The following is a 72,089-nucleotide window of genomic DNA, read 5'->3' on the forward strand; positions in this document are numbered from 1 at the left end:
AGAGAGATCAATGAGGGGAGGGTATGTTTTTCATGGAGATCGTATCCTTGAAACTGAACTGACTGGATAAGACACCAGTGTAAAATCGGATGCAGTTTTCTTAGATATGAACTCCCTCTATCCGTCGGCAATGTCTCACTACTCTTTGCCGTGTGGAAATTATAAATGGCTTAACGATCCTCGTGCTTCAGATTTCCCCAACATTGCCAAGGTTGAGGAGAATTGACCGCGGGGATGGTTTTTTGAAATCGATGGTGAAATACCCGTGGAGCATCATGACTCGGTGAAGGATTTTGTTTTCCCGTGCATAAACAGAGCAGTGACTAGGGACTCTTTGAGTCCATACAATATTTCTAAGGTAGAGGATGGTGGTGTGCACTGGACACCTTCAAAACAAAAACTTATCACCGACCTTCATCCGAAAAAGAATATCGTTGTACATCACTTTTTTTTTCGGTGGATGGTAGCCAACGGTTTCAACGTCACAAGGATACATAGAGCCCTCCAATTTCACCAAAAACCCTATTTGAAAATGTTTATTGACACTATTGCCGGTAAACGTTCCGAAGCGAAAACGAAGGTTGAAAAGGAAATCTTTAAACTCATTTTGAACTCAGCCTTCGGTAAAATGTGTGAGAGTGCACGTAATCGAAGTCATTGTGACGTTGTGACTGACCCAAAAGAATGTGCTTGAATCGTTGCCTATCCAAACTTCACATCATTAACCATCATAGACTCGAATATGGTCCTCTTAAATAGAAAAAAAGAAATGTAATTTTAAATAAAAATATTGCAGCTGGCAGCGCAATAACCAAACTATAAAAAAAAACTCATGTTGTCATTCTATTACGAGGTGTGTAGGTGCCAGTGGCCGGGGGAGGGAGAAGTTCAATTATATTACGGGGATACCGATTAATTTTTGCTAGCAGTTAGAACCTCGAATTTCTTGGAAGACTTGGAAAAAGGCGCGCACATTAGCTCTAGAATGGACTTTACCAATTGGGACGAGTCCATTTACCCGGAGTTAGTGAAGCGTCAGGCCCCAAATCAGTTATTAATGTTAAAATCAGAGACGGGAACTCCCTGGATTTTCAGTGGTGGAGTTGCGGGTTCGAAGTTTTACTGCGTGCAAACACAGAACGAAGTAATCAAAAAAGTTTGCAAAGGGTTGCCTAGACACTACATGAATAAGAATTTTGACATGAATGTATACAGAAACTGTGTGGAAAATAGTATAGTTCCAATGGCGAAGGTCATGGCGATTCGCTCTTTAAAATTTAAAAACCATACAGTTTTAGTTGATAAAATAGCCGCGTGTCCCGTGTCGGATAAAGTCTATGTGTTCGCGGATGGTATGAAGGTGCTACCCCATGGACATTATTTAATTTCTGACCGAAGTGTGTGTCGAGATTATAGACATCGCCTCGATCGGGAAAAAATTCAATAGTAAATAGTTGGGTGGTGGGATTCTTTTTTTTTAATAGATATTTTTTCCCCATTTCAGCATTATTATTTTTTACAACTCAGCAATAGTTTTTTCCCCAACTCAGCAGTTTTTTTTCATAGCAAGGCAGAGTCATATGTTTTTTTTTTTATAAAAAAGTGTTCAAATTGTTTTTTTATTGCCCCGCGGCCGGTCCAGGGGGGGGGGGGGGGGTACCGGCCTTCGGCCGGCAACCGCCAGCGGCCACCCGAAGGCCGGTAACCCCCCCCCCCCCGGGTATGACTTGGGTATTGATATTATGAGAAATCATACCCCCCGACTTGGGTATGATATTATAAGAAAAAGAACCATCTACCCATGCGCCATCTACAACTCCACCTCGTTGCAATCGTGCCAACGCCGGTAAGATAAATTTCACGTCATAGCTGGAATTATGTATATAAACAGGTAGAAACAATTGTTGACTAACGTTTAAATTACATGATTGATGGGCCACTCCACGAAAATTGCTCAATCCCGATACAATCGGGTTGCCCAAATGATCGTGGTTGCGGACCATCCCTTTACCCCCTTTCCCCTTTCCCTCTTTCCCATTACCCTCAACAAATTCCCCCTTATAAACCCAACATATTTTTCAATTTTAATGGCCAACTCGTCCTCTGGTGATAGTCATTGGATAGGATGTATTTCGCAGCCGTGATATCGATTTATTTGATGTTTTAATGAGTGCTGTCACGGCTGAGAGCATACAATCCTCACCATCCAATCTCTCAACTACCTCTACAAATTGCATGGAATTACACGAGTCTCTCTGGGCGTGAGCATAAGAGACTGCAATGACCTCATGTTTTTTAGCAAGATTTGAATTCAATGGATCATACACATCTATGAGAGCCACTTCGCAGTCTAAGGCCACCTTGTCACTCTGTTGGAGTGAATTTTGTAAGTTCTTAAATCACAAGATGGCCCTGTCACCGCTAACCGTTTGCACAGATTGGCATCCGTGACGCTTGCAATGCTTCATATGATTGTTTAACTTAATTTCTGACCGGAATCTAGAAAGAAATGTTGGACAATAGAAACATGTCCCCCCCCGGTGCTTCCCTTTACCCTCCCCCAGAACCCGACTAATATTCAGTATTGTAAAAAATGTCCAATTGAATCGGGATCACTGGCTGGCTTGTAAAGAAGCCAAACGCAATGTTCCACTAATTCAATGGACGGAGCCTTCACTGGAAATATAACCCCCTTTTTGCGGCCACCTCCCTCAAATTCGGTTTCATATTTAGCAAAGTAACACCAATTTTTAAATGTGCATTAGCCCGCTCAAAAATAGTTATCCCATTAAGTGTTACTGGATATTGATCATTTAAACAATTAAAATCTACTCTAGGGAAATTTGGACTCCCATTAACTGCATGATCGTCCAACAGGGTCTTAGTAGCATGCCGTTGCAGAGGTTTGTGAGCTGCCACAAGAAATTCATATTTGAAGCACTGAAGCCCTGTATCGAAATTGAAGCGTTGTACACCTTGACACCCCTTTAAATCTTCATTATATTTTGCCCCCACCGCCCCACTCCCGCCTCTTAAGATAACATTCTTTTTAAATTTACCTATATTAATATCCAAACTCCCAATAAATAAAACCACCGACCCACTACCCACCTCAGTATAATTATCGAATTTCATTTCTATATTATCAACACATTCCATAAAAACACCCTCAAAGTTACTCAGGTCTAGATAAAGTGGTAGCATTTCTGTATGTAAATAATGATCATACCCCTTATTTGCCTTTTAATTGAAATAAATAATTTTTAATGTAATGACAGCCTTAGTTCCATACATCCCACCCCCCTCCCGAATCACTCTTTCAAGAAGGGCTCTTACACGAGTGCGTGTACGTGCGTGTGCGTGTGTGTGCGTGCGTGTGCGCATATGTACGTGTGCGCATGTGTGCGTGTGTGTGCGTGTGCGTGTGCGTGCGTGTGCGTGCGCATGTGTGCGTGTGTGTACCCTTTTATTACTTTTTTTAATTCTTAATTCATGCTAGATCCTAACATTGACATTGAGGTTTTTTTCTTTGTTTTTTTTTATAACACGCACACTGAGATAGACATATACAGAGATAAGAGAGAAGATACAATTTTTCTTACGTAATCACGGAGAGAGGTGACTGGTTGCATGACTACATCAGCTTCATGGGATGGGAGTATGGTTTGCATGTTGGGTGTGGCAGTTCACCAGTTGACAGTTGGCTGGTGTATGATGGGTCTGGATGGTTGTGTCATCTTGATGTGAGTGTTGGATGTGAGAATTGACTAGTTGACAGTTGGCTGTTGTATGATGGGTCCGGATGGTTGTGGCGTATTGTTGTGGATGCTGGATGTGGCAGCTGGATAGTTGGCTATTGGCCGGTTTACGGTTAATGTTGATGGTATTAATGGATTCGAGCTACGACCATGTTGTATAACCGTCGGTCTGTTTGAAATGATCACTGGAGTCGCTTCACCCCTTCTTATCTTCTTAAGGGGTAGGGGGAGCTCTGGAAAATCCTAAAAAAAAAGTGTTTTTCATGAAAAAATCTTGAAAGAGAACCATCAGTCCTCATCAATAGTATGCACAAGAATAAGTTTTAAAATTTAAATTTAAATTAAAAGTGTCATTCTATTTTTCTGATATGATTTAGAGATGTAAAAAAAGTTAAAAAAAAACTGTCAGAAAAAAAAAAAAAAAGTTAATAAAAACTTTCAGAAAAAAAATTGTCAGAAAAAAAAGTTAAAAAAAACTGTCATAAAAAAAAAGTTAAAAAAAAAACTGTCAAAAAAAAAATAAAATAAAAAATTGATCACTACAAACATTATTTTTCTAATAGTAAAAGTCGCGACACACATATCTATATCATTCCCATTTTGAAGTTGGAAAATATCAAATATGAAATTTTTGTGTTTTAAGTGTTTCTTGACATTCTAAGAAATGTAAAAAAAAAATGGGGGGGGGGGGATTTAAGGGGGGGGGTTGGAGGCAGGGGGTTAGAGGGATGGGGGTGGAGGGAGTGGGGGGTGATTTTGGCACTTTGGGCCGGGGGGGAACGATTGTGGGGAACTTTGGGCCGGAATAAAAATTAGGTATGATTTAACTCATGTGCTAAGCTCGCAATCCATTTAAATACAGTGTTTACATACTTTTTTTCATGTTTTGATATTGCTCTTTACCGACCTCTGGAGATCCAGATTCAAAAAATATTTAACTATCAGTTAACTATAATGGGATCTGTATAAATTTTAATAGAATTAATTTCTTTACACACTATGAATATAAAAGAATAACTTACTGCTTGTGTGTAGCTTTCGTTAATATTCCTTTTGTTTGAATTCATCATTATATCTCAAATGCCAATTCTGTACTGAGAAGGTAACAAATTGTCAGAGTTTTTATACCCGTATTCAAGGTTAAACATAAGTCAACCACGCCTAACAAATTAAATTACAAAAAGAATTTCACAACTTCAAACAAAGGAAACGAATTACTAGCATGAAAACATCACGCACTTTCAACAGAAACATCACGAATTTTCACGGTGGTTGAATTCCGGTCATTACACTGTCTGCTTGTATGGCAGGGTACTGTCCGCTACTTATCATTATAGCTATATGGGAGGACACTCTGCTCGGAAGCATTGTAGCTATATGGGGGACACTCTGCTCGGAAGCATTGTAGCTATATGGGGGGGACACTCTGCTCGGAAGCATTGATACATTACTACTCGCGCACCCGTGATCTTTTTTAGGGGGAAAATGTAAAATTTCACATTTTTGCAGATAAGAGTTTGGAACCTCTATGCTAGCGTGCTCTTTTGTTTTTTTGGGTCACTTGCCTGCCTGACACTCTAGGTAGTTAAGGCCCTCACTATTAGGCTTTAAACGGTTGTTTGCCTGTCATTCCAAGCAAATTAACGGTCCTGTGTCATTTCAATATTCTTGGTCAACCTGCCTAAGACCATAGGCGGGTGTGCCTTGTTTGCGTCTTATTCCAGGCAATCTAACGGTCCTATGTCAATTTTAAATTCTTGGTCAACCTGCCTGCGACTCTAGGCAGGTGTGCCTTTCCATAAGCTAACACACAATTATTTGTCCAATAAGAGAGTCATACTTACTTCCACCGTTTACCCGTGCCATTTAGCCAAACACTTGGGAAACTATTTGCCTGCCGTTTGCCTGCAATTTTTGGGGACTTGTTGGTCATATGTCAATATTTATGACACGGTATTCCACCTTTAGACCACAAGTGGCCAAGCATATTAGGCTTAGGTTTCACTTGTTTGCCACCTGTAAGTCCAACCAAATTCAGTCCCAGATTTTGCATACAAGTCCAGTGGACATTATCCGTCACCCAACAACCCAAAATCAATCCAATCTTTCGTCCCTTAATTCTATGACTATCTACCTTAGTTCTGCCCTAGGAACGACCTATGGATGGATGATAGATAGATTTATCTATCAACAAATGAAATGGCATCATTTTTATACAATCCTAATAAGGGCTTATCCCAAAGTGGCCTCTCAATCACTTGGACTATCTGTCTTGGCTTTTTCTACAATTAGCCATGTCTTGATGCCTACTGTAAGATACTTGATTTTAATTCAATTCACTTGCCTTTTCGGGGTATTTCCCCCTTTTCGAAATTCAGGTTCATAATTTTTGATGGGTAACTTCAATCTAAATGGATTTTGTGTCTTTGAATCAGCATAGAATCCTATTCTTTTGATGTATTAATTAAAAACAAACTTTCCGAAAAATAATTTTTTCAAATTAAAGTAAAGGCCATTTTAACCTTAAGCTCAGAATAAAAAAATACATTTTAAATTTAACAATAAACACGACCGGAAATTACTATTAAAGAATAAATGAAACCCAAAACGAACAGAAATTAAATAAACAATCAGTGCAAACAAACATACAATAGATATTATTGTAAATTAATAAGTAAATTTTAAAACGAGTGAAAGTTAAATTGAATATGCAAATCAAGCTTGAAACGAACAAAAATAACCACAAACAAGAGTTTGGGTATAACCTCCTTCTCTCATTGTAAAAGTCTAAAACCTACTGCGTCATTGGCACTTTACTGAAATCCAATTTTATGACAAATATTTTCTTTTGTACTTAATATTGAAATAAACATTAAAATAATAGTAAAATTTTGAACTGATAAGCTTTCAGCAATTAATATCATTATACATCAAATATTCAGTTTAATTTACTAGCTCTTTTTAAAGTTGTTGAAGACGAAAATAGTTTCTCTACAAACAAGTGTTTGGATACTGCCTCCTTTCCTAACTGTAAATAAAAACCAAAAGTCTACTCCGTCATTGACGCTTAACTGAAAATGGATTATATTACAAATATTTTCTTTTCCAGTTTTTAAAGCATTGAAAATAAAAGTACAATTGCGACGAAATAGATCTTTTAACTTATGGATATTTCAAAATTAAATATCATTATACATTAAATATTCAATTTGATGTTGTTTACACGTTCCAAGACTGTCAAAGGCGCATCTAGTTTTCAGTAAAGCGCCAATAACGCAGTAGGTTTTAGGCTTTTACAGTGAGAAAAGGGGGTCATACCCAAACTCTTGTTTGTGGGGATTTTTGTTCGTGTCAAGCTTGATTTGCAAATTCAATTTAAGTTTCATTTGTTTTCATATTTATTTATTAATTTACATTAGTATCTATTGTATGTTTGGTTGCATTGATTGTTTATTTAATTTCTGTTCGTTTTAAGTTTCATTTATACTTTAATAGGAAAATATTTTTTTTCATTTTAAGCTTGATATTCATATTCAATCTAAGCATTACTCGCTTTAAGATCTATTTATTAATTTATATTATTACTTGTTGTATGTTTTTGCTATGATTGTTTATTTAATTTCTGTTCGTTTTAGGTTTCATTTATTCTTTAATAGTAATTCCTTGTCGTTTTGATTTTTAACTTTAAAAGGTATTTCTATCTGCCGAGTTTAATTTTAAAATGACTTTTACTTTTCTTTGAAAAACATATTTTTCGGAAAGTTTTTTTTAATTAATTTTTGTTCGTTTTTGATATAAAAAAATTTCAAGTCTTTAAAAATTCCTTATTTCAAAATCAAACTTAAAAAAAAATCAAATTTTCATCAGAGCATCAAAACTGATATAAAAGTAACAATATCAAAGCGAAAAAATAGGTTTGTGTGAACCTCAGAGTTTTTATTATCTGATATTTAAGTTATTTTTAGCATACTGGTTATCTCAAAATGTTTATGAGGTGGTCTTGGGGAAAAAGGGCGAGGGGGGACTAGATTAAGCTTCGGTCTCTTTTGACTATTTAAAAGTGAACTAGAACTTTCTACTTTGCAATCAAACTTACAAACTTATAACTTACAACGCCTATCCCTGGGCCCTGGGGGGTTGTGTCGACCCTGGAGTTTTAATATCTGATAGTTGAACTACTTTCAAAATAATGGTCACGTGAAATTTTTATTGGTTGGGTTTATCCATCCTATAAACCCAAAGGCGTAGAAGGCAAGAGGCACTAGTTGCCCTCTGATCTTTTTTCACTCTGAAAAAATGAACTGGAACTTTTAATTCCAATTCAAATGAGCCCTCTTCGAAGTTTATGCGAGCACACCTTCCACAAGAACCATATATTCTCCCAGAGCAAAACGTACACCGCCTGCCCCGGCCCTGTGGGGTGGGGGGGGTGTCGACACAGGACTTTTTCTTATCTGATCTTTGAACTATTTTTAACCAAATGGCCATACGTAAAAGAGTTTTTGTTATATGATCTTTGAACTATTTTTAACAAAATGGCTACCTGAAATTTTTTATCAGATGTATTTGGGGAAAAAAGGCTTGGGGGGGGGGTTAGTTGCCCTCTGATAATTTTTGACTCTTAAAAAGGGCACTAGAACTCTCGATTTCCAATTGAATGAGCCCCCTTTGAAATTTATACGACGACCCCTTCTATTTGAAGTGCCTCTAGGAAAAAAATAAATGGAGTATAGGGGGAGGCTAGATGCCCTCTAATCACTTTTGACTCTTAAAAAGGGAATTACAACTTTCAATTTCCAATCAAATGAGCCCTCTAAGAATTTTATACGAGCATCCCTTCCATAACAACCATATATGCCCCCAGGGCATAACTTACAACGCCTACCCCCGGGCCCTGTTGGGCTGTGTCGACACCGGAGTTTTTTTGCTATCAGAACTTTGAACTATTTTTAACAAAATGTCAAAATTATCTCAAAATTTTTATCTGATGCATTTAGAGCATGGAGGAGGGGGAGGGGGGGGGGCTAGTTGCCCTCCGATCTCTTTTGACTCTGAAAAAGTGAACCAGAACTTTCAATTTTAAATCAAATGAGCCCTTTCCAAAGTTTATACGAGCATCATTTCCATAAGAACTATATATGCCCTAGAGCATTGCTCATAACGCCTGCCTCCGGGCCCTGGCGGGTTCCGTCGACACATGAATTTTTCTTATCTGAACTTTGAATTATTTTTAATGAAATGGCTATTATAAAATTTTATCGGAAGGGCTTGGGGAAAAATGGGTGTGTGTGTGCGAAGGGGGGGGTCTAGTTGCCCTCGGATATCGTTTTACTCATAAAAATTGAACTAGAATTTTCAATTTCCAAACAAATGAGCCCCCTCTGAATTTTATACGAGCACCCTTTTCATAAGAACCATAAACGCCCCCAGGACAACACTTACAACGCCTATCCCCTGGGCTCTGGGGGGCGTTTTTGTTAACTAATTTTTTAACAATTTCCAAAACACTGGCTATCTCAAAATCTGTAGCGGACGGGTTTGGGGGAAAAAGAGCGTGGGGGGGATAGTTTAACTCTCTGGACTCTTAAAAAGTGAACTAGAACTTTCAATTTCCAATCAAATGAACCCTCTATGAAGTTTTTACGAGCATCCCTTTCATAACAACCATACATACCCTTAAGGCATAACTTAGAACGCCTTCCCCTGGGCCCTGGGGGGTTGTATTGACTCCTGAGTTTTTCTTATCTCACCTTTGAACTATTTTTAACAAAATTTCTATCTCAAAATTTTCATCAGATGGGTTTAGAAAAAGAAGGCGTGGGGGGGGGGCTAGCTGCCCTCGGATCTCTCTTGACTCTTAAAAAGTGAACTAGAACTTTCAATTTCCAATCAAATGAGCCCTCTCTAAGTTTATACGAGCATCCCTTTCATACGAATAATAAATGCCCCAGGGGATAACTTACAACGCCTGCCCCCAGGCCCTGGGGGGTTGTGTTGACACCGAAATTTTTGTTATTTGACTTTTGAGAAACTTTTAACTTAATGGCTATCTCAAAATTTTTATTGGATGGACTTGGGGAAAAAGGGGCGTGGGGGAGGGGTTAGTTGCCCTCCAATCTCTTTTGACTCTAAAAAACTTAACTAGAACTTTCAATTTCCAGTCAAATGAGCCATCTCTGAATTTTCTACGAGCATCAATAAGATAAGAACTTCAATAAGAACCATATATACCCACAGGGCATAACTTACAACACCTACCCTCGGGCCCTAGCCGGCTGTGTTACCCCTGAGTTTTCGTTATATGGCCTTTGAACTATTTAAAAAAAAACTATCTCAAAGTTCTTATCGGATGGGTTTGAGGAAAAAGGGCGTGGAAGAGGGGGGGACTAGGTGCCCTCCAATCTCTTTTGACTCATAAAGTGAACTAGAACTTTCAGTTTCCAATCAAATGATCCCTCTTTGAAGTTAATACGAGCATCCCTTCCATAAGACCTATATATGCCCCCAGGGCATAACTTACAACGCCTGCCCTCGGGCCCTGAGGGTTGTAGGGGAGTGTCCTCCTCAAAAACATATTTTATATTTGTAAATCAACTACGCTGAACAAAATGGATATCTCAAAATTTTGATTGGATGTGTTTGGGGGAGTGATGGGCGTGGGGGACTAGTTGCCCTCCAATCACTTTCGACTCTAAAAAACTTAACTAGAACTTTCAATTTCCAGTCAAATGAGCCATCTCTGAATTTTCTACGAGCATCAATAAGATAAGAACTTCAATAAGAACCATATATACCCCCAGGGCATAACTTACAACACCTACCCTCGGGCCCTGGCCGGCTGTGTTACCCCTGAGTTTTCGTTATATGGTCATTGAACTATTTAAAAAAAAACTATCTCAAAGTTCTTATCGGATGGGGTTTAGGAAAAAAAGGGCGTGGAGGGGGGGGGGACTACGTGCCCTCAAATTTCTTTTGACTCTTATAAAGTGAACTAGAACTTTCAGTTTCCAATCAAATGATCCCTCTTTGAAGTTAATACGAGCATCCCTTCCATAAGACCTATATATGCCCCCAGGGCATAACTTACAACGCCTGCCCTCGGGCCCTGAGGGTTGTAGGGGAGTGTCCTCCTCAAAAACATATTTTATATTTGTAAATCAACTACGCTGAACAAAATGGCTATCTCAAAATTTTGATTGGATGTGTTTGGGGGAATGATGGGCGTGGGGGGCTAGTTGCCCTCCAATCACTTTAGCCTATTAAAAAGAGCACTAGCCCTTTGAATTTCCAATCGAATGAGCCTGTTTTGAAGTTTCTACGATAAAGCCTTCTATAAAAACCTTATATGCCCCCAGGGCATAACTTAAAACCCTTGCCCTGAGGGTTGTGGGGGAGTTACCTCCTCAAAAATATATTTTCTATCTGGAAATCAACTACGCTGAACAAAATGGCTATCTCAAAATTTTGATTGAATGTGTTTGGGGGAATGATGGGCGTGGGGTGGCTAGTTGCCCTCCAATTACTTTTGACTCTGAAAAAGGGCACTAGAACTCTCGATTTCCAATCGAATGAACCCCATTTGAAGTTTATTCGACGACTCCTTCCATGTGAAGTGCCTCTGGGAAAAAAAATAATAAATAAATAATAATAATTAAACATTGGATCCGTATGGCCGTTACTATAGGCAACGCTTCCTCTGATTAATTTTTAGGAAAACTCATTTTTCTTAGAGTTTTTGTTACGATTAGATCGAGTCACTCTTTACTTACAGTTCGTTACCAGAAACTCTAATTACATTTCGTTACCACGAACTGTTAGATAATATTAAATGTACATCACTAACAAATTCTTAGTAAGAAGTTAGTAGTAAAAGAGCAGCCTTCTTAATAATGGCTGTACCAAAAAAATGCACTTTTTGTAAAAAAAAGTACTTTTACCCAAGTCACTCTCTAAACTAAAACCTTTATTCCTGCGTTTGCTTCGGTGCTCCATCGTTCTTGTGTTCTTTCGCAATTGCGTTTGTTCTGATGCGCAGCCGTGCTCACGCACCTGTCTCTCATCCTGTTTTTCTTTGCTCATTTGGTCCACTATATTTTTTATTTTGTTCCTGATTTAGTTCCTTTGCCCCTTCCCTCCTGTGTTTCTTTGTTCTCCTGCTCCAAGGTTTTACAATCTTTTGATCCTGTTTTTTTTTGTTCCTCTTTTCTAAGTTTCAATAGGATTTGACAGGGGTATGATCTAAGGCTTCAGCTACACTCCCTCTCCCCTGCCTATACAAAGATCTACCGTTGCTTTTCCATAATAAGTCATGCGTGATTATACTTCACAGCCAATGCTGTACGCACGGAGGGGGGTTAAGAAGTTTGACCCCCCCCCCGAAATGTTTGTATGAATGAAATGTTTGGTACGTAAAAACCTAACAAAAATGGATACAAACAAATATTTTACACATTTTTTAGCTTTTTTTGTGTAAATCCCCCCCCCCGCCCGAAAAAAATCCCTGTGTAAAACACTCCCCGAGAAAAAATCCTGGATACGGCCCTAATCACAGCAAACAATCATGATTACGATGTCAGACGCACTTTAGTAAACAACGAACTCTAGTCCATAGTAACAGATATTTTTAAAACATACTTTGAAAAAAAAAAAACAGTCAAGTGAGGAATAATGGTCAATTGTAGCTGATTCAGGAATGGTAGCTGTTATTTCAGTTAATCTTAATGGTAAAGTTCATGCGAAAACAAGTTGCTGTAAAATCTTAAAAACAACCTGAAACCACTCAAGAATGGACTACGTTCATCTTTAGGAGCGAATGTGCCACGGCACTGCATTACTGTCTCTGAAACCTGAAGTTCAATGCATATGTTTTGGTAATTTAAATTCATGTGCTGTCTCAGAATTTTCTACCGATGGCTTTTTCTGCCTCTTTAATCAAAATTATTGATTCGTGCCACAAAATAGTAAAAACGCCACTTTGGTATGGCATAATTTTTTGTCTACTTAAAAGGTGAACTAGAACTTTTAATTTCCGGTCGAATAAGCCTCCGATCATTCGGTACCGTTGGTTTAATATTATCAACTGTGGGAAAACAAAGAACAAAATATAACAAACAAACAAACACGGCTCTGTAATTATTCTTCCTGAAAAAAGTCCAATTTTGGCAGATAAGGACTTGATACCCCCAGAACAAGGTCTGATAGGCTGAAACAGATGGTGCAAATTTTATCAAATTCTTCCATCTTTTTTGGGGGCGTTTTCCTCCTTTTCGAAAATCAGGCCAATTTTATCAGGCTCGTGGCTTCCGGTGGGTTACGTTTACCATTAACACGAGTCACTGCTTACTTACAGTTGGTTACTATGAACTATTAGATAGCGAATTTTGGCTATCAATTCGAATCCCATTATGATAAGCAGGTGCGATGACAATAATTAGGGGGCATCAGCATCTTCCCCCTCAGACGGTGATAATGCCTATAATATATGTTACTACCGGAGCTCCTTGGTGACAAGATACTTTTGATTTATTTTTTTTATACAAAATATATAAAATAGTCATTGTTCAGTCTTATGCTACAAAGTGTTTTTAACGTGAACATGGTAGACTTTGTTGCACTAGAAAATTTCACTGGAATCCAAAAGACCTTCAGTTTCTTCAACAATTCCACATCCAGCTCTTGGCCCGGCGTTTCCAGTTTTCTGACTTTCCTCATTCCGACCTCGACCTAGATCATCTGGTCCAGCGTGGACAACAATTGCCCGTCCAATAACATTTCTTTCTCCGCATAGGGATATTTCCGAATCTTCGATATTAATTCTTGCTACTGCAGCTTCTTCAGTTGGTTCTTCGACAAACTGAATGTTTCCAAGATCACCGGCATGGCGCTTGGTATCATCTGGACCACCATGTGCTTCCTAGGAGGAAAAGATGCAGTTTAAACTAATGCATAATCGTGACTAGAATGCTAATCCAAACTGAAGGAAGATTTAGATTTAACAGTGACAAAAATAGGCTATTTAGAAAGACACTTCTCGTTATTAGTACACATTAGTTTGCTACCACAGCGAGTATTGAACTTCAATCATCTATCGCTAAAAGAGAGTGAGTGTACCATTAGGCTACCAGGGGGCTGTATTAATACTTTCCAGCCTTTCACCACGGGAATCTTAGTCGCAATTGCAAGTGACGCCAGAGCTTACTCCGTGGATGGAACGCCTATTCTGGCTTATAATTTTAATTAATTAAAAAAAAAATCAAAGTATTATTTTTTCACCTAAGTAGCGAAGTAAAGATCGCGTAAGAAACAAGAACGCTTTGTTTATTAACCATGCAAATGTCCTAAAGCGCTTGTGTTTTCATTGTACAGTCTTGCATTGTTTTATGTTTCCAGTATAGCAATGGTTTTGCATAATCCTTCAAACACAAGGGAATATCGTCGGTCGGTTTATTTGTATTAGTTTTACAGATAAGCTATATTTTGCGCAGGCTGTGGAGCAATAATTCTTACTCGTGCTAATTTTTAACTTTGCTCTTTATTTCCATCAGAAAAACTTCGTTTTTAGAAAGTAAATTTTGCGCTTTTGTAGTTTTTGGAAAATAAACTTGGTAAAACCTAAATAATAAACATAGATATTACTATTCGTAGTAGCTAGAGAGATAAAAGAGTGAACGACACAAAACTTGCAGTTGCTCCTATGCTGAAGGTTGGGGTTATTCAACCGTTCCATTATTATATTATGTCTGACAATTGCGTTACTCGTAACTAACAAATGTAACTAACAATGTTAGCAATAAATTTGACAATGTTAGAAACAAAAGTGTTTATCAACAAAATTTGTTTGCTAACAATTCTCAGGAACGCATAATGGGGCGACAAGCGGAATAAATATGTAGTCAAAAAATAGAAATTCAGCACTTCCAAAAAAACTTCCGAATTAGGGATTTGTAAAACAAAGTGTAAACTTCCAAATTAAGGTTTTTGATGGTGGTGATTTTAATACTGTAGTTTTTACTTCGACTTTACATCATGTTTTAGAAGTCTCTGTCTCTTTTTGCAATATCCAAAATTTGTCTCGATATTAGAACTTATTGTTCACTTGAATCTGACAAATAGTTATTATTTCTAATTCAGCGTTTATCGAGAAGTTTTTCCATTCAAATGTTTCTTTAAAAAAACAAATTTTTAAACTCTGGACAAATGATGTGAAAAAGCAAGACTAGATACATACGACTGTTAGCCTATGATCGCTGACTAGTGCCACTAATCTCGTTACACAAATATTTATAGCCAAATTAAAGAGAGTTGGCATTTATTGTCTTACCTGTTGATACACCTGTTGAACAAATTAAAGCCTTTCAGATAAAATTTCCATCAGATTCAAGGATTTTTAATAAAACTATGTTTACTGGTGTGTCTCCAAAACATTGGAAACAAGTGTTCATTTTACAAATTCCAAAGAAAGGTGGTAAATTTAGTTTTGACTGTACAAAGCAGATTACCTTAAGAGGATTCGAAACCTTAAATAACATTTTATGAGCATTAATGCCACCTGACTGTCTCAAAGACAAAGCTGCCATTAGCAAATTCTCCCAGGAGACTACTTATCATTGAAACCTACTGGGTGTTTTTAGTTTGAAAATAAAATTTTATTGGAGAAATTTTTTCGGTAAAGTTTTCAGTCAAAGCGGGTTGCACCACAAGAAACTTTCAGAGCTGCCAAATTGATCAAATAGCACTTCTTTTGAGGTCATTTTTGTCATTTTCCTAACAGGTAGGTGAAAATATTTTTAAGGGCTAGCCTTTCCTATATTTTGAAAAGAAAATTCTGCTCCCTTTTATCGAAAAAAATCACACTTTTTAATGATACAAGTGTCACTAAAACTGAATATCTCTATCTCTGGCACAAAATAAGAAAAGTTACAGGGTTTTTCTAAGGTTTTAGGGAAAGTAGGTGTCGGTTTCTAGCTGTTGGTGTCGGTTTATTCGGATCGCTTATCCAAGCTCTACAAGTTATGGGAAGACTAAATAGACTAAAATCAATCCTAAATACTTTGGCTACACAAACTAAAAAAGTTTGTTATGAACGAGATAGGTTGATTCTTTATGGTGTTGAGTCCCCTTAATATTACTTTTTCAATTGATATTAATGGACCTTGGGAATGCCTGTAACCTGTTTAGCAACAATATATTAGTTGAAGAGCTCCTTCGTGAATTTTGGATAGACCCCGCTTAACAGATATTATTTCATCCTTTTCCCCCATTCAAGTGGATAGAGAAGTAGTTTGCCATATGAATTTTGCCAAGAGCTAACGGATTAACACAAACTACTTTAACAAGTCAGATATACTTTTTTTTCTGGCAGAATTTAGTCTTTTTATGGTATATTGAAATACGTTGATGACATGATTCTTGATCATTGTAAGAAAAATATCAAGAAATGTCTATCAACATTATTTAGGATGTTACACACGAGGATCTAAAAATATCATGCTTATCGACTTTTTTAAAATCTAATATTCTAACGACACATACAAAATAAAAGCAAATCGAATACCCATAGCAACTTATATCGATTTTTCACACGATTTCAGCACCATGTCTGTCAATTGACAGGTTTTGTGTGTGTCATGGTTGGAGTGGTACCCGTAATCGTTATACCCGTCCACCTCTAAACGAAAATGGTAACGCTTCTTATAATCCAAGAAGTGTAAAATAAGCTAATAATTATCAAATTTGAATAAATAAACATCATAGGTAGGTTTTCTATGAAATTGGGTCTTCGATACCCAAGCTGATGTTCTTTGGGATCCAAAATCGGAATAGCATTTCGTTAATTTAGGGACCCAAAGGCATCTAAAGTGGGGATGGCAACTTGCTAATTCCTCTATCCTAGAAAACCTACTAAGTTGGCTTTCAGTTCTGAATTTTTTTTTTAGTTGGGCTCTGAGAGGTGTGATAATTTTTTTTTTAGCATTTTCCATGGTTAGAGCAGCCACAGATACTTTATAGTGCATACAAATGTCTTGTTCTGATGGCTTGATATTATTGCGTCTTAGGTGGAAAAGGGGGGAGATAGTATATCAACAGAGATTCGATTTCTATTTTAATCTATAGCAGAATTATTTTTCCCCAGCAAAACTGTTTCAACTCGTAATTATGCTGTCGGAATCCATTAAACATACTATCATGTTAATCCACATTACTTTATAGATTTTCATGATTACCGAAATTAGCAACGAGCATACCTGATTTTAAATACTTTTGTATTTCTCGGATGCCAAAATTAGCAATTTGTTGTCTTTATTTTAGATCCATTGAAGCACTAGCCGGGTACCCAAGCACCGACTTCTGTTTTACCGAGGTATGTAGATACCCTTTCATACTGAAGCCTCAAAAACTGTATAATAGACCCTACATTTTGAACTGGCATGTTGAACCTGCATTTAGAACATTAACACGGATGGGGTATGAAAATTACCCTCCGTGGGGCCTAGGGATGTATTTGGACTTAGCATATAATAGTTTGTTTTCCACTTTTATTGAAACAAAATGTTTGAGTGCAACAAAAATTATATCATTCACATGAGTAGTATGGGCTCAATATCTTTAAGCGCCATATACTCCCAGGGTCTCTCAATACCTGTAAGCGCCATGTATCCCCAGGTACCCCCAATGACAAGCGACCAGTATTCCTATTGCATCTGGTCTGTCGAGTATCTGGTATTACGTAATCATTCATGTTGTCGATGAAAAATGCCAAGAATACAAGCGCTATGTACCCCCTGATGCCCACACAGATACAAGTGCAGAGTACACCCATCATACGTATAACAAACATGGTGTTATCTCAGCTTCCGGTGGTATTTCCAGGAAACCCTTGCCAATTGTTATTTCTCGATGAAAGAATGCCATGAATTGATTATTGATTATCGATTATTGATTATTGATTATCAATTATTAATTATCGATTGTTCGTTATGGATTATTCATTATTGAATTTTTGTTTTTTTTTGTCATCTAGAATTTTTTGGTACTTAGAATTTTATAGCACACAATTTTATTGGAACTTCAAATTTTTAAAAAATTAGAATTTTTTGGGGTTTTTCATGCAACTGCCCCCGTGGTACTTTGCGGCTGGTCATCGACAGAACATTGTTCATTGTGTTTTCGATCAATATTAATTGTGCACTGGAAGGATAAACGCATGCTTCTTATTTTAAAAAGATAAGATGACATATTTCAAGAAAGAGTATCTACATGATAGAGTTGTCGTAGCATTGAATGCTGACAAGAATAAAATTAGAATTACGAAACAAGCACCAATGGTGACATCATTGGAAATATATGTGAGCGTTATTGTCGCAGTGAGAGATTAAATTTCTTTCGAGAATAGAAAACAATCAAATGTCATAGTGGTGGATATACCAGAGTAAAATTTCCAGAGATGAGAGTGCTTAAAGATGATACAAGCCTGAAACTAATAGTTTATGACGAGGGCCAACTTCTTATTAATTCTGCTGGTAATACGTTACCCGTTATTAAATCATATAACCATCTTTTTTGTATTACCATTCAGTGGAACGTAAAAACAAGACAGGCGTACTCCAGCATCGATGTCATAGATCATATCTTGTCTATGTTTTGGAACTGTTACCTATGTAAAAATAATGTGATAATAGACAGTGAAATCGAGGGTAAAATAAAAAGGACATTGCTATATAACATCGCCAAGGAAATTAAAAACAATTCAATGAAAAGCAAAGCATCGCTTAACGTTAATACTATCATTAGTAGTTTACCAACAGACACCATCACTGAAAAGAATAATATCAATGATGAAAAGTAAAGATAAAATACTTCAAGAAAGTATGTGCACAAAATAGAGTTATCGTAGCATTGAATGCTGACAAAGATAAATATTTGAACTATGAAACAAGCACTAATGGTGGCACCATTGGAAATGTACGTGAGCAATGTCATGAAAGTGAAAGATTAAGTTTCTTTGAACTAACAAAAAAATCCATCATTACTGATAGTAGATATACTAGAATAAAATATCCAGAGATGATAGTGCTAAAAGATAATGCATGCATAAAAGTAGTAGTTGAAAACAAGGGCCAACGTCTTGCTCACGACACAGGTAAAACGTTACTTCTTGATAAATCCCCATTTTTCGGGTATTAGTATTCAACGGAATTTGAAAAATAGACGGGCGTAATGCTGCACCAATGTCATAAAACATATCTTGTCTAAGTGCCAGTAGTGTTACCTGTGTATAAGTAATGTGCTAATTGACAGTGAAATCGCAGGCAAAATAAAAAGGGCATTGGCTGATAATAACACCAAGGAAATTAATGGCAATTCAATTAAAAGCAAAGCATCGATGAACCTTACTAGTATCATCGATTGTTTAACAACAGACACGATCATTAAACAAAATAATACCAATGAAGAAATGTGTGATTAGATTGTAACTGAAACCTTGTTAAGAGTCGCATACGACCCAAGAGGAAATATAATGAATTATTTTCTGGAATGGATTCAATTCATTCATTTCTATGATGACATTCTGCATGCCGTTATTTCAATAAAAAATATTTTATTACACTACTTTGTTATGTTTCCATAATTTTTAGGGTACACTAGCGACTCCAACGTTTAGACTGTTTATTCAAAAATCGGAGGTGCAAGAACAGATGAAAGGGGAATTGAATCAGTTTGATCATTTAAAGTATCAAGAACTGGGAAAATAAAATGGGTTTTAATCAATTTTTATCTGTAAAAGTACCAAGTACAATGAAAATGAAACGAGGTTTATTTGGTTTTACATATAAAAGTGCCAAAAAAAAACTTGAAAATAAAAAAGGATTTTAGTCGATTAAATCTGTAAAAGTACCAACAACAGTACGCTAAGAGGTAAAACCAGGATCAGAGGAGTTTTTTAGATTTTTGTATAGGCCAAAATTTATTTTTACTTAATGATATTCTAATACCATTGGAAGAAACGACTATTGAATGCCTCGCTTTTCTACGTTAAGAGGTGAAACCCAGACCGGAGAAGTTTTGAGACTTGTCATAGATCAGAGATGCAACAACGGGATACTTCTTTTATTTTTTTGCTTATTCAGCTATAAAATAAGGACCTATATTCAGACTAAAAACGAACAGAAGTTGTTCCGTGTTTGATAAAGCAAACCTATACATAATGCCTCGCTGTTTACACAACGAAGTGACGCCAAAAACAGAGGAGTTTTTTTTTATAGATTTTTCAAAGCCAAGAGTTTATTTTTTTTTAATGACATTCTAATAGCAAGGAAAAGAACTACTAGTGAATGCCTCACTGTTTACGCTAAGAGATGAGACCAAGGCCAGAGAAGTATTTTTTTTAGATTCTACATAGACCAGAGCTTATTTAATTTAATTACATTCTAGCAGCATGAAAAAAAAACAACTGTTGAGTGCATCCCTGTTTACGGTGAGAGGTGAAACCAAGATCAGAAGAAATTTTGAGATTTTTCCTGGCCAAAATTTATTTTTCTTAATGATATTCTAATACCAGAGGAAGGACACTCTAATAGCATGGAAAAAACGGCTATTGAATACCTCGCTGTTTACGCTAAGAGGTGAAATCAAGACCAGATGATTTTTTTTTAGATTTTTCATAGGTCAGAGTTTATTTTCTTAATGACATTAAAATAGCAAGGAAAAGAACGACTATCGAATGTCTTGCTATTAATGTTAAGAAATGAGACCAAGACCAGAGGTTTTTTTTGAAAATTTTCATAGGTCAAAGATGGAACAATGGGACATTTCTTTTATTTTTTGTTTATTCATCTATAAGTAAGAAGCTATATTAAGACTAAAAACGAACAGAAGTTGTTCCGTATATGAGGAAGCAAACCTTTACTTATTGCACCGCTGTTTACGCTAAGAGGTGAAACCAAGACCAGAGAAGTTTATTGAGATTTGTTATAGCCCACAGATGATTTTTCTTTTTCATAAGCTAGATTTTTATTTTTCTTAATGACATTCTAATACCATGGGAAAGAATGGCTATTGAATGCATCGCTGTACAAGCTGAGAAGTGAAACCAAGTTCCGAAAAGATTTTGCGTTTTTAAATAGGCCAGAGATGCAACAACGGGACAATTCTTTTATTTTTTGTTTCTTCAACAATAAAGAAAGGACCTAGATTAAGACTGAAAAATAACAAAAGTTGTTCCGTATATAAGGAAGCAAACCTTTACTTCTTGCTTTGCTGTATACGCTAAGAGGTCAAACCAAGACCAGAGGAGTTTTTTTTAATTCTTCATAGGCCAGAGTTTTATTTTTCTTAATGACATTCTAATAGCAAGGAAAAGAACGACTACTGAATGCCTCGGTGTTTACGCTAAGAGGTGAAAACAGGACCAGAGAATTTTTTTTAGATTTTTCTTAGACCAGACCAGAGTTTATTTTTCTTAATGACATTCTAATAGCATGGAAGAGAACGACTATTGAATGCCTAGCAGTTTACACTAAGAGGTGAATCCAGGACCAGAGGAGTTCTTTTTTAGACTGTTCATAGACTAGACCAGATTTTGTTTTTCTTATTGACATTCTAATAATATGGAAAAGAACAACTATTGAATGTCTTACTGTTGAAGCTAAGAGGGGAAAACAAGACCGGACGACTTTTTGAGATTTTTCCTATGTCACAGATGAACCAATGGGGCACTTCATTTATTCAACTATAAACTAAACCAAGACCAGATGAGTTTTCTGATATTTTTCAAATTTCGTCCAAAATTTCGTCTGATCTTGGTTTCACCTCTTCGACTAAACAGAGAGGCATTCAATAGTTACTCTGTTCCATGCTACTAGAATGTCATTAAGAAAAATAAACTCTAGTCTATGAAAAATCTAAAAAAAGACTCCTCTGGTCTTAATTTCACCTCTTAGTGTAAACAGCGAGGCAATACGTAGAGGTTTGCTTCCTCAAATACGGAACAAATTTTGTTCCTTTTTAATCTTAATGTAGGTCTTTACTTTATACTGAGGACCTCTGGTCTCCTCCGGTCTTGGTCTCATCTCTTAGTGTAAACAGCGAGGCATTCAATACTCGTTCTTTTCCATGCTACGAGAACGTCATTAAGAAAAAAACATTGACCTATGAAACATTTCAAAATTTCGTCTGATCTTGGTTTCACCTCTTAGCATAAACAGGGAAGTATGCAATAGTTGTTCTTTTCCATGCTACTAGAATGTCATTAAAAAAAATATACTCTGGTCTATGAAAAATTTAAAAAGATAGACTCCTCTGGTCTTGGTTTAATCTCTTAGTGTAAACAGTGAGGCATTCAATAGTTGTTCTTTTTCTTACCATTAGAATGTCATTAAGAAAAATAAACTCTGGCCTACGAGAAATAAAAAAATACTCCTCTGGTCTTTGTTTCACCTCTTAACGGGGGGAGGAGGCTGTCAACATCAAAGACATAATTTCCGGACCTTTCGAGATGGATTTCGGGAAAATATAAGGCGTTGGAGTGGTTATCCACCCTTTAATCACTCTGAATCATAAAAAGTGCAATGGAACTTTTGATTACCAATCCAATGACCCCCCTCCAAAGCTTACACGATCACCTGTTCTATATATACCTTATATGCCCCCGGGCATAACTCACGACCCTTGTCCTGAGGGCGCTAGAGGAGTTATCAACATCAAAGACATAATTTTTTGACTTTTCAACTAAGTTGTACAAAATGGCTATCTCAAAATTATGATTGGATGTGTTTGCGCAACTGGTGGGCGTGTGAGGGGGTTATTTGCCCTCAAATCACTTTCGAATTTAAAAAGAGCACTATCCCTTTCAATTTTCAACCGAATGAGCTCTTTTCGAAGTTTCTACGACAAAAATGGCCATCTCAAACATTCTATCACATGCTTTTCGAGAAAATAAGAGATTTGCGCGGGGGGGGGGGTATCCACCCTCTGCCCTGAGTGCTATTGAGGGTTGTCAGCCTTAAAGACACAATTGTCGGACCTTTCAATTACGTTGAAAAAAATGCTACCTCAAAATTTTGATTATATGTGTTTGGGGAAACGGTGGGTTTGGGAGGGTGGATAGTTGCCCTCCAATCAATTTTGACAATTAAAAAGGGCACTAGGGCTTTCAATTTTCAATCGAATGAGCTTTTTTTAAGTTTCTACGATAACAAATGGCCATCTCAAAATGTCTATCAGGTGCATTTCAGGGAAATACGAGGTGTATGTGTGTGTGTGGGGGGGGGCGGTACCCATCCTCCGATCACTCTGAATCTCAAAAAGGGCAATATAAATTCTGATTAACAGTCCAAAGATCCCCCTTCGAAGTGCATAGGATTACCCTTTCTATATAAACCTTAAATGGCCCCAGGGCATAACTTACAACCCTTGACTTGAGTGCTGGGGGAAGGGGGGGTTTCATCCTCAAAGACATAATGTTCGGATCTTTCGACTACGTTGGACAAAATGGCTATCTCAATACCTTGATTGAATGTTTGGGGAAATGGTGGGCGTGGGAGGGGAGTTTGTTGCCCTCTAATAACTTTCGAATATTGAAAAGGGCACTAGCGCTTTCAATTACCAATCGAATGACCCCTTTTTGAAGTTTCTACGACATTTCCTTCGATACAAAGTGCCCTGGTCAAAACAAAAAAAAACAAAAATAATCGATCTTTCCCATGGTATTAGAATGTCAAAAGGAAAAATAAACTCTGGCCAAAGAAAAATCCCCAAAAAATACTCTGGTCTTGGTTTCACCCCTAGGCGTAAACAGCCGGCTATTCAATAGTCGTTCTTTTCCATGCTATTAGAATGTCATTAAAAAATAAACTCTGGACTAAAAAAATCTCATTAAACTCCTCTGGTCGCGGTTTCACCTCTTAGCGTAAACATCGATGGAATAAGTAAAGTTTTGCTTCCTCATATAGGGAACAAGTTCTGTTCGTTTTTAGTCTTAATGTAGCTCCTTACTTATAGTTGAATAAACAAAAAATAAAAGAAGTGTCCCATTGTTGCATATCTAACCTATGAAAAATCTCCAAAGACTCCTCTGGTCTTGGTTTCATCTCTTATTGTAAACAGTGGGGCAGTCAAAAGTCGTCCTTTTCAATGCTTTAGAATGTCATTAAGAAAAGAAACTCATGACCTATGAAAAATCTCAAAAACTCCTCTGGTCATAGTATGACCTCTTAGCGTAAAAAGCGAGGCATTCAATACTCGTTCTTTGCCATTCTATTTGAATGTCATTAAGAAAAATAAACTCTGGATTACGAAAAATCTAAGAGTTTCCTCTGGTCTTGGTTTCACCCCTTAGCGTAAACAAGGAGGCAATCAATAGTCGTTCTTTTCGATGCTATTAAAATGCCATTAAGAAAAATAAATTCTAATCTATTAAAATCTGAAAAAAAATCCTTTTTTCCTTCGATTCACCTCTTAGAGTAAACAGCGAGGCAATAAGTAGAGGTTTGCTTCCTCATATACGGAACAATTCCTGTTTGTTTTTAGTCTCAATGTAGCTCCTTACTTTATAGTTGAATAAAAGAAAAAAATAAAAGAAATGACCCATTGTTGCATTTCTGACCTATTAAAAATCTCAAAACTACTCTCGTCTTGGTTTCATGATATTCTAATATCATGGGAAAGAACTACTATTGAATACCTCACTATTTACGTTAAGAGATGAATCCCATACCTGAGGAGTTTTGAGATTTTTCATAGGTCAGTGATGCAACTTCTTATATTTTAAAAAGAACTTGACAGGTTCTTTAATTTTTCGTTTATTCAACTATAAAGTAAGGACCTACATTAAGACTAAAATAAACAGAAGTTGTTCCATATATGAGGAAGCGAACCTTTACTTATTGCCTTGCTATTAACGCTAAGAGGTAGAACCAAGGCCAGAGGATTTTTTTTATCTTTGCTTTTCACAGACCAGAGTTTTTTTTAATAAGATTCTAATAGCATCGAAAATATCGAGTCTTGATTGACTCGTTGTTTACGCTAAGAGGTGAAGCCAAGACCAGAGTAGTTTTGAGACTTTTAATATGTCAGAAATGCAACAATTGTCATTAATGATTTGATCTGTAAAAGCACCAAGAACTGTACGCTAAGAGGTGAAACTAGGACAAGAAAAGTTTTTGAGATTTTTCATAGGACAGAGTTTATTTTAATTAATGATATTCTAATGTCATAGGAAAGAACGACTACTAAATGCCTCGTTATTTACGTTAAGAGGTGAATCCCAACCAGAGAAGTTTTGCGATTTTTCATAGGTCAGAGATGCAACAACGGTATGTTTCTTTTATTTTTTCGCTTATTCAACTATAAAATTGAATGAACTATTTACGGTAAGAGGTGAATCCTATACCATAGGAGTTTTTTGAGATTTTGTAGATCAGAGATGCAACTACGGTACACTTCTTTTATTTTTTTTTCGTTTATTTGACTATAAAGTAAGGACTACATTAAGATTAAAACAAACAGAAGCTGTCCCATATATGAGGAAGCGAACCTCTACTTATTGCCTTGCTATTTACGCCAAAAGGTAGAACCAAGACCAGAGTAGTTTTTTTCATCTTTTATTTTTCATCGGCCAGATATTTTGTTCTTAATAACATTCTAATAGCATCCAAAATAGCTTGGTGCTTTTACGGAAAGTTCTTGGTGCTTTTAAAGATCAAATCGATTAAAATACCCTTTAATTTTCAAGTTTTTCTTAGCACTTTTACATGTAAAACGAATTCAAAGCTCTTTTCATTTTCATTGTTCTTGGCACTTTTACAAGTTAAAGTTGACTAAAACCCACTTTCATTTTCCTAGTTCTTGGCACTTTTACAGATTAAATCGATTCAAATCCCCTTTCATCTGTTCTTGCATCTCCTACTTTTGAATAAACATTCTAAATGTTAGAAATGCTAGTGTACCCTAAAAATAATGGAAACATAACAAAGTAATGTAGTAAAATATTTTTTATTGAAATAATGGCATTTAGAATGTCATGATTAAAATGAATGCATTGAGTCCAAAAAAAATTATATTTTTCTTGACATGACATTTATTTCATTTTGGGATCGTACATGACTTTTAACAGGGTTTCAGTTACTACCTTCAAGGTTCAAGGTTTCAGTCATCACGCATTTCATCATTGGTATTATTCTGTTCAATAAAGGTACCTGTTGGTAAACAGTCGATGATACTACTAAGGTTCACCGATGGTTTCCTTTTCATTGAATTGCCATTAATTTCGTTGGTGATATTATCTGCCAATGCCCTTTTTTATTTTGCCTACGATTTCACCGTCTATTATCACATTATTTTTACACAGGTAACACTTCTGGCACTGAGATAAGATATTTTTTATGACATTGGTGAAGAAATACGCCTGTCTTCTTTTCACCTTCCGCTGAATGCCAATACTAGAAAGATGGCGATAGGATATATCAAGAGGTAAGGTGTTACCTGCGCTATAAGCAAGAAGTTGACACTCGTTGTCAACTATTACTTTTATGCATGTACTATCTTTAAGCACTATCATATCTGGATATATTATTCTAGCATATCCATCATCAGTAAAGTTGAATTTTTTCGGTAGTCCAAAGAAATTTAATCTCTCACTGTCATGACAATGCCCATAAACATTTTCAATGGTGTCACTATTAATGTTTGTTTCGTAGTTCAAGTATTTATATTTGTCAGCATTAAATGCTACGATAACTCTATCATGTGCACATACTTTCTTGAAGTATTTCATTTTCAGTTTTTCATCATTGCTATTTTTCTGTTCAATGATGGTATCTGTAGGTAAACTACCAATGACAGTATTAACGTTCAGCGATGTTTTAATTTACATTGAATTGCCTTTAATTTACTAGGCAATGCTATCTACCAATTTCCGTTTTTATTTTACCCTCGATTTCAATGTCTTTTATCACATAATTTTTACATAGGTAACGATTCTGACACATAGACAAGATATGATTTATGACATTGGTCCTGGAGTATGCCTGTCTTGTTTTTACGTTCCGTTAAATGGTAATACCAAAGAGATGATGATACTATCTAAAAGTGGCTAACATGTTACCAGCAGCACTAGCAAGAAGTTGCCCATCGTCATCAACTATTAGTTTTAGACTGGCATTATCTTTAAGCGCTATCATCTCTGGAGGTGTTACTCTTGTATATCCACCACTATGACATTTGAATTTTTTCGGTCCTCCAAAGAATTTTAATCTCACTTCCAAAACAAAGCTCACATAAATTTCCAATTATGTCGCCATTAGTGCTTGTTTCGCTGTTCAAGTATTTTTACTTGTCAGTATTCAATGCTACGACAACTCTATCACGTAGATACACTTTCTTGAAATGTTTCATCTTTACTTCTTAAAATAAGACTGTGTGTTTATCCTTCCAGTGCACAAATTATATTGATCAAAAACAAACAATGAACCATGTACTTTCAATGACGAGCCACAGAGTACCACGAGAGCAGTTGCATGAAAAAAATATCAAAAAACAATGTTCACCAAAGATTACATGTCCGTTTAAGACATGAAAAAATCTAAGTTCCAAAAAATTATATGTCTCAAAATTGTAAGTCCAAAAAAAATCTTAGTCCAAAAAAGGAAAAAAATTCTAAGTCCGCTAAAAAATAAAAAAATCGAAGTTCAAAAATATTGGGTGGAGGGGGCACAAATTTTGAAGGGGATCATTGGGGCCCTGGAGTGGTGTCTTGGAGCCCTGGAGTGGGTACTTAGGGCACTGGAGGGGAACTTAGGGCCCTGGAGGGGAGCTCAGGGACAAAACACAAGCACAAGCCTGGTAATGGAACACCGGTGTAATCATGAAATTTACATTACAAAAAGTATACCTGCTCGATTGTAATCATTATAATTTTTGGAGATCAAAACATGTTTCATTAACCATCAAAAGAATATGTCTGTTCAGCAAGCACCTCAAATCAATGTGGTGTGCAAATTCATAGAGTGACGCCAAAAAAGGTTCCCGGAAACAAATCACTGATAGTATTTACCATATATCCTGCTCCAATTGAGAAATCGATTGCGCAATTAACTTGTTACGATATTGTGACGCTTAACATCAGTGGGCTAGCACCCCAGAAGCAATATATTGATTGCCTAGAGTTTATTTCTAATGACATAATATCATCAATGACTTGTTGAACTCAGTCGAGTAACGTGTCGTTCTTTTACCATATGAAATCATATGGGTGCGCGAAAGCACAGGATGGCTGGCCCCCAGCCCCCCATTGTACTTCCTGGCTGAAGGGCCACGAAACGGAGATCAGCACCGCCGGTTTGGATCTTAAGGGTCTAGTGCCGTCATACTTACTTACTTACTTTACTTATACATATGAAATCATGGGTCTCATGTTTGATTCATACCTTAGACAAATTTCATAGAATCAATGGAAAACTACTTAAAAGCTAAAAGATGTGTCGTTGGAAAAGAAAACATGTCGCCATATATACTTGTAGTTAACAATAATGCTAAGTTCAAAAAACATCTAAGTTCAAGGAAATTCTAGGTTCCCAAAAAAATAACCAACTAAACAACAATAAATAAACCAATAATAAATAATCGATACTCAGTAATTCTATGTCAAGAAAACTCTAAGTCTAAAAATTCTAAGTCCAAAAAAATCTTGTCCAAAAAAGGAAAAGAAACTCTAAGTCCCCAAAAAATAAAAAAATCGAAGGTAAAACATTGGGTGGAGGGGCAAACAATTTTGGGGGATAATTGAAGCCTTGGAGTGGGGGCTTAGGGCCCTGGAGGTGAGCTCGGGGCCCTGGAGGGGAGCCCAGGGAAAAAACTCATGCGCAAGCCCGGTAATGGAACACCGGTGTGCACAGGACCATTATATTACAAAAAGAAAACCTGCTCGATTGTAGTCATTACAATTTTTGGAAATCGAAACATGTTTCATTAACCATCAAAAAAATATGTCTGTCCAGCACGCATCTCAAATCAATGTGGTGTGCATATCCATGGAATGATGCTAAAAAAGGTTCCCGGAAACAAGTCACTGATAGCATTTACCATGTATCCAACTCCAATTGAGAACTCGATTGCGCAATTAAATCGTCACGATATTGTGACGCTCTTGTGAGCAATATATTGTGATCTTGTGAGCAATATATTGATTGCCTAAAGTGTATTTCTACTAACATAATATCATCAATGACTTGTTTACTCAGTCGAGTAACGTGCCGTTCTTTTACCATATGAAATCATGGGTCTCACGTTTGACTCATACATCAGACATAAATTTCATAGAATCAATGAAAAATTGCTTAGAAGCGACAAAATGTGTCTTTCGAAAAGAAAACATGTAACCATATATAACTGTTAACATGAAAACATGTCAGAAAACATGTCGCAATATATACTTGTAGTTAACAATAATGCTAAGTTCAAAAAAATTCTAAGTTCAAGAAAATTCTAGGTTCCAAAAAATAATAAAAATTAATAATCAATAAATCGATATTCAATATTCCATACTCAATAATCGATAATCAACAATCAATAATCGATAACCGATAATCATTAATGAATATTGATAATCAGTAATCAAATTCATGGCATTGTGTCATCGAGAAATTTCAGCTGGCAAGCGTTTTTTTTAGAAATATGACCGGAAGCTGAGATAACACCATGTGTGTCGTAGGAATGATGGGTGAACTGTGCGCTTGTGTCTCTGTAGGCATCCGGAGGTACACAGCGCTTGTATTCGTGGCATTTTTTCATCGACACCATGAATAATTACGGAATACCAGATGCTCGACAGACCAAATGCGATGGGAGTACTAGCCACTTAAAGTCATTGAGGGATCCCAGGGGTACATGGTGCTTAAAGGTATTGAGGGACCCCGAGGGTACATGGCGCTTAAAGGTATTGACCACATACTACTCACATGGTCGACTGAACAAAAGAAAGGGGAGTGGGTAGAGGTGTTGCTGAAGGATAATAAATATGAAGAACCCCCTCCCCTTCAAGTGATAATTACCAAAAACGCTTTTTGGTATATATTTTAGGTGGTAAAGTTTTTGGGGTTGATAGCAGAACGACTCCTAAACCACAAGGGACGTTGGACATAAATGAGATTTCTTTTTAAGGCACTTTAGGACGCTAGCATATAGGATGAAGGAAGAGGAAGGGGCAGCTCCCCTCATATGGAACAACTTCTGTTCGGTTTAGGTTTTAATTTTGCTCCTTACTTTCAGTTGAAACACTTTTTTATTATTACTTAATTCCCGTTATAAGACGCTGATGTCTATAGTTAATGGGAAAACTTTGGTTCATAGATTGAATATTTTACTCAGCCTCATTCGAAGATCTCAGTCGACTTCGAAGAATGAGAAAATATTTAATCTGTGTTCCTTAATAATTGGGCATAGAAAAGGCGAAATGCATTTGAATATAATTAGTCAAATAAAAAAAGTCATCGCTTGTTGTTCAATAGAAAATTTTCGGTTATTTTAAGGAGGAGGTGGCATTTCTTGCATAATTACATTTTTAAATTTCGGGTGGATTAAAACCCGATTAAACTATAATAATCTATTCGGGTTGATTAATCTATAATTAATACAAAACCCATTTTTACAACAGCAAAGATGCGATCGGTTAAAAATAACATTACTATTGGCAAGGGTTTATTGACAAAGATGGATCAGTGTGTTCTGCCTGAGTAAAATATTCAAATTTTTGGTTTATAGATCTCCTCTTTGCAGGTTAAACAGCTTTTAAACTTGAATGTAAACATTGGGGAATGATGGGGTGGCTGCCTATTCAAAATTGATAATAGCTCTGAGTAACATATGATATTAGGAACAAATAGGTTTAAAATAGTAAATGATCAAGTTATTTTTCCAAATGAAAGTGAAGCCTAAAACTAAAACTTAAAAAAAAAGAGAAATCAAAAATCATTTAAACATTGGGAGAAATACCTTATTGGAATTTTAGTTACTATTGGTTGTCACGAGTTTATTGACAGAGATGGATCAGTGTGTTCTCCCTGAGTAAAATATTCAAGTTTTGCAATACTTACCCCAAACGGATTGAAATGGGGTCCTGTAGAAAGGCAGTCGTCGCCCGTTATGTTGCCGATCATGTGAACATGAAATCCATTAAAGCCAGGAGGAAGTCCTGTAACTTTTCCAGTAATCATGACAGGACTACTAGGATCTTCTTGATTCAGAAATACATCTCCTCTTAAATCTGGGAATCTTTTCGTAGGCTGTAGAGACACAAAAGCCTGACTCGGGCATGATGCAGGTAATTCAATGGGATTGGAAAGACAAGCCCCAATGCTGACTGCCAGTAATAATATTCTTAAAAAGAAAGCACTTTCTGTACTACAATAGCACTACTTATTAACACCACACCCTGGATGGGGAAAGAATTTCAGCCTGAATCCCCTCCTTCCTTCAACCGTGAATAACTGCAATAGTATGGAATATTTTTGGATCTGGTCATAAAAATAAAACTTCATAATTATCCCTCCCCTCTTTCCCTTCAAATAAAAATGAGGGATGTTCAAAAATGAGGATTTGTTCTCGAGTTTCACGCAGCTTAAACTTGAGTGTCGGCTGTATAATACGTAAGTACCATAATGTCTTGTAAAAATAAGAAAAAAAAATTTTTAAATTCGTTTCTTTAGATGGCTTCAACCAAATCCCAGTAACTTTAGGTCTACTTATGCCGCTATAACTTAACATAAATTATCCTATACTGTACAGCAAGTTCGATAGCTTTGGTGTAAGATCCCCCTTCTAAGCTAGCTAGGCTACAAATTCAGCTGGGCGGGGGACAAACTGAGGTCTGGGGGGAAACTTAGGTCGGGATGGGGCAGCTTCCCCCTGCCCGATAGCAAATTACGCCCCTGATAAACCCTCATTTTGTTGTTTGCATTCTGTTTAATATTTATTTTTCACCAACACTTGGTTCAGAATACTATTGAAAAAGAGCAACAACAGCAAACGGGCGCTAATTGGGGAGGGGGAGTTGATTGCCCTCTACATTTTATTATCTTACCCTTAGATTCTGAAAACAAACTTCTTTTTGATATTTTCACTGGCAAAATCAAAAGGAAATTAAGATTACCCCTCCAGTAAATATTCAGTGGTTTACTACTTCTGAAGGAAAATTAATAAACAAATAAAACTAGTACCATTAGATTTCTTATTTTATACTGTTTAAAAACATCATTGCCAATTTTCTTAAGATATACCTCTCCCTCTACCTCTGATGGTCGCACACATAGCCATAATAATATATTTCTCCGTTAATTGAATCTAGTAATACATCATACGTCCTTTGCTAAAAAAGGTTTCTGCAGTCTTGATTCGACACAACTTCATTCGTTTAGTATTATTCTTCCAGAAATGGCCAACCACTAAATTTTTACCCCCCCCCCCATAAAGATCTTGAAAATTTTCTTTTTTTTATCTTCGTTAAAAAGGTAGGAAAAGAATTGGTACTTATCGGTTATATAATAAACGCTCGAAAAGTGAAGTTTCGTTAAAGCTAATGAAATAAAATAAAATTATGATGAAAATATAATAGTTTAGTAACAAATTTGGGCTATATATTTGCAGACTAGGGGGGGGGGTAAACCATAGCATAAAGTAAACACGTAACCTAAACAAACCTATTCTGACCCAACCTAACCAAAATACCGACTAAATACTTAAATAAAATATAGCTGAAATTTATGTTCCAACCAAGCCAAAGCTAATTCTCTGGTACAAAGAAGTTGCTTGACCAGTTTCTTGTGTCATGCTCGCACCATTCGCAATCGAGATTCTCAAGTGTTTATTATATAACCGATAAGTACCAAAGAATCCTTGTCCCTCCCTACGTTCTGGTGAATTGGCATCCCTGATACAGCAGAAAGTAAATCCGGATCCATTCACTTATCCTTGCCTTTAGGCGGCAAAATGACCTTCAACGACTACCATATCTGTGGCCGAGTAAGGTTATAACACTAGAACAGGGAGATAGGGGTGTAGACAGGGACTAGTTGATAAGCTCAGGGCCCCTATACCAACCTGTAAAAATTATGTACAATTTGTACTCTTGATTATCTAAGGCAATGGTTCTCAAACTTAATTAGACACTGTACCCCTTTTTACTCACAAAACATTTTAGGTATCCCTTCTCAGTTATCGGTATTAAGTAAACTATAGCTAAAATATATAAATAAAATTGCCAGTCCTAGAGATAAAGGTTGTTAAATATAAATAAAATGGCCAGTCCTAGAGTTAAAGGGTTGTTGTTTTTTTTTGTTGGCCGGCCGCGTACCCCCTAAAATGTTTTGCGTACCCCCAAAGGGTACAGGTACCACAGTTTGAGAACCACTGATCTAAGGGCTACATGGTTAACGGTTCTGCTGTAACAGTGCAGTTCACGCCCTGTTCTGAACTTTACGCTATAATTGCAAATTTCTTGCTTTAGAAGAACCAACAAAATTCTTGTTTTCTGCTTCGTATTGTTTCTGTACCTATTTCTTACCAAGACCAGGCTCATTAAATTATGGATATAATCTAGCGCTACATCCAGGATGGGACTCCGTCAAATTGGAAGCAACAAATATGAATTTTTGGAATGACTGCTTTACGATAATGTTTCGTTCAGACAATAACATAAGGGGTTTTTCCGCCGTCCAAAAGAAAACTGTTAGCGAATATTTTTCCCAACAATCGTTTTTCCGCCGTCCAACTAACCATTGTTAAAGGATTTCTCTAATAAATCAAATATTTGTTGACGGAAATTGTTCGGGAGTTTAATGCGAAATATTCCAAAACAAGCAGGATGTGTACGTTTTATGCATACAATATTGATAGAGAATCGATGAATACTACTATTTCTTCTTTTTCCTCCTTTCTCTTTCTAGTTTTTTAGAAATATCTTTTCTAGTAATTTCATTGGAAAAATTAATTCTTCCGTTGAAAAAAATAGGGAAAAACTAAATTGCCACTTATTATCACATTAATTTGATATGATCAAAAATCTAACGATTTCACTTATGCAATAATCGAAAGATCTTAAGCCGAACTGGCCAGCCATGACAAAAACCAACAAAGAGAAAAACAAAAAAAAAAAAAAAAAAAACGAGACTGTGGCCAGTGAACACTGCCACAAGTGCAAGTTTCACTGGCCACAGTCTCGTTTGTTTGTTTTTTTTTTAGATTTTTGTCTTTGTTGGTTTTTACTTATGCAATCAAATTATATTTTTTACTAGGTTGATCCACTTCCTCTATACATCGAATAATTTATGTAAATGCACTAAACAGTTACTTTAGGAAAGCTTGAGCACTGGTATTTTAATTTTGCCTAAATTAAATGTACTTTGCCAATTAATAAAATGTTTTGTGACTTAGTTTCACTTGCTGGCATTAATAGTTATATTTTGTTTTCTATAAGATATGAACACTTTGAAATATGCTACTAATTGGATTTCAAAGCTTTTGTGTCAGTTGGGTATTATCAAGTTGATATAAACTCACGTCTCACAGCAACACTATCTTGAATCTTGGTCAGAATTTGTCTTTGAATTTCCTGCCCCATATCATGTTTCTGCGAATTGTGACCTAACTATTTCGGTAAAAATTTAGAATTGTGGCACCTGACAAGGAGACATGTTTCCAAAAGCCACCACGCTGAGATATGGTACTACCTCTATTCAATACTATTACTATTACTAGTAATTAAAATTTTGGTAAAAATAGAAGTAGTAATAAATCTCAGCATGGTGATTTTTGTAAACTTTTCTTCTAAGCTGGAAAAAGAAGGATTTTTAGAGAAAAGACTTGATGATAAAGGTTCTCCCCTTGGATGATGCGTTAACTAGGATCATTATACATATTTAAGAGAAGAATTGTTTTCTTAACATGTCTCCTTATCAGGTGCCTCAATTCTAAATTTATACCCCTATTTCTGTTAGCTAACAATTTTGTTTCCGCCGCCCAAACAAATTTTTGTTAGCTAACAATTGAACGGCGGAAAAACCCCCATAAACCCCAGTTACCGTGCTTCACTTACCTTGTCATTTTGTGAACGTTATATAATCTTTACTGAAGTCACGATCATATAGTACTGATTGGATTTGTTTCACTTACTTCCGTCCTTGGTTCTCAAATGTTGTTCAGTTTAGTTTAATAACCTTTAAATGAAAAACCAGTAATGATGACATTACATTAGGTAATGTTTGCGAAAAATCTTTTACTAATATAAATAGTAACAAGCGTAAGTGCACAAAGGCGTAAGTGACTTCTTGATAGGAGTGGGTTAAGATAAATTTTCGATACTAAGATAAACTTTATTATAAGCTTTTGGTACTTATGTATTAGCTGGTACACACGCAAGAAGTGAAGTTTGGTTAATGCTAATGAAATAAAATAAAAGAGGATGAAAATATGATAGTTTAGAAACAAACTTGGGCTACATATTTGCACATTAGAGGGAAAGGGTGGGGGTAAAGTATAGCATATATTAAACACGTAGCCTAACCTAGGTACCTTTTTTTCCCTCGTAAACCCCAAAAATCAATAGTTTAAATATTGTAAACGCAGTGAAAAACCACGGTTTGCGACCCATTTATCTACTGACAGATACCCGTTTGACTGGTTTCCTTTAGCATTTCCCTATACAGTATATAGCGTGTGTACCAGCTAATACTTAAGTACCATGTTTTTTTGTAACGTAATAGTCGTTGTCCTAATAATGTACCCTCCTTTTGGTCCCAGATATTGTCCCGGGAATATACAAAAACTAAAATAAAGCCACGAAAACAAAGAAATTCATACTTTCTAATATGCAGCTTGGTTTCATTCATCATATTATCATATTTCCCAATCTGCTTTTTACAATAATTTTTTAATAGCATTTTGGGAAATAATGCCCGCAATCATAGACGAAGATAGAGTCGAAGCTGCGGAAAAAAACTTTTCTAACAAAGAATCTATGACGTAATAACTATTATATTGAAAAGGAGCATAAAATAAGGAATCTTATGGTACTAATTTTATTCTATACAGATTTTTCCTTTAGATGAACCGTAGCTTTGCGCTGTTACCAAACTTGGTACTGTGCTAAAATCCAGGACACATGCGAGAAGTGATAATGTTAACATCAGATAAAAAACTGTTAGTCTGCTTTCTGCAATGATAAGTGATTGAATGAACATGGATGCTAAAATTAAACTATCCATGGACTGTGGCAGGTTGGGCTATTTCCTGCCAATTGGGCTATAAGATTTTCACATTCGCGGGACAAGTGACTAAAAAACTGAGAGGTGGGTTTTTGGGCTATAATGTTCCAAATCTCGTTACTTTTGGGCTAAAAATTTAATTCGCTGGAAACCCCTCCAAAAAAATCAAGTTTGTTATATCTATTAGGTCATTTACGTTCTTTGGGGTCTTGGACCCCAATATAATTATAATGTGTCTTAGATTGTGGTTACCCTCTTTTAAGTTTTGGGCACCCCACCCCATATCTTCATTACCATTCCTTAAAAATAAAAGTATTTAGACCGTTTGCCGTCCCCAATATATATATATATATATATATATATATATATATATATATATATATATATATATATATATATATATATATATATATATATATATATATATATATATATATATATATATATATATATATATATATATATATATAAATACTCTAAAGTTTTTTATACTTTATACTTATACTAAAGCTCTGTACTCTAAAGTTTTTTTATTGTTTAAAAAAATAAAGTTGTGGGTCAGTTTCAAACTTTAGCGTAAAGAGCGAGGTATTGAGGAGGGGACAGCCCCTTTCATATACGGAATAATATCTGTTCGTTTTAATTTTTAATGTCGCTCCTTATTTTCAGTTAAAAAAAAACTTTTTTTCCTTATTTAATTTCTGAACGTTTTTGAATTAATGCAGCTTTGATTTTGGCTCACCGTACATGAATAATTAAAACGAAATTCGCATATTAATTTCCTTTTTTTGGGTAAATGGGTTTCTCGAAATTTTGTTCTGACGTAACTTACGAATTAGCTTATGTAACGAATTTCTATATTCGTATGTTTTATTACGTATATTAGGGAGTTTTCCCCCTAGTCGATACCTTGCTCTTTACGCTAAAGTTCGAATTTTGTTCAAATCAAAACCTCTGAATCACAAAGGCCGGTTAATTAGAATAGATAGTTCTTTTGAAAGTACTAAAAAAATTTAACGAAAAGGGTGAGGTATTGATTAGGGGGCGAACCACCTCATTTACATAATGATTTTTGTTTGTTTTAAGATTTAGTGTTGCTCTTTACTTTCAGTTGAAAAAACTAGTTTTTTTATTTAATTTCTGATTTTTTTTAAACAATGCTGGGAAATCCGGCGCCCCCTTCATAGAAATGTCCCTTCGCCCCAGGAAACATCCTCCATGGAAGGATCCTCACCCGTAACCCCCGCCTCTGACACCCGCCCTCCCCCATCATAAAAAACACCTCCTGAAACGTCTTTATACTTACCATTAACCAATACTATATGTAAACAATGGGCAAAGTTCATAACTTCCAGCCCTTCCCCCGGAAACTGTGGGGGATTAAGTCATCCTCAAAGACATATTTATTAGGTTTTCGACTATGCTGAACAAAATGGCTATCTCAAAATTTTGATTGGGTGATTTTGGGTAAAAACGAGCGTGTAAGGGGGCCAAGTTGCCTCCAATTTTTTTGGTCACTTAAAAAGGGCACTAGAACTTTTAATTTCCGTTCAAATGAGCCCTCTTACGATATTCTAGGACTACTGGATCGCTACGATCACGCCTGAAAAAAAAAATAAAAAAAAATAATAAAAAAAATAAAAACACGCATCCGTGATCTTTCTTCTGACAAAAAATACAAAAATCCACATTTTTTGCAGATAGGAGCTTGAAACTTCCGCAGTAGGGTTTTCTGATACTACCACGAACTGTTTGAAAAAATATTTCTGTCAGTGACGTCATATTTATGAACTCATTCAGAGATTATTCATACGCCACATTTGCCTAGTGATTTTATCGTTTTTTTGGTCTATGTTGCAGGCAAAATTACACAAGAAACATGATTGAAAAGAAAATTCATATGATTGACGTAATATTTATGAGTATATTTCAAAAGAATAATTTACATTTTTCTTCCCCCTCTCCAAGAGTGAACGTATCGTTTGTATATCTATGACGCCTGCGACATTACAAAAGGAACATAGCTAAGTATAAAATACCAAGTCTATTAGTGTATCTACAAAAGGCGTTTGAAGTAGTTTCATCATGCCAAGAGGACAATTGAACAACTTAGACCATCAAACATGACAACACCAATTCAAGCAGCTAAGGTATTAAAAAGTGTCTAAAGTAATGATAAACGAAAATGAAGAACAAGTATATACAGTCAGAGCACTTCCGTCAGCAACAGTTACAATGAGTCAAAAATAAAAGCAAAGAACAAATAAACATACGGTTCGAAGATAAGCAGCAGCAAGAATTAAAGCTACTCAAAAACAAAAGTGAAGATCAAAGAAATATCCAGCTAAAAATTGTGCCAAAGCGAGAACAATGGAATATGTGGTTAAAGAATAAGCGGCAATGAAGATTACTAGCATTTGCGAGAAAGCGAGCATCAGAACGGGCAAAAACTGGAGTGAAAAACAAAAGAATTTTACTGTTAGATGACAAAACCCTTCAAAGTTCTATGTGTTCCCTTGGGAGCCCTCCATTTTCCCGAGTACCCGAACAAAGCTTCATTTTGAGGTTGCAACTTACACCGAGAATCAATATATACAAGCCTACCGCCTGCCGAGTGCCGGGGCCCTGTCGCCTACACTCGAAATCGAAATAGGCTACACAGTTCTTTTTTCTCAACCGGCATATTGATATTTCTGGTCACGAAAACGATCTTGTTCTGTGTGGTATGGTACGGGTGTCACCACTTATTGGCGCAAAAATGGTGTTACACCACTTACTGAAGGGGTGAGCCGCGCTGGCGCCAAATATTTTAATGGAATTCCGGAGCTTACCACAACGGCTCTGTAAATATAGAGTATGTAGATACCCAATTTAAGGTAAACTCTGCTCCAGGGTATAATAACGTGATCGAACGGTCAAACGGCCAATCTTTGGGCCAAGGGTACCCAGCCTGGGTCACGACTAAAATCTCTAGTTATTTCCTAGGAGGGTAAACGGACCCCCTGTCGATATAATAAATGACCGTATGTCTCGCAACTCTTTTCCTACCCTGTCTGGGTTCCTGAAAAGATAGTCTAAATAGCTGTAGAAAATAGCTTACTTGTAACCTTAGAAAGGGTACACAAAAACACATATATAAATCCCCACACGGGGTCTCAAAGTCAACTCTCAATACAGACTAAAAAAAATAGTATTTGAACACTTAAAGAATCTTGGCACTTGGGGTGTGGATCAGTTTGACGCGGGCCAATCAAATGTATCAAGTCCCTCAATTTAGTTTCTCTTACACATTATTTCAAAATCAATGACTTGAATTTTAGGAAGCCCATGTGATGACTAATACTGAATTATAATCCAGTCAATTTATTTTCTCTTGCAAAATGGTTGCCTTGACGACGAGTTTTACTTACGATTGAAAATTATCTTATATGAAACTCTAATTACAGAAAAGAAAATATGACATCTATCTGAAAAGAAAAGAAACAAGGGTTGGAACTCCAACACCTCCTCCCGTAAGATAAATGACCACCCATGCGCCACGATGGTCCACCCTTACAAACATAACACTGAACCTCAACTTTACAAAATTCATTTGTCTTCTTTGTTCCACCAGTGCCTGTGCTTCCACCGCTAGGCTCTGGATCTGTCGTCATCAACACGTCTCTACTGTAGAACCACCATGGTCTATATCGTATGGCATTCGCGTGAGGTTTTGAAAATTGAAGTCGTCTAGATACTCAGAAAATGATCGTGCTCAGCACAATCAAAAATACAAATTTTCTCGCTCTCACGAATTTACATTTGAGAGGAGCAGAGAATCAGTTTCTGGCATGTTCGATGATACCAGCCATCATGAAAAATTGGCTGAACTAGCTTCTTAATCTCCATCGGTGGATAAAACACCACATCTCACTTAAAATGTAAACTACTTCTTGGTATAATCTAAAGTGATATAAGGCCGAAAATACACAGGCCTGTGAAAACGATAGAGGTACAGGGAAATCAGCTAAAAGTTTGAGCGAATCATTAATCAGTTCATTTTTGGTTCCCTCCCCTGGGATAAACTGATGAAGATAAGGCATTGATTCCAACTGAAGAGGCAATTTATATAACTAATTAGGTTTGCCAGAAAAAATTGTCGATTCCTATGAAGAGTACAACTATGAATAGGGCTACTGGACAAAGGTGTGGGTAAAATATGAAGTGACTTGGAGAGAGTGTTCCCCAAGGACTCCAGGTCAGAGAGCAAACTCTCGGTAACAGGGGCACAACTGGCAAACCAGTTGTCCGTTGAGTAAAACGTCTATCATCCATGCCTCCCCAAAGGGGCTCCTCCCCCGCAAAAGAGACCGAATCTCCCTTAAAGTTGAGGGACTAATCTCAGGTTCCTTCCCATATTTTTCCAATCCATCCCGACATTCAATATCTCCCAAGTTTCCCCCAAACCATTGTAAGTCGTTCAACTCTATTTTTCGATCATCTTGTTTTATTCCCTATGGGCCTTGGCCCTCTTTGTTTCCCTAAAATTTATTTTATTTGTGCTAGCTAGGCACAGCCCATGTAATTTATATTTCCCGCCACTGTAGGCGAATCTTTAAAATTTTTCTCTTTTCTACATTTCTTTTTTTCTTTTTCACTTTTCTCAACTTTTTCAATCGTGCAAAATTAATCATCATTAAATTTTAATTGGACTCCAGTCTCCCCTATCTTTGACTGCATATCTTCATTGTAGCTCCGTCTTAGCTAAATGAAAATTGAATTCTTAAATTGTAGTTTCGCTTTGCATCTTTTCTCTCTCTTTTTGTTTTCTTTACTTTTACCGCAGAAACAAACAATTCGTCATTAGATGGGAATTGAATTCCGACATTTGGTTTTTCATATTGTACTAAAAGTTCTCGAACTTTACGAGGAAAAGCACGTACAATAAATTTCGTCTCATTTTTCTCTGGTACAATCAGTGCTTCATTTTGGCATGTACTTGCTAGCGTCTCATATTCGGTATAAATGTTCTGAACTTTTCTGAAAAATCTTCCAAAAGATTAATTTGGAGTGTTTTTTTCAATTTTATATTACCTCTTTACTTCTGCATATGCAACCGTTCAATTAGTTGCTTTTAAAGATAGGATATTTCCGATATCCCCAAAGTCTCTTGGGGATAATCCCCAACATCCACTGACAGAGTAGGTACTGAGCCTACATTTATCGTTTTTCTCTGGTCTGTACTGTCCTTATTTGCAATTTCTATTCTTACCCAAGCAGACGGGCATTGGTGCTTGTCTGCATAATAACATGCTGTTGTAATATTATTTGCATGGTCTATTTCAGTCTTTTTAATTAGGTCCATTAGCATAAAAGTTTTGCTCACTCCCTGAGTCAATTACCGTTTCGGTCAATTTTCGTTTAATTTTTGTTCTATTTTTTGTGATCTCACAAACTCGTCAATGTTTCCTTTTTTATGGGATATAGCCTAATTTGTTCGTTTATAGGTTACTTTCTTATCTCTACTATGCCAATTTTTTGAAAAGGGCTCCGAGAAATCCAATTTTATCGGATTATTAACATTTTGAACTAGAGTATCAAGCATTTAGTTTTTTTGACAGGGTGGCTCAGCCTCCCATTTTGTTTGTTGGGTCGGTTTACCTCCCCCCGTGGTCAACAAAGTTGCATGTTTTTCGTCTTAGTATTTAATGTCTGATAATTTTCATTTTCTCACGATTGTTTCTTAGACAAATTGTTATTGCTATCCGAAAGTCTATACTTTAGTTGTGATAAAATCTCACTTTCTGGAATTCCCCAACGGGCTTCTATTAGACCTATCATGGTTCTTTTAAACGCTTGGTGATATCTTGTTTCTTTCTCTCTAGCTATTTTGTCGTTCTCCTCTTTTTGTTCTCTGGCTATTCTTTCATCCTCCTCCTTTTTTCCTCTGGCTGTTCTATCAGCCCTCAATATTAGCCTTTCAAACGGTTTCTCCTGCTCTTTCTAACTCCTCTCTATCTCTTTTAATTTCATTTATTTCGGCCTGTATTTTATCCATGTATTCGTGGTGCTCTATTTTGGCCACCTCTTAGTAGAATGCGCCTTCTGGATTCTAGCAGCCATATAGCAATTTCTATGTTAGGCCAACCAGACATGGTCTTATACTTTTGAGGACTTGTCTTTCACTTTGATGAAGGACAAGTTTTTCTGACGCAATTTACCAGATTAAATATCAATTATTTTTTGTTGTTGTCACTATTCCAGTTTCTTCTAAACCAGTATTTGCATGTGGTTACTCCGCATTATTACCATGTTATTCTATACAAGCTATAGGAAGACGTTTCTATAGAAGCTCTGACGCAGTTACCTCTCCGATGTGGTCTGTATAATACACAAGTAACGTTTGAAAAGTATTGTCAATTTAAACAAGTTTTTCTGACACAATTTACAGACTAGATTTCTAGTTCATATACTTTTTTGATAACTTAATAGGTGATTTGAATAAAAGGAATTCAAATATTTTGTCTATGAAATAGAAGCTAACTCAATTTGCAAAAAGGTATTCCATTAGCATAAATCTGATCTGATTGAATTGTCGCCGACAATGAGATTTAATCACTGCTAAGCCTATTGTTATTGCGAGAGAGTTACCCAATTTACAGCTTAGTGTTAACTGACAGAGTTCCAAATACGAACATTTTGAAAAGTAGACAAAAAATTGGACGTTATAATCCGAATTGTTTGATTAACATTTAAAAAGGGGTAATGAGATATATGATCTATAAAATACACAAGTGATGTTTGATAAGTATTGTCAATTTAAAATAGGATCTATGCATTTTTTCTTTACATGGTGTTCGTTCAATTGAAAGCGAGGATTTCTGTTAAATAAATAGTTCTTATATTTTTTCCGTTCAATTGAAAGCGAGGATTTCTGTTAAATAAATAATTGTTATACCTTTTAAAATAGCTTTACGGGGTTTGAGGGGCTCTGTCGTTTTATTCCGTGTGATTTTTTTTTACATGGTGTTCGTACTAAAAGCGAGGATTTCTGTTAAATAAATAATTCTTATATTTTTTCCGTTCAATTGAAAGCGAGGATTTCTGTTAAATAAATAATTGTTATACCTTTTAAAATAGCTTTACGGGGTTTGAGGGACTCTGTCGTGTTATTCCGTGTGATTTTTTCTTTACATTGTGTTCGTTCAAAAATCGAGGATTTCTGTTAAATAAATAATTCTTATATTTTTTCCGTTCAATTGAAAGCGAGGATTTCTGTTAAATAAATAATTGTTATACCTTTTAAAATAGCTTTACGGAGTTTGAGGGGCTCTGTCGTTTTATTCCGTGTGATTTTTTCTTTAAATGGTGTTCGTTCAAAAAGCGAGGATTTCTGTTAAATAAATAATTCTTATATTTTTTCCGTTCAATTGAAAGCGAAGATTTCTTTTAAATAAATAATTGATATACCTTTTAAAATAGCTTTATGGAGTTTGAAGGACTCTGTCGTTTTATTCCATTTGATTTTTCCTTTACATGGTGTTCGTTCAAAAAGTGAGGATTTCTGTTAAATAAATAATTCTTAAATTTTTTCATTTCAATTGAAAGCGAGGATTTCAGTTAAATAAATAATTGTTATACCTTTTGAAATACCTTTACGGGGTTTGAGGGGCTCTGTAAAGCGAGGATTTCTGTTAAATAAATAATTCTTATATTTTTTCCGTTCAATTGAAAGCGAGGATTTCTGTTAAATAAATAATTGTTATACCTTTTAAAATAGATTTACGGGGTTGGAGGGGCTCTGTCGTTTTATTCCGTGTGATTTTTTCTTTACATAGCGTTGGTTCAAAAAGAGAGGATTTCTGTTAAATAAATTATTATTATATTTTTTACGTTCAATTGAAATCGAGGATTTCTGTTAAATAAATAATTGTTATACCTTTTAAAATAGCTTTACAGGGTTTGAGGGACTCTGTCGTTTTATTACGTGTGATTTTTCTTTAAATTGTGTTCGTTTAAAAATCGATGATTTCTGTTAAATAAATAATTATTATATTTTTTTCCGTTCAATTTAAAGTGAGGATTTCTGTTAAATAAATAATTGTTATACCTTTTAAAATAGCTTTACGGGGTTTGAGGGGCTCTGTCGTTTTATTCTGTGTGATTTTTCTTTCCATTGTGTTTGTTCAAAAAGCGAGGATTTCTGTTAAATAAATTATTCTTATATTTTTTCCATTCAATTATGAGCGAGGATTTCTTTTAAATAAATAATTGTTATACCTTTTAAAATAGACTTCCAGTGTCCGATTGAGGCAATCATTTTATTACGTTTGAATTTTTAATTACTTGTCACTTGTCCAAAAAGAATAGCTTTATGTTAAATAAATAATTCTTATATTTTTTTTCCGTTAGAATTAAATCGAGGATTTCTGTTAAATAAATAATTGTTATACCTTTTAAAATAGCTTTACGGGGTTTGAGGGGCTCTGTAAAGAGAGGATTTCTGTTAAATAAATAATTCTTATATTTTTTCCGTTCAATTGAAAGCGAGGATTTCTGTTAAATAAATAATTGTTATACCTTTTAAAATAGATTTACGGGGTTTGAGGGGCTCTGTCATTTTATTACGTGTGATTTTTTATTTACATGGTGTTCGTTCAAAAAGCGAGGATTTCTGTTAAATAAATAATTATTATATTTTTTTTACGTTCAATTTAAAGCACGTATTTCTGTTAAATAAATAATTTTTATACCTTTTAAAATAGCTTTACGGGGTTTGAAGGACTCTGTTGTTTTATTCCATTTGATTTTTTCTTTACATGGTGTTCGTTCAAAAAGCGAGGATTTCTGTTAAATAAATAATTTTATACTGTTTAAAATAGCTTTACGGGGTTTGAGGGACTCTGTTGTTTTATTCCGTGTGATTTTTTCTTTACATGGTGTAATAAATAATTGTTATACCGTTTAAAATAGCTTTACGGGGTTTGAGGGACTCTGTTGTTTTATTCCATGTGATTTTTTCTTTACATGGTGTTCGTTCAAAAAGCCAGGATTTCTGTTAAATAAATAATTATGATACCTTTTAAAATAGCTATACGGGGTTTGAGGGACTCTGTTGTTTTATTCCGTGTGATTTTTTCTTTACATGGTGTTCGTTCAAAAAGCGAGGATTTCTGTTAAATAAATAATTCTTATACCTTTTAAAATAGCTTTACGGGGTTTGAAATAGATACCGAGAGTTCAATGACTCTTCCCCGCAATGACTTCCAAGGGTTTTATGACTCCTCCCCACAATGAATTCAGATGGTTTTAGGGCTCATCCCCCATAGCCATAACTCCATTCAACCTTGAGCGAAGGTATAAAAGTTTGATGAAGTATTTTTCTACTTAACAACTACATTAATAACTTCCAAGATGATAGGACTGTATGACACAGAATTTATCAGTTTGAAAAAATCATCTTGTGGTGCTATATTTGAATGTACATTTTTATTATTGTCTTTGGAACTCGAAGAAATTGACTGTTATCATTGGCTAGTGAACTATAACATGTTTGAGTATGATAAAAGCTTGTGGAGTACTACATTACGTCATATAAACAGACTGGGATTCTATGATAGAGTCATTACACCACTTAATAATGCGGGTCAGGAACTGAGAAATGTTCAGGAGGAAGTCAGTGAAATTTGCAGCTTTTTTGGGGTTTAAGCGCTCTACGTAAAGGGCAATGTACCTACAGATAAAGTTTTAATTCAAAAGTGTGACCCTAGGATTCCACTTTTCAATCTAGAAGAGTTTAAGTGTCCTAAATTTGAAGGGGGTTATCACCGTCATGAAGACGAGGTTAGGTTCTTCGCACAGTGGATACCTAAGAACATACCTGATCGTGATAAATCCATAAGACATGTTAAAAACTATTCTATATCATGGGACCATCGTTTGTGGATGTTTAAGAGTGAACTCTAAGTACTATTTTTATGTAATTTTTTTTTTCTCTCAAAAAAAAGTCTGTTAATACATTTAAGCAATAAATATCTTTCAGCTTAACCCGTCTTTATTCTTTAGAATAGTTCTATTGTAAGCAAGTAACAAACTCTTTCATGAAGTCAGCTCTTGGATACACAATGCAGAAACTTCATTTAAGAAACTATGAAAAAATTGTAAGTAAGTAAGTAACAAATTCTTTCTTGAAGTCACCTCTTGGATACACAATAAAGAAATTTTCATTAAAGAAATTATGAAAAAATTGTAAGTAAGTAGCAAATTCTTTCTTGAATTCACCTGCTGGATAAACAAAGACATTTCGTTCAAGAAATTATGACAAAATTCTAAGTAAGTAACAAACTCTTTATTGTTTACATGACTTAGATACACGATGTAGAAATTTAATTCAAGAAATTATGAAAAAATTCTCAGTAAGTAACAATTTCTTTCTTGAACTCATCTCTTGGATCCACGATACGGAAATTTAATTCAAGAAATCATGAAAATATTTTTAAGTAAGTAACAAACTCTTTATTGATTTCACCTCTTGGATATACAGTACAGATACTTCATTCAAGAAATTATGAAAAAATCGCAAGCAAGTAACTTTTTTTTCTCTTTATCACAAACAATTTTCACTTAGCTACATGATGTAGAAATTTATTTCAAGAAATTATTAAAAAATTCTCAGTAAGTAACAATTTCTTTCTTGAAGTCAACTCTTGGATAAACAATACGGAAATATCATTCAAGAAATTATGAAAATATTTGTAAGTAAGTAACAAACTCTTTATTGACTTCACCTCTTGGATATACAGTACAGATACTTCATTCAAGAAATTATGAAATAATAGCAAGTAAGTAACTATTTTTTCTCTTTATCACAAACAATTATCACTTATCTACATGATGTATAAATTTAATTAAAGAAATTATTAAAAAATTCTCAGTAAGTAACAATTTCTTTCTTGAAGTCAACTCTTGGATACACAATACACAATTTCATTCAAGAAATTATGAAAAAATTGTAAATAAGTAGCAAATTCTTTCTTGAATTCACATGTTGGATTAACCAAAATACATTTCGTTCAAGAAATTATGACAAAATTCTAAGTAAGTAACAAACTCTTTAAAGTTTTCACTAGTTAGATACACGATGTAGAAATTTAATTCAAGAAATTATGAAAAAAATTCTCAGTAAGTAACAATTTCTTTCATGAAGTCAATTCTTGGATTCGCAATACGGAAATTTCATTCAAAAAATTATGAAAATATTTGTAAGTAAGTAACAAACTCTTTATTGATTTCACCTCTTTGATATACAGTACAGATACTTCATTCAAGAAATTATGAAAAAATTGCAAGTAAGTAACTTTTTTTCTCTTTATCACAAACGATTTTCACTTAGCTAAACGACGTAGAAATTTAATTCAAGAAATTATGAAAAAATTCTCAGTCAGTAACAATTTCTTTCTTGCAGTCAACTCTTTGATACACAATACGGAAATTTCATTCAAGAAATTATAAAAAAAATTGTAACTAAGTAGCAAATTCTTTCTTGAATTCACCTGTTGGATAAACAAAAAGACATTTCGTTCAAGAAATTATGACAAAATTCTAAGTAAGTAACAAACTCTTTATTGTTTTCACGAGTTAGATATACGATGTAGAAATTAAATTTCAAGAAACTATGACAAAATTGTAAGTAAGTAGCAAATTCTTTCTTGAATGTACGGAAATTTCATTCAAGAAATTATGAAAATATTTGTAAGTAAGGAACAAACTCTTTATTGATTTCACCTCTTGGATATACAGTACAGATACTTCATTCAAGAAATTATGAAAAAATCGCAAGTAAGTAACTTTTTTTTCTCTTTATCACAAACAATTTTCACTTAGCTACACGATGTAGAAATTTAATTCAAGAAATGCTGAAAAAATTAAAGATAAGCTTAAAGATATTTTTTGCTTAAATGTATTAACAGATTTTTTTTTTAGAGAGAAAAAAAAAACAAAAAAAAAACAAACAAATGTTTACATAAAAATAGTACTTAGAGTTCACTCTTAAACATCCACAAACGATGGTCCCATGATATAGAATAGTTTTTAACATGTCTTATGGATTTATCACGATCAGGTATGTTCTTAGGTATCCACTGTGCGAAGAACCTAACCTCGTCTTCAGAACGGTGATAACCCCGTTCAAATTTAGGACACTTAAACTCTTCTAGATGGAAAAGTGGAATCCTAGGGTCACACTTTTGAATTAAAACTTTATCTGTAGGTACATTGCCCTTTACGTAGAGCGCTTCAACCCCAAAAAAGCTGCAAATTTCACTGACTTCCTCCTGAACATTTCTCAGTTCCTGGCCAGCATTATTAAGTGGTGTAATCACTCCATCATAGAATCCCAGTCTGTTTATATGACATAATGTAGTACTCCACAAGCTTTTATCATACTCAAACATGTTATAGTTCACTAGCCAATGATAATAGTCAATTTCTTCGAGTTCCATAGACAATAATAAAAATGCACATTCAAATATAACACCACAAGATGATTTTTTCAAACTGATAAATTATGTGTCATACAGTCCTATCATCTTGGAAGTTATTAATGTAGTTGTTAAGTAGAAAAATACTTCATCAAAATTTTATTTAACATCTGAATTCATTGTGGGGAGGAGTCATAAAACCCTTGGAAGTCATTGCGGGGAAGAGTCATTGAACTCTCGGTATCTATTTCAAACCCCGTAAAGCTATTTTAAAAGGTATAACAATTATTTATTTAACAGAAATCCTCGCTTTTTGAACGAACACCATGTAAAGAAAAAATCACACGGAATAAAACAACAGAGCCCCTCAAACCCTTTAAAACTATTTTAAACGGTAGCAGAATTATTTATTCAACAGAAATCCTGACTTTTTGAACAAAGACCATGTAAAGAAAAAATCACACGGAACAGAACAACAGAGTCCCTCAAACCCCGTAAAGCTATTTTAAACGGTATAACAATTATTTATTTAACAGAAATCCTCGCATTTTGAACGAACACCATGTAAAGAAAAAATCACACTGAATAAAACAACAGAGTCCTTCAAACCCCGTAAAGCTATTTTAAAAAGTATAACAATTATTTATTTAACAGAATTCCTCGCTTTAAATTGAACAGAAAAAATATAAGAATTATTTATTTAACAGAAATCCTCGCTTTTTGAACGAACGCTATGTAAAGAAAAAATCACACGGAATAAAACGACAGAGCCCCTCAAACCCCGTAAAGCTATTTTAAAAGGTATAACAATTATATTTAACAGAAGTCCTCGCTTTCAATTGAACTGAAAAAAAAATATAAGAATTATTTATTTAACAGAAATCCTCGCTTTTTGAACGAACACCATGTAAAGAAAAAATCACACAGAATAAAACGACAGAGTCCCTCAAACCCCGTAAATCTATTTTAAAAGGTATAAGAATTATTTATTTAACAGAAATCCTCGCTTTCAATTTAACGGAAAAAATATAAGAATTATTTATTTAACATAAATCCTCACTTTTTGAACGAACACCATGTAAAGAAAAAATTACACGGAATAAAACGACAGAGGCCCTCAAACCCCGTAAAGCTATTTTAAAAGGTATAACAATTATATTTAACAGAAATCCTCGATTTAAATTTAACGTAAAAAAAATATAATATTTATTTATTTAACATAAATCCTCGATTTTTTAACGAGAACAATTTAAAGAAAAATTAACACGTAATAAAACTACAGAGCCCCTCAAACCCAGTAAATTTATTTTAAAAGTTATAACAATTATTTATTTAACAGAACTCCTCGCTTTCAACTGAACGGAAAAAATATAAGAATTATTTATTTAACAGAAATCCTCGCTTTACAGAGCCCCTCAAACCCCGTAAAGGTATTTTAAAAGGTATAACAATTATTTATTTAAAATAAATCCTCGCTTTCAATTGAACTTAAAAAATATAAGAATTATTTATTTAACAGAAATCCTCGCTTTTCTAACGAACACTATGTAAAAAAAAATCACACGGAATAAAACGACAGAGTCCCTCAAACCCCGTAAAGCTATTTTAAAATGTATAAAAATTATATTATTTAACAGAAATCCTCTCTTTAAATTTAACGGAAAAAATATAAGAATTATTTATTTAACAGAAATCCTCGCTTTTTGAACCAACACCATTTAAAGAAAAAATCACACTGAATTAAACTACAGAGACCCTCAAACCCCGTAAAGCTATTTTAAATGGTATAACATTTTTTTATTTAACATAAATCATCTCTTTCATTTTAACGGAAAAAATATAATAATTTTTTATTTAAAATAAATCATCGCTTTTTTAACTAACACCATTTAAATAAAAAATCACACGTAATAAAACGACTGAGCCCCTCAAACCCCGTAAAGCTATTTTAAAAGGTATAACAATTATTTATTTAACAGAAATCCTCGCTTTCAATTGAACGGAAAAAATATAAGAATTATTTATCTAACACAAATCCTCGCTTTTTTAACGAACACCATGTAAATAAAAACTCACAAGTAATAACACGACAGATCCCCTCAAAACCAGTTTATCTATATTAAAATGTATAACAATTATTTATTTAACAAAAATCCTCTTTTTCAATTGAACGGAAAAAATATAATAATTATTTATTTAACTTAAATCCTTGATTTTTGAACTAACACCGTGTAAAGAAAAACTCACACGGAATAACACGAATGAGCTCCTGAAACCCCGTAAATCTATTTTAAAATTTATAAAAATTATTTATTTAACACAAATACTTGTTTTCACTAGGAATGAAAAAATATAAGAATAATTTATTTAACCGAAATCCTCGCTTTCAATTGAATGAACACTTTGTAAAGAAAAAATGCATAGATCCTATTTTAAATTGACAATACTTATCAAACATCACTTGTGTATTATACAGATCATATATCTCATTACCCCTTTTTAAATGTTAATCAAATAATTCTGATTATAATGTCCGATTTTTTGTCTACTTTTCAAAATGTTCGTATTTGGAACTCTGTCAGTTAACACTAAGCTGTAAATTGGGTAACTCTCTCGCAATAACAATAGGCTTAGCAGTGATTAAATCTCATTGTCGGCGACAATTCAATCAGAACAGAGTTGTGCTAATGGAATACCTTTTTGCAAATTGAGTTAGCTTCTATTTCATAGACAAAATATTTGAATTCCTTTTATTCAAATCACCTATCAAGTTATCAAAAAAATATATGAACTAGAAATCTAGTCTGTAAATCGTGTCAGAAAAACTTGTTTAAATTGACAATACTTTTCAAACGTTACTTGTGTATTATACAGACCACATTGGAGAGGTAACTGCGTCAGAGCTTCTATAGAAACGTCTTCCTATAGATTGTATAGAATAACATGGTAATAATGCGGAGTAACCACATGCAAATACTGGTTTAGAAAAAACTGGAATAGTGACAACAACAAAAAATAATTGATATTTAATCTGGTAAATTGCGTCAGAAAAACTTGTCCTTCATCAAAGTGAAAGACAAGTCCTCAAAAGTATAAGACCATGTCTGGTTGGCCTAACATAGAAATTGCTATATGGCTGCTAGAATCCAGAAGGCGCATTCTAATCCTCTTTTCTTTGCTTCCTTTTTTTGTCTTTTTCTTTTCTATCTTTCTTTTTTATTCTTTTCTACCTTCCTCCTCTTTTCGCTCTCTGGCTTTTCTTTCAGCCTCTATACGTTCTTGTCTTTCCTCCTCTTTTTTCTCTTCTACTTTTTTATGTAACGTGGAGGTGTATACGTTTTGTGCTCTAGAGTTTTTTTTATTTAGTAAAAGATTCTTTCCAATAGCTTCCAATTTTAATTTACTCCAATTTGTATTTACCTCTCCATAGGTTTGTGTCTCTTCTTCCGTACCTCCTCATGCTCTTCATAAGCGATATCTTCCTCTCGCGTAGTGGGGCGAGTCAAATTTAATTCAACTTCTAAATCTCGAATATGCTCTTCAGGTTTACCAACATATTTTCTATATAGCTTATTTTACCTTAGCTAACGCAATTTATAATAAACTAGTGGCCGCTGATGTTAGAATCCTTAAGCGATTTCGTCATAACTTTGCATTTTTTCTGCAATAACCTCATTACCTTTTTCAAAAACTGCCCATTCCATCTGAAATGCCGCGTTATATTGAGTAGCTAATTTTATAAAAATTTCTATAACGCTATCTTTCCTATGTATCTTTCCTACGATCCTATGTAGAAATTTGTCATTATTCAATATATTTGAGTGAGGGCCTGTGTCCGAACTTCTACTCCATAAACTAGCCGGTATCTTACAGTCCATATTTCTTCGTTTCGTATCTGTGTTATTTCTTATCCCAACTCCCCTTCATTTTTCACAGCATCTGAGAGGTGAGTTCGTCTTGTTTATTCATATATTATATCTTCCTTGTTTGTTTCGTACCCCCCTCATTTTACCGGGTGTACTTCTTCCCGATTCTATTATCTCTTAATTAATTAGTCAATCGTAGCAAGTTCAACAATTGTCACATGCAAAAATTATGGTGCGCAATTACTATTGTGAATTATCAGCTCCGCGTAATGAGATTCAACGATTTTTCGGATAACGGGAATATCTTGACTTGATTAGAGAATAACGACTTCTTTCACAGCAAGTAATTTTACGCGAGTGAAATATATCTTCGAAAAACGAATTAACAGGGGTCGAACGAGAAAGTAAACTGAACAACCGCTCGAATATCCCACTATTGAATTAACTGGACTAAAACTCGAATAGGGAAACTACCCAGTAACACAAATCATGTATCCTCCCCGAATACTCGTACTTTCAATGTAATCTCCTTAGGACTCGATAGGACAGGTGCCTCTCACCTTCCTTATCCGATGTACGCACAAACTGACATATTTTTCTAACTTGCTGTCTTCAATAATCTTATAACCTTCGCCACTGAAATTTATATTCAAATTTGCCCCTTCACTTAAATAATAACCCGACTTTCCTCTTCTCTTATCCGTTCACAAACAATGTAATACTTTCTAATACGGAGACATTCCCCCACTGTAAACTCAAAACTCAATAAATTTCAATTTATTCCTTTTTATTCTTCAAATCTAACAGTTTTCTGACTATTCCCGCAAAAAACGGTCGATTTTTGTGATTTTCTCTAATTCCTATATTTGGGCATTTAGGCTCAGCCCAAACCTAAAAGCAGGTGATGAAAGGGGGCTATAACCTTTCTCCTACACTGTGTCGTTCCTAGGTAGGAGCTTTGCTCATCAAATTTTAAATTCGCAATCTTTCAAATCTGTCTTTCCGTGCATATTTTTCCAGCCTATATCCTCTACTGTTGGCTAAATTAAATAGTCTCTTCAAAACTCGAGATTCTTTTACTAACAGGCTTATCGATAAAACCTTTGTTGCTGCCATCACTGTTTTAGTTGTAAGCTACGGGTGTCACCAGATATTGGCGCAAAAATGGTGCTACACCACTTACTGGAGACGAAGCCTCGCTGGCACCAAATATTTCAATGGAATGCCCACGCTTACCACTACTATTCCGTAAATATAGATTATGTTAATACCCAATTTACGGTATACCCTGCTCCAGGGTATAATCACTTGATCGAATTGTGAAACGCCGAATTCAAGGCCAAGGGTGCACCCAACTTTGGTTACGACTAAAATCTCTAGCTATCTCCTCGAAGGGTAAACGGACCCCCTGTCGATATAATAAATGACGGTATGTCTAACAACTCTTTTCCTACCCTGTCTGGGTTCTCTGGAAAAAATGGTCTACTTGTAATCTTCCAAAAGGGTACACAAAAACACATATATAAATCCCCACGCGATGTCTCAAAGTTGACTCTCAATACAGACTAAAAAAATAATATTTGAACACTTGAAGAATCTTGGCACTTGTGGTTTGGCTCAGTGTGACGCGGGTCAATCAAATGCATCAAGTCCCTCAATTGAATTTGCCCTACACATATTTTCAGAATTTTAGCAAGCCCATGTGATGACTCATACTGAATTATAATCCAGTCAATTTTTTTTCTCTTGCAAAATGGTTGTCTTGACGACGAGTTTAACTTACGATTGAAAATTATCCTATAGGCAACTGCAATCACGGAAAATAAAATAAGTCATTTGTCTGAAAGGAAAAGAAACAAGGGGTGAAACCCCAACAGATCTAAAAAGGTAAAGGTTTCAAATTGCCTTCTGAAAAAACTTGCATTGCATTTAATGCTAGAAGAAAGATCGCACGTGCGCGTTTATTTCTTTATTTCTTTCCCGATGGTAATCGTATCAAACCAATTGTCCTAGGAGATCAGGGGAGGGCTCATTCAAACGGGAATTGAAAGTTCTATTGTTATTTTTAAGTGATAAAAAGAATGGAGGGCAACCACCCTTCTTTTTCAAAACATTGTACAGTCAAAATTTTGAAATATCCATTTTGTTTAGCATAGTCGAATGGTCCAGTAACAAAGCCTTTGGGGATGACAATTTGCCTTTTTGTTTTTATATATTATTTGCTTTAAGTGAAGTAATAATCAATTTAACGACGGTATACGTGGAGGGGGTTGTTATTTTTGTTCTTTTACCGAGGTCTATTTTCATTTTGACCTATTCTTATGCGTAAGTTATCTGATAGTCCTATTGTATTTCTTCCTCGTTTACCAATAACAGCGCTATAATATGGCATAATGGGGTTGTAACGGGGTTCTCTATTTTTGGGTTGTTTTTGGGCTAGTGATTAAGCCGGTTTGGGCTATACGTTTTGCTGAAAACCTGGCCACCGTGTCCATGGATGCTAAAATGAAGTGCGGGACAAATGCGAGAAGTGAAGTTTTGTTAATGCTAATGAAATAAAACAAAATAGGATGACAATATATTAATAATTTATGAAAAATTTCGGCTGTATATTAGTAGAAGGTCAGGTATTATCACGAGGATAACAACGGGGCAAAAAAGATCACAGCCAATCAGAGGGCTAGAATATAACCGGGACAAGGTGACATCACTTGACTTTCAATGAATTTACCATGAATTTATGTAACAGGATGTTGTCGAAACTCCGTATTATCTGTTGACACAATTTCGCCTCGTGAACATTCTTTTATAATGTATGTGCTTTCGAGCCTAAGATAGCAGTTCTTTACTTCTCGGCAATGCTAATTATAATAGACAAGTGCACAATATGGGATGTGGGCGATATAAAATATTGTTTTTGGCAATGGAGTATGCTAAAAAGTTGAAAGTAATAGAATCATCGGTGTCAAGATGATCTTGTGACTTGACCTAGCTTTACTTCCTGACTGTGTTCTGTATAATACACAAGTACCATTTAAGCAGTGTTGTCAATATAACATATGCTTTAGCATTCTAGTATACTAAAAAGTTGATACTAAAAAAGATGTAGATGCCAAGAAAAGAGTTGTAATAAAGAAACTCAGAACAATCCTTAGAAATGAACTAGTTAGACGATTATGGGTATGAACCATAAAGAACCGTAAGCACCCATGACCCTAGCCGTCAAGAACCTCAACCTCCAAGGGATCCCTCTCCTTAACCACCAAGGGGTCCCCTCCCTCCACAAAATGTTTAGGGCATGATCGACAAGAGTTGTAACAACACCTATTTTAACTTGTGGGAGGAGGAGGGTGATTGGATTTAAAATGTAGATATCAGTTATTTTGTGTGGGTTTTCTGAAAATTGTAAAATCCAGTTTATCAATGCTACGAATAATTAATACATTCAGAAACGGTAATTTACTTAAAAATATTAACATCTAAGTTTAAAATACATGTGATTTTATTGATAATATTTGATTATTTTTTTAAATAAGGTTTGGGTTTTAGTTTTCGGAAATAAGAACAACCACGTTTAATATACATATGATTTTAATAGTAATACATAATTTATTATTAAATTTGGGTTTTATTTTTCGGAAATACGAACACCCCCGTTTAAAATATATCTGATTTTATTAATAATATTTGATTTTTCTAATAAAGTTTGGTTTTAGTTTCAAGAAATACAAACATCCACGTTTAAAATATATGTGATGTTATTAATAAAGTTGGGTTTTAATTTTCAGAAATACGAACATCCATGTTTAAAATGCATGCGATTTTATTAATAATATTTGATTATTTTGTAATAAGCTTTGGGTTTTAATTTTTGGACATAAGAACAACCACGTTTAAAATATATATGATTTTATTAATGATATTTGATATTTTAATAAAGCTGGGTTTAAGTTTTCAGAAATAAGAATATCCCCGTTTAAAATACATCTGATTTTATTAATAATACGTTTGAAATACATATGATTTTATTAATAATATTTGATATTTTAATAAAGTTGGGTTTTAGTTTTCGGAAATAAGAACACCCACGTTTAAAATATATTTGATTTATTAATAATACTTGATTTTTTAATAAAGTTGGGTTTTAGTTTTCAGAAATAAGAACACCCACGTTTAAATATGTGTGATTTTATTAATAATACTTAATTTTTTTTAAGTTGGGTTTTAGTTTTAAGAAATACGATCATCCACTTTTAAAATATATGTGATTTTATTAATAAAGTTGGGTTCTAATTTTCAGAAATTTGAACATCCAAGTTTAAAATACCTCTGATTATATTAGTATTTTATTATTAAAATATTTTATTATTTTTTTTAATAAGGTTTGGGTTATAGTTTTCGGAAATAAGAACAACCACGTAAATACACGTGATTTTTGTTGTGTTTTTTGAGAATGTTGGGTTTTAGTTTTCAGAAATTAATTTTCAGAAATTCGAACATCCAAGTTTAAAATCCATGTGATTCTATTAATAATATTTGGTTGTTTTTTTAATAAGGTCTGGGTTCTAGTTTTTGTAAATAAGAACAACCACCTTTAAAATACAGGTGATTTTATTCATAATACATTATTTATTTTTAAAGTTGGGTTTTAGTTTTGAGAAATATCAACATCTCCGTTTAAAATACATCTGATTTTATTAATAACATTTGTTTTTTCTAATAAACTTAGGTTTTAGTTTTTACAAATAACAACTATCCACGTTTAAAATACATATGATTTTATTCATAATATTTGATTTTCTAAAAAACTTGAGTTTTGGTTTTCAGAAATAAGAACACTCACGTTTAAAATACATGTGATTTATTAATAATACTTGATATTTTAATAAGGTTGGGTTTTAGTTTTCGAAAATAAGAACACCCACATTTAAAATACACGTAATTTTATTAATAATACGTGATTTTAAGAAAGTAGGGTTTTAGTTTTCAGAAATAAGAACATCCCCGTTTAAAATACATCTGATTTTATTAATAATATTGGATTTTTAATAAAGTTGGGTTTTAGTTTTCATACATAAGAACATCCACGTTTCAAACACATATTATTTTATTAATAATACTTGATATTTTAATAAAGTTGGGCTTTAGTTCTCGGAAATAAGAACACACACGTTTAAAATACATGTGATTTATTCATAATACTTGATTTTTTTAATAAAGTTGGGTTTTAATTTTCAAAAATATGAACATCCAAGTTTGAAATACATATGATTTTATTAATAATATTTGATTATTTTTTAAATAAGGTTTAAGGTTTAGTTTTCGGAAATAAGAACAACCACGTTTAAAATACACGTGATTTTATTAATAATAGACGATTCATACATGATCTGCCCTTCTTTTTCAAAATACTGATTTTTTTTGGACTTGGAATTGTTTTTTATGAATCTCAAAATGACATAAAGTATGCTTGTGGCTGTACCAATCGTACTCTATGCTTGCTCGTAGACACGACACGGCTTTCCCAGTGGTAGTCTATGGCAGGTTGTCGACACTACCTAGTTTATTGCATTATTTTTCGTCATTAATCATTGTACAGTGGAAGGATAGACATATAAGTCGTATCTCTAAAAAAGTGAAGATGGGCATTTTAAGGAAGTGTATTCACATGATAGTGTTATTGTAGCATTGAAGTTTTGACAAGAAGAAGTATTTGAACTATGAAACAAGTAAAATTGGTAGCACTATCGGAAATGTATGCATGCCTTGTCATGACCGTAAGGAATTAAATTTCTTTGGAGTACCATAAAAATTCAACTGTTATGATGGTGGATATGCGATATTGAGATCTCCAGAGATGATTGTACTCAAAGAGAATGCCAACATAAGATGGAATTTTCAGAAATATAGATACTACTACTATTACTACTAACAGGCTCACAGCGGATATATTAGAAAATGAGATAGGCCAAAAGAACTTTTACCAAAGTCTGAGAGAGTGATGAGCTGAATTTTTTAACTCAAAAATCTCCACCGACAAGCAAATACCCCAACCTGACGCAGAGACAGAGAGAGTTTTTATTTTTCAGAAACAGGAACATCCACGTTTAAAACACATCTGATTTTATTAATAGTATTTGGTTTTTAATAAAGTCATAATAAACACTTTCTTGAATTCACCTCTTGGATACACAATACAGAAATTTCATTCAAGAAATTATGAAAAAATTATAAGTAACAAATTCTTTCGTGAATTCACCTCTTGAAGACACAACACAGAAATTTCATTCAAGAACTTGACAAATTGTAAGTAAGTAACAAACTCTTTCTTCAATTCAACTCTTGGATACATAATACAGAAATTTCATTCAAGAAATTAAGACAAATTGTAAGGAAAAAATGTAACAAACTCTTTCTTGAATTCACCTCCTGGATACACAATACAGACATTTCATTCAAGAAATTATGAAAAAATTTTAAGTAAGTAACAAACTCTTTATAGGAATATATGACCTATGGTTCTCCGACATGCTGAGCCTGAAAGTGTGTTATCCGACATACTGAATCTGAAAGTAAAATTTTCATGGAGACTATTCAACCTTTTAAGGTTAATTTAGACTAGGCTACGTCCGCGCACGTAATCTAGTCTAAATTAATAGTCAAGCTAAACACACTTTCAGGTTCAGCATGTCGGAGAACCCTAGGTCATATATTCCTCTAAAGAGTTTGTTACTTACAATTTTTCATAATTTCTTGAATGAAATTTCTGTATTGTGCATCCAAGAGGTGAATTCAAGGAAGAGTTTGTTACTTACTTACAATTTTTCATAAGCTCTTGAATGAAATTTCTGTATTGTGTATTCAAGAGGTGAATTCAAGAAAGAGTTTGTTACTTACTTAAATTTTTCATAATTTCTTGAATGAAATTTCTGTATCGTGTATCCAAGAGGTGAATTTAAGAAAAAGTTTGTTATGACTTTATTAAAAATCAAATCATATTAATAAAATCAGATGTATTTTAAACGTGGACGTTTCTGTTTCTGAAAAATGAAAACTCTCTCTGTCTGTGCGTCTGGATGGGGTGTTTGCTTTTCGGTGGAGATTTCCGAGTTAAGAAATTCAGCTCATCTCTCTCTCAGAATTTGGTAACAGTTCTTTTAGCCTATCTTATTTTCTAATATATCCACTATGAGCCTGTTAGTAGTAGTAGTAGTATCTTTATTTCTGAAAATTCCTTTTCTTACATCTCCAATTTTTTAATTGATATTCTAAACGTTTGACGTTCTAGCATACCCTAAAAATAATAGGAATATGTCAAAGTAATACCAAGTGTGTCAATATGTCAATTGTGTGTGTGTCTGTGTGTGTGTGTGTCTGTGTGTGTGTGTTTGGGTGTGTGTGTGGGCGGATGTTTTTCTTCTCACAGTGCTTGTCTTTGTCGGTTTGTATGTCTGAATTATTGTATTTGTAAGTGTTTTTTGCTAATAAAAGCTCTATGAATATGTAAGTGTACCATAGAAATAATGGAAGTATAACAAGGTATTATATAACATATTCGACAAGAAATACTGATATGTCTGGCATTAATGTACGTATATGGTAGATACATTATTATTAATTATTAATATCAATGAACAGCTTTGGACCTTGTAAATCTGTTCCGTAAAATGCTTCATCAAGTTCTATCTTAGTACTATAGGTATTTTATTCTCTTTGTTCGTAATCAGTAGAACAATCATTATTCCATTTTGAGTCATACACAATTTTTACAGGTGTGTTATCGACAGCCTCAATATGCTTTTCATCTTTGGTATTATTTGGTTCATTGACTGTTTGATCAATGGTAGTAACGTTTGCTGGTACTTTGTTTTTCATTAATTCTTCTTTATACTCCTTAGTGATATTTTATGACAATGCCCTTTTTATTTTTCTGGCAATTTCACTGTATAATATCATATTAATTTTACACAGGTAATAGTTCCGGCACGTAGACAAGATATGGTTTATGATATTAGTAGAAGAGTAGGCCTTTCTTTTCGTCTTTGCTTTTATTTGAATGCTAATACCCGAAAGCCGACGATATGGTTTAACACTGGGTAACATGTTACCACAAGCACTAGCAAGAAGATGCCGCTCTTCTTCAACTATTATTTTTATGTTGGAATTCTCTTTGAGTGCAATCATCTCCGGAGATATCAATCTCGCATATCCACCATCATAAGAGTTGAATTTTTTTGGTACTCGAAAGAAATTTAATTCCTTACTGTCATGACAATACACGCATACGTTTCCGATAGTGTTACCACTTGTACTTATTTCATAGTTTAAATAGTTCTCCTTGTCAGCATTCAATGCTACAATAACATTATCATGGGAACACACTTTATTAAAATTTTTCATTTTCACTTTTTTTAGAGATATTAGTTATGTGTTTATCGTTCCACTGTGTAAAATATACTGATTTAATACATGCAGTAAACTAGGTAGTGTCGATAATCGGCCATAGAGTACCACTGGGAAAGCCACATCGTGTCTCTGAGCTAGCATAGAGCACAATTTTAAGGCCGTAGGTATAGTTCATGTCATTTTAAGATACGTAAAAAAAAGTTGAATAATTTCGAAGTCCAAAAAAAAAATTTAGTCCAATAAAAAAAAGTGGTACTGCTAACAATATTTTTAAAGTAACCAAAGTCACGACTATTATCTCTATATGATTCTCATTTTGAATTTGGAAAATATTAAATGTGATTTTTTTATGTTTTACGTATGTTACATGTCATTCTAAGAGATGTAAAAAAAAGTTGAAAAAATATATCATGTTAAAAAAAAAAAAAAATAAAATTAAAAAAAAAACTTTAAAAAAAATCAAAAAAATGGGGGATGGGGCCAAAAATTTGGGGGGAGGGGATCCCCTTGGAGGTTGGGGGTAAAGGACTTTTGGAGGTTGAGGTCCCTGGTGGTTAGGGTCATTGGTGCTTATGATCCTTGACGGTTCATACTCATATACACCTCACTACTTGATTTGCATGATTTCTAAGGGTTGTTTTGAATTTCATTATTAAAGTTTTCTTTTCTTGACATCTGCATCTCTATTAGTATCAACTTTTTAGTATACTATGGACCATATTTTATATTGATAATACTGTTCAAACGGTACTTGTGTATTATACAGAACACATCGGTGAAGTAATGCTAGGTCAACTCACAGGGGCATTTTATCATCGTTAACCATTCCCATAGATTGATGCTATTCCAAATTTATAATAAATGGCCTGAGTTAACAACCCCTTCGGGCTTACCTTAACTGGTAATCAGTTTAACCCTTATTTACCACCTTCATACTATCCGATCACCAATTAAGACCATTCTCATCCCTATTATTCAATCATCAATTAAGATCATTCATAGAGCCCAATTCGCAAATGCTATACTTTGTTTCGTAAATTGATTTAGTTTTTACGCAAAATGATATAAAAAATATGATTACTTTCCTATACGACTGAAATCCGCATTTTTATATAAAGCCCATTAAGCTATTGAACACCTTGTAGCAAGGTCTCTTGTAGGCGTCAAATCTATTACTTATCTCCGCATATTCTTTGTATAGTTGATACATTCCATTCCTCATTCTTTAATTACCCGTGACGCATTCTTAACCAACGGAAGTTTAATTTGGTTATTGAACTTACAATTAATCACCCTTTTCAAAAACATTAGTTGTTAACTACACACAGATTCTTGTGTAATCCCCTATACATCTATGAATGAACCAGAAAATGGGTGTTGCCTCAGAAACACGTCTGCATGCATTACACAATCTTGTCCCTGGTTCCAAATATAACGTGTTTGATCGCTTTATAGCCCCATAATATAGAGGGATTGGTCGCTTTATACAACCTGTCCTGAAACCTTATACATGCTTACTACTGTTGTGCCAGCATCGTTCTTTATTTAGGCAGCGCTATTGCGCTGCCTATGATAAGAAGTTTTTTAAAGTGTAAAACAAATTTAGCGTGAAGAGCGAGGAGCTGAAGTGAGGGCAGTCCCCCTCATATACGGAATAATTTATCTTCGTTTAAGTTTTAATATTGCTCCTTGCTTTCGGTTATATTTTTTAACACTAATAAAGCTCAATTAAGAAATTGTTTTATTTTCTACTTTACTAGATAGCAGCTATTGCTGTAACCATAATTCATCTTAGATTCTAGGCAATTCATGTTTACAGGCGTCATCTTCTCGGATTTTCTTGCAAGGAAAGACAATAGGGAGAAAAATAAAGAAAAGAAAAATAAGAAAAAGAGAGGCAATAAGAGTTCTATGAGGAGGCTGTAATGACTATTGACTCTTCCAATCATCTTATACATGAACTAAGATATGGCGGGATATGTTCACTATTATTTGTGTTTAAGCCTCTTAAGATACAGAAGCCTAATGACTCTTGCTCCACCATTCACGGCGAAGCTCAACCTGACTCTTAATTTTGTGCTTAAAATAAAAATCAAAATTTTAACGCAAATTGGTGAAATTTTAAAATTGACTGCATAAAATGCACCGCTTGTAAAAATATTAGCCTGCACACATTTTGATACCAAGTGGGTGTGTGTGCGTACTTCATTTTTTCCTTTGTTTTGGACAAAAAAAAGGAAAAAGAGAGGATAGGTAGTATTGAATTTATAAAACAAAAAAAAAGGCATTTCCATTTTCGGTATTTCCGATTATGCGTTAAATGCATTGTTGTTTTTTTTTACATTATTAGATAGACTTAGATAACAAGTTGTATTAAATAACCTGTATTAGATAACAAGCTATTAAAACTGCAAGCGAGGAGCAATGTTAAAACTTGAAGTGAATAAAAATTATTGCGTATATGACGGGGACTGTCCCCTCTTCAATCCCTCACTTTTTGCGCTAATGTTTTGTAGTAGTTTAAGAAAGCGTCTTATTCTAATTAGACCACCCTTGTGTTTCAAGAGTCGTTTTAAAGAATTGGGACAAAAAGTCAAGCTTTAGCATAAAGAGTGAGGGATTGGGGAGGGGCAGTTTTTTTTATTTAAGATCGTTCTTAAATAATGCGAGAAAACCCAAGGACGAATTGACGAGGTATTGTGGAGGTAACAATACCGAAGTATTCGGCTTAATTTTTAATGTTGCTCCTTACTTTAAGTTAAAAGGCTTTCTTTTAATTTAATTTCTGATCGGTTTTCTAATAATACGAGGAAGTTTTCTCCTCGTCAGTGGAAAATGTGTGATGGTTGGTGGAAACCAACCATCAAACCCTCTGTGGATGGCTGGTGGATGATGTGGATGGTTAAGCTCCCAGAAAACCAAACATTTCCCCTCCCTCTGTGGATGGTTGGGGGGAAAGGACGATCATTGGCAAGCTCTCTTTTTCTCACAGAACTTGTCCTAGCCATCCCAACCTTTCTCTCATTATAGCCTAGAGATCGGGGTAAAACAACATTATTCGTACAGCTTGCTGTTTGAAAAACGGTCGATAAGACAGGTACCCAAATCAATCTGTAGGTAATTTTCTGGAAAATATCCAATAAATCCTCCAAGGTCTTTCGGAGTGCCAACGTTTTAAAACCATACTAGACCACTGTCATCACTGCAGCTTCCGACATTTTATTCTTGATAACTCAATCAAATTCTACAAACCATAGTTTTAAGTCCCCCTCTTTTTCTTTTTATCGAATTTCCGTTTTCTAATAGCAATTACGGTCTAAATAAGTAAACGGGGTTGTATTATCTATATATTAGATAGGGCTAGCAGGACTTGATCTCTGCCCAGCTCAGCTCGAACCTGACTTAGGGTTTGAGCCATTTTTCAGGTCGATCTGATAGCTTTTTCGGGCTAAGCATTAGGTTGCGCTTGGAGCTCAGTGTAGCAATTCTTGCTGAGCGCAGTCCGAGTTTGACTCCACGTGGCTTTAGGGCAACACTTATCGCGCTTTTTACTGACGTAAAAACTTAAATGTGAGCCGAGAGGAAAGTACAAACCGGGCAAACCTTTTCTTTTAGGGGGTATTTATATGAATATTTCAACTGAAATACGGGGGCAACCACCTAAGCCCCACCTGAATGTTCAAATATTTACTTAAAATTATGTGGCACAAAGCACGCGGTTTCATGATTTCATTATTTTAGATTGCGCAAAAGCTAAACGTCTAATAGCGTTTAGTTTTTTTTAAATGAGGTCAAGAGTCATTATAGAATCCTTGAAAGTGTAAAAATATCAAGGGGGAAATTTGAGGTTTATAAGATAAAAGGTCTTTGCCATTGCCCTTTTTATCTAAAGGATCATCAATTATACGAAATGTTTAATAATAAAAGACCCGAGACTACGTACTGAATTTTATGTTCAAATAAGCAATTATTATACAGTATAAGACATATGAGAAGTGACAATTAATTATAGATTTGTCTGATTTCCAGACATTTGTAAAATCATGTTTGTATGTGTGATTTTTATTTTACGAAATGTAACTAAATAATTATTAAATTACCTGAGTCCAGAGGTGTAATTTGTATCAGATGCGTAATTGTTGACCCTAGATACAGCACACGATCAGAACACTATATGCACCACTATTTTAAAGAAAGATTTACAGCACTGGGTAGGCCATACACCAAACATTTGGCCTAACAGCGTATGACCAGAAACCTTGAAAACTGATAGACCTTGTGTCTGCTTCAAATTAGGCAAATTAAATCTCAAACTATAATGCACATATTATGTTGCTATATAGTCGGCTCAATTTCAAATAAGTTAAAAAACAGAATGAAAGAAAGGTTGAGTTTGGCTAGGCCATGTTGTGCGGATGAAGGGTGACAGATTGCCGAAGATTGTTCTTTTCGTCCATCCGTCTAGGTCTAAATGGAAAGCAGGTCGTCCTCGTCTGGGTTGGGAGGATGTCATAAAGAAAGATTTAAAGGAAATGGGAACTTCATGGGAGGTTGTGAAAGGGGAGCCTTTGGATAGATTGGGATGGAGGAGGAGCGTGCGCAGCTATGTTGGCCTCAGGTGGCTTGGTGCTGTGATGAATTGTTAGTAGTAGTAGTAGTAGTAGTAGTAGTAGTAAAAAACAGTTTCTCTTAAGAGGAGAAGCTCCCATTCTGGGTATGATAATTTTCAAAGAGCAAAAAACATAATTTGCACTTTACTGAAAAAAAAGAACAAATGACTTAGTTAAAGTAAATTGGTGGAAACACTTCAAATCTATGCTGTTTTCAATAAAGTGCAAATTATTTTCTGGTCTTGAGAATACGGGCTTGTCAGGCCTATTCATGTTAATTTTTGCTCCTTTTGAGTTTGACTCGGTTATTCTATTGTAGCCTCTGTTCGTTTTGAGTTTCATTTGTTTATTGATGGTGATTTGTGGTAGTTTTACACTTGGAAGATTATTTGACTTTATTTCTGCTCGTTTTTGGCTTAGTGCAGCTCTACTTTTTTTTGAAAATTTGTTTTGTCAAAAAAGTTTTTAAAATTAATATATGTGCGTTTTTTATTGACATAGCCATTTTCACGGAATTTTTTTTTTTATATCTTGTCGTTTTTTTTTCTATAATAATCCAAAGTTTTGCTTTCTTTTTGTGTCATGGAGATACTTTTTCACCTATATTTAATCCTGACACAAATAGTATTGTTTAATTTAAGTTTATACCTTCTCAGGTGAACCTGAAGAATAAAACTTAATGTCATTCCCAATAAATTCTATCTATGCTCTCTTACAACCTGGACGCACTAACACTCTTTTGAATTATGTAATTGTAAGCGCAAAAATAGCAAAAGTAGTAGGTGAGACTGGGTGCTTCCTAATTGCCATCTAGAAAATTCCACAAAAAATCACGAAATAGTGTTTTTTAGCAATACATTGAAGAAGCTTACTAAAAAAGCCATTAGATTAACCATTTCTGATAAAATCGGATAAAATTAATTATGAAGGTAAGTCTCGTGATTTTCAATCCTTTTATAAGTTCTATAGCAGCTCACTGGGAATTAAAAAAAATTCAAACTTCGTAGCCTTAAGTTAGGTATTCTCAAGGCTATTTCCTGTTTTACAGAACACTGCCATCTGTCCTCGTTTGTTCAGGACGCATGTTCAACCGTCTACGGTCACAGTTGAGTTATTTCAGACACCTGTTCAAGGGTAACTTCTAACACTTTACTGAAGTGTCCAGAATAAACCCCTTGTGGTAACAAACATGCATTTTCACTTACAAAGGTGGTTGACTAAGTTATTTTGCCAAGCAGTCGAGAGCTTTAAACCTCTCCAGCTAATACAAAATAAAGCTATAAGAGCTCTTGGATTTTTTTTTTTCATTTTCCTATGCGATTTGAGGGTTTCTCAGAAGCAAATATTCCCTTTGTATTTCAGTTATGGTCAGAACCTTAGGAAAATTTGTACCTTATTTGTATAATTTACGTCACATTCTCCCCTTGCATGGCCGATTAACGCTACGTTGACAACGGCGATGCAGAGGCAATTTAGCTGCCTGCAGGCAATTAGCTCATGTATCCAAAGCGAACCACTGTTTTGCTTCAAGTCCGTTATTAGATGAGTTTTACGATGAGATGTTTCGCTTTAAATTGGAAGTGTTGGGCGATATTTTGATTAAACGATATATCGATGTTTTCACTTTCTATATTTATTATATCGATTTTGATATCTCCGATCTTTTTTTTTTTTTTTTTGCTCAAATTAATTAATTCTTCGCTTTGCTAAAGTTCAATAAGAAAAATTCCAATTAAAGAGTACTTTGCACAATTTTTTCCGAACATTGAATGCTATAAAAACAAGCTTCGATGACATAAATGCTGACCATAAAAATCTAGATTTAAAATTTCACGGGCTCAGCCTCCGGATAAAGAAAAATAAACTACTGGCTGTTTTTCAAGACCAGCGGCATTTCAATGTTTTCCCCTGAGAATCGTTTATGCCTTTTCGTGATTAAACAAAAAAAGCAGGTTTTTTCAACTGAACGTAAGGATCAAAATTAAAAAATAAACGAACAGAGATTATTACTATATGAGGAGGACACCCCATCCACAATACCTCGCTCTTCACGCTAACGTTATTTAGAATGTTAAAAAAAATTATTCTGTTCTTATTTAACGCACCTTGTGTTTCTTTTTTTTCGTAAAGAATTGGGATACAAATTCATACTTTAGCGTAAAGAGCAGAGTATTTAAAACGGGGCATCCCCCACATCCCACCACTGAAAATTCCTCCAGAGAAATTTCGCCTCCCGAAAAATGTCTGCTTACTTCCCAATAACAAATGTTATGTTTAAGCAATAGGCAATGGGCTTTTCTTTTTTTTAATTAAATGAAAAAAAACAATTTTTTTTAACTGAAAGTAAGGAATGACACTAAAACATTAAACGAACTGAAATTATTCCGTATACGAAAGGTGCTGTTCCCTCCTCAACGCCTCGCTATTTACACTCAAGTTTGACTCTTTGTCACATCTACACTTACACAACGTCACACGTCACAACAGTAAAAACTTTAGCGTAAAGAGCGAGGCGTTGAGGAGGGGACAACCTATTTTCATATACGGAATAATTTCTAATCGTTTTAAGTTTTAATGTTGCTCCTTACTTTCAGTTAAAAAACTTGTTTTTTAAATTTAATTTCTGGACCTTTTTCAACTAATGCAGGTTTGAATTTGGCTCCCTGTACATGAATAATAAGAAGAAAATTTGTAAATTAATTTTGGAAGATTTATTACTTATATGAAGGGCTGCCTCCTCCTCATTACCTTACTCTTTATGCTAAAGCTGTTATCCCTTTTAAAAAAAGCTGCCTTTTCTAATGAAAAAGCTCCCGTGTCTCAGTAAACGCTCATAAAAAATAGGGACAAACAGTCAAACTTTTGAGTAAAGAGCAAGATATTAAGGAGGTGGACACCCTTTATTTATGGAGGGGGAAACCCCCCCCTCAAGGAAATATTCTCGGCGAAATTTAATCCAACGTAAAGCAAACCTTCCCCTCGTCAAATTCCCTCCAGACAGTTCCATGCTCGCTGAGAATCGCCCTCCCTGTAAAATTGCTTAAGGACGATTCAGCCTGAAAAATTCTTTTTAGAATTTTAACCTCTAATAGGTTTGTCTATCACTCCAGAAATGCCCCCTTCCGTGGAAATTATTTCCCAGAAACCAAAACACGCGGAAAATAGCCTCCGGATATTTCCCCCGGAACATCTCCAAAGAAATATTCGCAGAGGAAAACACAGTTACTTAAGCTCCTCCTCCATCCCAATCTTTTCAAAGCCTCCCTCTGTACGCTCTCTCAGGAAGCTCCCATTTCCTGTCAAATCTGCTTTCCTTTTAGCCCTGAACGGTTGGCCGATGAGAACAATCTTTGGCAATCTGTCATCCTTCATCTGCAGAATGTGCCCTAGCCATTTCAACCTTTCTCTCATTGTAGCCCAGAAATCGGGATTGAACCATATTTTTCGTACAGCCTACTGTTTGAAATATAATCAGTCAGCCGAGTAAGTAGTAGGGAGCTATCTATAACTATGAACGGGGCACCATATATGGGCATAGAATACTGGGCGAACACATGTGCTGCCATCACTATTGAGTCTAACGCCGACAGGTTATAATTTATTCAAGGATTATTGATCCACGAAGGGGGACAGATTTCTGAGAAACTGATTGCATAATCGACTAGGACAAGATTTCTGGGAAATTGATTTGGATAATGTGACGGTGAATTATCGATTCTAACCGAAGGGGAATTAGAAATGACATCACTTGTTTCCTAGGAATTATACGGGACTCTAAGGAGATAGATGGTCTTTAGTGACAGAGATAAATTAATATTCTATTTTTAAATATGGCTTCTCCGATCTTTAGGTCAGAGTTGTAAATTGATATTCTATCGAAGCCATAATAGTGTAGCTAGGAACATCTTAGACATGGAGATATTAACGCGGGAATTTTTTCCTAGGAATTTCAAATGTGAAAGCGCAGGGATGCCAAAAAAAAGGAACACGCAGAAATAACGTTTAGGGGATTATTTGGGCGAAACCGTTTGAGATATTTTAGAAGATCATTTGGGCGAAACAGTTTGAGAAATTTTAGAAGATGATTTGGGTGAAACAGTTTGAGACATTTTAGAAGATGATTTGGGGTGAAACTCTGTGGTCGTTATAATACACAAATTCCATTTGAACAATGTTGTGAGGTCCCCTAACCAACCCCAAAGGGCCCCTACCCCAACCCCAAAGGGCCCTATCACCCCGGGCCCCCAAAGGGCCCTCTCCCCCTCCCTGGCCCCCCCCCCGAGCCCCCAAAGGGCCCCTGGGCCCCCAAGTTTCCCCGGGGCCCCAAAGGCTTCCCCTCTGGGACCCCTCCCCCAGAGCCCCGAAAGATCTCCCTACCCCGGGCTCCCCTCCACCATCCTACTGTCCCATCCTCTCTTCCCTCCCCCCCCAGGGTTGGTGTTTACATGTCTTGGTTGGTGTTTGCAAGTCCAAGAATTTGTCTTTGCTGGTTTGAATGTCTAAAGTGTCTGTCTTTCTCTGTTTTTGTGTTTGATTGTTACGTCCCCTACCCAAACCCCAAAGGGCCCCCGGTCCTCCAAAGGGCCCCCTGGCCCTCAAAGGTCCCCGAGCCCCCAAAGACCCCCTGGGGCCCCAAAGCCCCCCCCGGGCCCCAACATTTTTTCTAATATTTTTTGAATCTATTTGTTTGTATGTCTGGGTTGGTGTTTGCAAGTCCAAGTGTTTGCCTTTGTTGGTTTGTATGTCTAAAGTGCTCGTCTTTCTCTGTTTACATGTCTGAATCTTTTTGTTTGTATGTCTGGGTTGATGTTTGCAAGTCCAAGACTTTGTCTTTGTTGGGTTGAATGTCTAAAGTTCCTGTAATTCTCTGTTTGTATGTCTGAATATATTTGTTTGCATGTCTGGGTTGGTGTTTCCAAGTTCAAGAATTTGTCTTTGTTGGTTTGTATGTCTAAAGTGCCTGTCTTTCTCTGTTGGCAAGTCTGAATCTATTTGTTTGCATGTCTGGGTTGGTGTTTGCAAGTCCAAGAATTTTTCTTTGTTGGTTTGAATGTCTAAAGTGTCTGTCTTTCTCTGTTTGTGTGTTTGATTCTATTTTTTTGCATGTCTGGGTTGGTGTTGGCAAGTTGAAGAATTTGTCTGTGTTGGTTTGAATGTCTAAAGTGCCTGTCTTTCTCGGTTTGTATTTCTGAATCTATTTGTTTGCAAATCTGGGTTGGTGTTTGCAAGTCCAAGAATTTGTCTTTGTTGGTTTGAATGTCTAAATTGTATGTCTTTCACTGTTTGTTTGTTTGATTCGATTTGTTTGCATGTCTGGGTTGGTGTTTGCAAGTCCAAAAATTTGTCTTAGTTGGTTTGAATGTCTAAAGTGCCTGTGTTTCTCTGTTTGTGTGTCCAATTCTATTTGTTTGCATGTCTGGTTTGGTGTTTGCAAGTCCAAGAATTTGTCTTTGTTGGTTTGAATGTCTAAAGTGTCTGTCTTTCTCTGTTTTTGTGTCTGATTCTATTTGTTTCCATGTCTGGGTTGTTGTTTGCAAGTCCAAGAAATTGTCTTTGTTGGTTTGAATGTCTATAGTGTCTGTCTTTATCTGTTTGTGTGTCTGATTCTATTTGTTTGCATGTCTGGGTTGATGTTTGCAAGTCCAAGAATTTGTCTTTGTTGGTTGGAATGTCTAAAGTGTCGGTCTTTCTATGTTTGTACGTCTGATTCTATTTGTTTGCATGTCTGGGTTGGTGTTTGCAAGTCCGAGAATTTGTCTTATTTGGTTTGAATGTCTAAAGTGTCTGTCTTTCTCTGTTTGTGTGTCTGATTCTATTTGTTTGCATGTCAGGGTTGTTGTTTGAAAGCCCAAGTATTTGTCTTTGTTGGTTTGAAGGTCTAAAGTGTCTGTTTTCTATGTTTCTGTGTCTGATTTTATTTGTTTGCATGTCTGGGTTGGTGTTTGCAATTCTATGTATTTGTAATTGTCGGCTTGAATGTCTAGAGTGCATGTCGTTTTTTGTTTGTATGTCTGAATGTATTCAATTTCAAGTCTGGGGTGGTGTGTGCATGTCAAACAATTTGTCTTAAGTAGTTTGAAAGACTTAAGTGACTTTAGGTCCCTGTGTGTATGTTTGATTCTATTTGTTTGCATTTCTGGGTTGGTGTTTGCAAGTCCAAAAATTTGTCTTTGTTGGTTTGAATGTCTAAAGTGTCTGTCTTTCTCTGTTTGTGTGTCTGATTCTATTTGTTTTCATGTCTGGGCTGGTGTTTGCAATTCCAAGTATTTGTCTTTGTTGGTTTGAATGTCTAAAGTGTCTGTCTTTCTCTGTTTGTATGTCTGATTCTATTTGTTTGCATGTCTGGGTTGGTGTTTGCAAGTCCAAGAATTTGTCTTTTTTGGTTGTAATTTCTGAAGTGTCTTTCTTTCTCTGTTTGTTTGTCTGATTCCATTTTTTTTCATTTCTGCGTTGTTGTTTTCAAGTCCAAGTATTTGTCTTTGTTGGTTTGACTTTCTAAAGCGTCTGTCTTTCTCTGTTTTTGTGTTTGATTCTTTTTATTTGCATGTCTGGGTTGGTGTTTGCAAGTCCAAGAATTTGTCTTTGCTGGTTTGAATGTCTAAAGTGTCTGTCTGTCTCTGTTTGTGAATCTGATTCTATTTGTTTGCATGTCTGGGTTGATGTTTGCAAGTCCAAGTATTTGTCTTTGTTGTTTTGAATGTCTAAAGTGTATGTCTTTATATGTTTGTGTGTATTATTATAT

At 35.0% G+C, this 72,089-nt stretch overlaps 1 protein-coding gene across 1 annotated transcript; it reads right to left on the minus strand.

The window, feature by feature from the left end:
• Positions 1-13,262: 13,262 nt before the first annotated feature.
• On the minus strand, positions 13,263-34,953 carry LOC148947681 (uncharacterized). Its single transcript, XM_089096194.1, has 3 exons — positions 34,840-34,953; positions 30,845-31,127; positions 13,263-13,671 (listed from the first exon to the last, which is right to left on the minus strand). Exons 1-3 carry the CDS (start codon positions 34,845-34,847, stop codon positions 13,372-13,374), a joined length of 591 nt encoding a protein of 196 aa, XP_088952320.1. The 5' UTR covers positions 34,848-34,953; the 3' UTR covers positions 13,263-13,371.
• Positions 34,954-72,089: the final 37,136 nt, after the last annotated feature.

This window comes from Artemia sp. Qi Xiang Cuo, chromosome 10, assembly GCF_049724085.1.
Source record: "Artemia sp. Qi Xiang Cuo chromosome 10, ASM4972408v1, whole genome shotgun sequence".
Lineage (NCBI taxonomy): Eukaryota > Metazoa > Arthropoda > Branchiopoda > Anostraca > Artemiidae > Artemia > Artemia sp. Qi Xiang Cuo.

Bases quoted from the DNA above. Each gene is read 5' to 3' on its own strand.
- LOC148947681 (XM_089096194.1), bottom strand. The intron at 13,672-30,844 runs GTAAGTATTGCA...TTTTCCTCCTAG, and splicing joins CCCATTTCAATCCGTTTGGG to GAAGCACATGGTGGTCCAGA.